This window comes from Triticum urartu, chromosome 3 (assembly GCF_003073215.2).
Source record: "Triticum urartu cultivar G1812 chromosome 3, Tu2.1, whole genome shotgun sequence".
Taxonomy (NCBI): Eukaryota; Viridiplantae; Streptophyta; class Magnoliopsida; order Poales; family Poaceae; genus Triticum; species Triticum urartu.
Genome location: NC_053024.1, coordinates 651,800,447 through 651,871,915, shown reverse-complemented (window position 1 = coordinate 651,871,915; position 71,469 = coordinate 651,800,447). Strand labels below are relative to the sequence as shown.

At 45.7% G+C, this 71,469-nt stretch overlaps 3 protein-coding genes across 4 annotated transcripts; 1 reads left to right on the top strand and 2 right to left on the bottom strand.

Moving 5' to 3' along the window:
- The first annotated feature begins 16,317 nt into the window (after nt 1–16,317).
- On the top strand, nt 16,318–44,095 carry LOC125545717 (THO complex subunit 2-like). 2 transcript variants are annotated; one of them, XM_048709749.1, is made up of 33 exons: nt 16,319–16,615; nt 16,690–16,815; nt 18,499–18,540; nt 18,681–18,740; nt 18,856–18,918; nt 19,158–19,238; nt 25,772–25,846; nt 25,936–25,983; nt 26,080–26,148; nt 26,252–26,385; nt 26,851–26,926; nt 29,279–29,469; nt 31,124–31,204; nt 31,380–31,581; nt 31,889–32,077; nt 32,153–32,233; nt 32,328–32,447; nt 34,166–34,225; nt 34,458–34,585; nt 35,350–35,446; nt 35,524–35,652; nt 35,746–35,849; nt 36,192–36,369; nt 36,480–36,631; nt 37,431–38,037; nt 38,140–38,244; nt 39,462–39,617; nt 39,685–39,765; nt 39,868–39,943; nt 40,029–40,297; nt 40,746–41,813; nt 42,146–42,435; nt 43,515–44,095. In XM_048709749.1, exons 1-33 carry the CDS (start codon nt 16,472–16,474, stop codon nt 43,582–43,584), a joined length of 5,352 nt encoding a protein of 1,783 aa, XP_048565706.1. In that variant the 5' UTR covers nt 16,319–16,471; the 3' UTR covers nt 43,585–44,095. The 2 variants fall into 2 exon arrangements, with proteins under 2 accessions (XP_048565705.1, XP_048565706.1); XM_048709748.1 differs by having other exon boundaries at nt 16,318–16,615; nt 35,524–35,849.
- A 254-nt stretch (nt 44,096–44,349) lies between these two features.
- Nucleotides 44,350–45,382, bottom strand: LOC125545718 (uncharacterized histidine-rich protein DDB_G0274557-like). Its single transcript, XM_048709750.1, has 2 exons — nt 44,786–45,382; nt 44,350–44,673 (listed from the first exon to the last, which is right to left on the bottom strand). Exons 1-2 carry the CDS (start codon nt 45,186–45,188, stop codon nt 44,642–44,644), a joined length of 435 nt encoding a protein of 144 aa, XP_048565707.1. The 5' UTR covers nt 45,189–45,382; the 3' UTR covers nt 44,350–44,641.
- Nucleotides 45,383–46,255: 873 nt separating this feature from the next.
- LOC125545716 (glycine-rich RNA-binding protein 2, mitochondrial-like) lies at nt 46,256–48,300 on the bottom strand. Its single transcript, XM_048709747.1, has 5 exons — nt 48,196–48,300; nt 47,530–47,693; nt 47,309–47,377; nt 46,941–47,047; nt 46,256–46,682 (listed from the first exon to the last, which is right to left on the bottom strand). The coding sequence occupies exons 2-5, from the start codon at nt 47,675–47,677 to the stop codon at nt 46,485–46,487; spliced, it is 522 nt and encodes a 173-aa protein (XP_048565704.1). The 5' UTR covers nt 47,678–47,693; nt 48,196–48,300; the 3' UTR covers nt 46,256–46,484.
- Nucleotides 48,301–71,469: the final 23,169 nt, after the last annotated feature.

Sequence of the window (71,469 nt, the reverse complement as noted above, 5' to 3'; positions counted from 1 at the left end):
GGCAACGTATGCTGTAGCCAGACTTGCGACGCCAGAATCAGACTCCTCCTCTGAATCCATTTCCTTGCCAACAAACGCACGTGCCTTGCCAGATGAGCTCTTCTTGTGTGATGAAGACTTTGAGGAAGACTTGGAAGAAGACTTTGAGTATTTCTTCTTCTTCTTCTTGTCGTCAGAGTCATATTCCTTGCTCTTCTTCTTCTTCTTTTTGTTCTCATTGTCCCACTGCAGACACTCAGAGATGAAGTGGCCAGGTTTCTTGCACTTGTGACATGTTTTCTTCTTGTAGTCATGAGGAGAAGCTTCATCATTCCTTGAGCTTGACCGGGAAGACTTTCTGAAGCCTTTCTTCTTGGTGAATTTTTGGAACTTCTTCACAAGCATAGCAAGTTCCCTTCCTATGTCTTCAAGATCATCAGAACTGCTGTCAGATTCTTCTTCAGATGAGGAGACAACTTTTGCCTTCAAGGCACGAGTTCGCCCATAGTTTGGACCGTAGATATCTCTTTTCTCGGAAAGCTGAAACTCATGTGTGTTGAGCCTCTCAAGTATGTCAGACGGATCGAGTGTCTTGAAATCATGACGTTCTTGAATCATCAAGGCTAGGGTGTCAAACGAACTGTCAAGTGATCTCGGTAGTGTCTTGACGACTTCATGCTTGGTGATCTCAGTAGCGCCAAGGGCTTGAAGCTCATTTGTGATGTCAGTGAGTTGATCAAACGTGAGCTGGACATTCTCATTGTCATTTCTCTTGAAGCGGTTGAAGAGTTTGCGAAGGACACTGATTCTCTGATCTCTCTGGGTTGAGACGCCTTCGTTGACTTTGGAGAGCCAGTCCCAGACTAGCTTAGATGTTTCCAAAGCACTCACGCGGCCATACTGTCCTTTGGTCAGATGACCACAGATGATATTCTTGGCAGTAGAGTCCAGTTGAATGAACTTCTTGACGTCTGCAGAAGTGACACCTTCTCCAGCCTTAGGAACGGCGTTCTTGACGACATACCATAGGTCGACGTCAATGGCTTCAAGATGCATGCGCATCTTATTCTTCCAGTAGGGATATTCAGTTCCATCAAAGACGGGGCATGCAGCGGAGACTTTAATTATCCCTGTAGTCGACATAGCTAAAACTCCAGGTGGTTAAACCGAATCACATAGAACAAGGGAGTACCTTGCTCTGATACCAATTGAAAGTGCGTTATATCGACTAGAGGGGGGGTGAATAGGCGATTTTTATGAAAGTCTTCAAAACGTGGAAGTTATGAAGACAAACGATAGAAATAAACCTATTACCATGCAGCGGAAGGTAGACTACACTAAGCAAACCATAGTCAAGTATTCAATGGAGTGAAAGCACAATGACTAATAGCAGCAATGTAGTAAGGATCAGGTAGGAAGATATTATGAAGCCAAACAGAACACGCAGTCACTCAGTGAAGACAAAAGATAGTGCAATCATACAATGACTTCACAAGGACCAACAGTAAGTAAAGGGAAGGGAAGGATGAAACCAGTGACTCATTGAAGACAATGATTTGTTGGACCAGTTCCAGTTGCTGTGACAACTGTACGTCTGGTTAGGGCGGCTAGGTATTTAAACCTGAGGACACACAGTCCTGGACACCCAGTCCTGAACACGCAGCTCAGGACACCCAGTCCTCACCGTATTCCCCTTGAGCTAAGGTCACACAGACCTCGCCCAATCACTCAGGTAAGTCTTCAAGGTAGACTCCCAAACCTTCACAGACTTCGTTCACCGGCAATCCACAATGTCTCTTGGATGCTCAGAACGCGACGCCTAACCGGCTGGAGGATTCACAGTCCTCAAGTGTAATAAGTCTTCAGATCACACAGACAAGAAGACTTAAGTGAATGCCTAACTCTCTTTGGCTTTGGGTGGTTAGGGCTTTATCCTCGCAAGGAATTCTCTCTCAAAGGCTTCGAGGTGGGTTGCTCTCAAACGACAAAAGCCATACACTAACTCTGAGCAGCCAACCGTTTATGGTTGTAGGGGGTGGGCTATTTATAGACACTAGGTAACCTGACCTGATTTGTCCGAAATGACCCTGGGTCACTAAGGAACTGACACGTGTTCCAACGGTCAGATTTCAAACTCACGCGGCAGCTTTACTTGGGCTACAAGCAAGGCTGACTTGTCTGACTCTGGACAAGTTTCGCTCTCATAGTCTTCACTCGAAGACATAGGTTTTGGTTAAGCATCACTTCAGTCATTCTGACTGGTTCACTTGGACCCCACTTAACAGTACGGTGGTTCCTATGTTCGGGAACGTTGCAGAAAACAAAAAATTTCCTACGGTTTCACCAAGATCCATCTATGAGTTCATCTAGCAACGAGTGATTGGATGCATCTACGTACCTTGTAGATCGCGAGCGGAAGCGTTCAAAGAACGGGGATGAGGGAGTCGTACTCGACGTGATTCGTATCACCGAAGATCCTAGCACCGAACGGACGGCACCTCCGCGTTCAACACACGTACGGTCAGCGTGACGTCTCCTTCTTCTTGATCCAGCAAGAGGGAAGGAGAGGTTGAGGAAGATGGCACCAGCAGCAGCACGACGGCGTGGTGGTGATGGAGCTGCAGTACTCCGGCAGGGCTTCGCCAAGCACTATGGAGGAGGAGGAGATGTTGGAGAGGGAGAGGGAGGCACCAAAGGCAAGGGGTTAAGAAGTCCTCCATCTCCCCACTATATATAGGAGGGCCAAGGGGGGGCGTCGGCCCTAGGAGATCTAATCTCCTAGGGTGGTGCGGCCAAGGGGAGGAATCCCTCCTCCCCAAGGCACCTAGGAGGTGCCTTCCCCTCCTAGGACTCTTCCTCCTTGAAACCCTAGGCGCATGGGCCTCTTGGGGCTGGTGCCCTTGGCCCATGTAGGCCAAGGCGCACCCCCTACAGCCCATGTGGCCCCCCGGGACAGGTGGCCCCACCCGGTGGACCCCCGGGACCCTTCCGGTGGTCCCAGTACAATACCGGTGACCCCGAAACTTGTCCCGATGCCCGAAATAGCACTTCCTATATAATTCTTTACATTCGGACCATTCCGGAACTCCTCGTGACGTCCGGGATCTCATTCGGGACTCCGAACAACATTCGGGTTACTGCATATACATATCCCTACAACCCTAGCGTCACCGAACCTTAAGTGTGTAGACCCTATGGGTTCGGGAGACATGTAGACATGACCGAGATCGCTCTCCGGTCAATAACCAACAGCGGGATCTGGATACCCATGTAGGCTCCCACATGCTCCTCGATGATCTCATCGGATGAACCACGATGTCGAGGATTCAAGCAACCCCGTATACAATTCCCTTTGTCAATCGGTATGTTACTTGCCCGAGATTCGATCCTCGGTATCCCAATACCTCGTTCAATCTCGTTACCGGCAAGTCACTTTACTCGTACCGTAATGCATGATCCCGTGACCAGACACTTGGTCACCTTGAGCTCATTATGATGATGCATTACCGAGTGGGCCCAGTGATACCTCTCCGTCATACGGAGTGACAAATCCCAGTCTTGATCCGTGTCAACCCAACAGACACTTTCGGAGATACCCGTAGTATACCTTTATAGTCACCCAGTTACGTTGTGACGTTTGGCACACCCAAAGCACTCCTATGGTATCCGGGAGTTACACGATCTCATGGTCTAAGGAAAGGATACTTGACATTGGAAAACTCTAGCAAACGAACTATACGATCTAGTGCTATGTTTAGGATTGGGTCTTGTCCATCACATCATTCTCCTAATGATGTGATCTCGTTATCAATGACATCCAATGTCCATAGTCAGGAAACCATGACTATCTGTTGATCAACGAGCTAGTCAACTAGAGGCTTACTAGGGACATGTTGGTGTCTATTATTCACACATGTATTACGATTTCCGGATAATACAATTATAGCATGAATAAAGACAATTATCATGAACAAGGAAATATAATAACAAAGCTTTTATTATTGCCTCTAGGGCATATTTCCAACAGTCTCCCACTTGCACTAGAGTCAATAATCTAGTTACATTGTGATGAATCGAACACCCATGGAATTCTGGTGTTGATCATGTTTTGCTCTAGGGAGAGGTTTAGTCAACGGATCTGCTACATTCAGGTCCGTATGTACTTTACAAATATCTATGTCTCCATCTTGAACATTTTCACGAATGGAGTTGAAGCGACACTTGATGTGCCTTGTCTTCTTGTGAAACCTGGGCTCCTTGGCAAGTGCAATAGCTCCAGTGTTGTCACAGAAGAGCTTGATCGGCCCCGACGCATTGGGTATGACTCCTAGGTCGGTGATGAACTCCTTCACCCAAATTGCTTCATGTGCTTCCTCCAAGGCTGCCATGTACTCCGCTTCACATGTAGATCCCGCCACGACGCTCTGCTTGCAACTGCACCAGCTTACTGCCCCACCATTCAAAATATACACGTATCCGGTTTGTGACTTTGAGTCATCCAGATCTGTGTCGAAGCTAGCATCGACGTAACCCTTTACGACGAGCTCTTCGTCACCTCCATAAACGAGAAACATTTCCTTAGTCCTTTTCAGGTACTTCAGGATATTCTTGACCGCTGTCCAGTGTTCCTTGCCGGGATTACTTTGGTACCTTCCTACCAAACTTACGACAAGGTTTACATCAGGTCTGGTACACAGCATGGCATACATAATAGACCCTATGACTGAGGCATAGGGGATGACACTCATCTCTTCTATATCTTCTGCCGTGGTCGGACATTGAGCTGAGCTCAATTTCACACCTTGTAATACAGGCAAGAACCCCTTCTTAGACTGATCCATATTGAACTTCTTCAATATCTTATCAAGGTATGTGCTTTGTGAAAGACCTATGAGGCGTCTTGATCTATCTCAGTAGATCTTGATGCCTAATATATAAGCAGCTTCTCCAAGGTCCTTCATTGAAAAACTCTTATTCAAGTAGGCCTTTATGCTGTCCAAGAGTTCTATATCATTTCCCATCAAAAGTATGTCATCTACATATAATATGAGAAATGCTACAGAGCTCCCACTCACTTTCTTGTAAACACAGGCTTCTCCATAAGTCTGCGTAAACCCAAACGCTTTGATCATCTCATCAAAGCGAATGTTCCAACTCCGAGATGCTTGCACCAGCCCATAAATCGAGCGTTGGAGCTTGCACACCTTGTCAGCATTCTTAGGATCGACAAAACCTTCCGGCTGCATCATATACAAATCTTCCTTAAGGAAACCATTAAGGAATGCCATTTTGACGTCCATTTGCCATATCTCATAATCATAGAATGCGGCAATCGCTAACATGATTCGGACGGACTTCAGCTTTGCTACCGGTGAGAAAGTCTCATCGTAGTCAACCCCTTGAACTTGTCGATAACCCTTAGCGACAAGCCGAGCTTTATAGATGGTCACATTACCATCCGCGTCTGTCTTCTTCTTAAAGATCCATTTATTTTCTATGGCTCGCCGCTCTACGGGCAAGTCAGTCAAAGTCCATACTTCGTTTTCATACATGGATCCTATCTCGGATTTCATGGCTTCTAGCCATTTGTCGGAATCCGGGCCCGCCATCGCTTCTTCATAGTTCGAAGGTTCACCGTTGTCTAACAACATGATTTCCAAGACAGGGTTGCCGTACCACTCTGGTGCGGAACGTGTCCTTGTGGACCTTCGAATTTCAGTAGGAGCTTGATCAGAAGTATCTTGATCATCATCATTAACTTCCTCTCTAGTCGGTGCAGGCACCTCAGGAACATTTTCTTGAGTTGCGCCATTTTCCGATTCAAGAGGTAATACTTCATCAAGTTCTACTTTCCTCCCACTTACTTCTTTCGAGAGAAACTCTTTCTCTAGAAAGGACCCATTCTTGGCAACAAAGATCTTGCCTTCGGATCTGAGGTAGAAGGTATACCCAATAGTTTCTTTAGGGTATCCTATGAAGACGCATTTTTCTGACTTGGGTTCGAGCTTTTCAGGTTGAAGTTTCCTGACATAAGCATCGCATCCCCAAACTTTTAGAAATGACAGCTTAGATTTCTTCCCAAACCATAATTCAAACGGTGTCATCTCAACGGATTTCGATGGAGCCCTATTTAAAGTGAATGCGGCAGTCTCTAAAGCATACCCCCAAAAAGATAACGGTAAATCGGCAAGAGACATCATAGATCGCACCATATCTAATAGAGTGTGATTACGACGTTCGGACACACCATTACGCTGAGGTGTTCCAGGCGGCGTGAGCTGTGAAACTATTCCACATTTTCTTAAGTGTGTGCCAAACTCATGACTCAAGTATTCTCCTCCACGATGTGATCGCAGGAACTTGATTTTCCTGTCACGTTGATTCTCAACCTCACTCTGAAATTCCTTGAACTTTTCAAAGGTCTCAGACTTGTGTTTCATTAAGTAGACATACCCATATCTACTCAAGTCATCAGTGAGGGTGAGAACATAACGATAGCCACCGCGAGCCTCAACACTCATTGGACCGCACACATCAGTATGTATGATTTCCAATAAGTTGGTTGCTCGCTCCATTGTTCCTAAGAACGGAGTCTTGGTCATTTTACCCATGAGGCATGGTTCGCACGTGTCAAATGATTCATAATCAAGAGACTCTAAAAGTCCATCAGTATGGAGCTTCTTCATGCGTTTGACACCTATGTGACCAAGGCGGCAGTGCCACAAGTATGTGGGACTATCATTATCAACCTTACATCTTTTGGTATTCACACTATGAATATGTGTAGCATTACGCTCGAGATTCATTAAGAATAAACCATTCACCATCGGAGCATGACCATAAAACATATCCCTCATATAAATAGAACAACCATTATTCTCGGATTTAAATGAGTAGCCATCTCATATTAAACGAGATCCTGATACAATGTTCATGCTCAAACTTGGCACTAAATAACAATTATTGAGGTTTAAAACTAATCCCGTAGGTAAATGAAGAGGCAGCGTGCCGACGGCGATCACATCGACCTTGGAACCATTCCCGACGCGCATCATCACCTCGTCCTTCGCCAGTCTCCGCTTATTCCGCAGCTCCTGTTTTGAGTTACAAATGTGAGCAAATGCACCGGTATCAAATACCCAGGAGCTACTACGAGTACTGGTAAGGTACACATCAATTACATGTATATCACATATACCTTTCGTTTTGCCGGCCTTCTTGTCCGCTAAGTATTTGGGGCAGTTCCGCTTCCAGTGACCACTTTCCTTGCAATAAAAGCACTCAGTCTCGGGCTTGGGTCCATTCTTTGGCTTCTTCCCGGCAGCTTGCTTGCCGGGCGCGGCAACTCCCTTGTCGTCCTTCTTGAAGTTCTTTTTACCCTTGCCCTTCTTGAACTTAGTGGTTTTATTGACCATCAACACTTGATGTTCCTTCTTGACTTCTACCTCTGCTGATTTCAGCATAGCAAATACTTCAGGAATGGTCTTTTCCATCCCCTGCATATTGAAGTTCATCACAAAGCTCTTGTAGCTCGGTGGAAGCGACTGAAGGATTCTGTCAATGACCGCGTCATCCGGGAGATTAACTCCCAGCTGAGTCAAGCGGTTATGCAACCCAGACATTTTGAGTATGTGCTCACTGACAGAACTATTTTCCTCCATCTTACAGCTGAAGAATTTGTCGGAGACTTCATATCTCTCGACCCGGGCATGAGCTTGGAAAACCATTTTCAGCTCTTCGAACATCTCATATGCTTCGTGTCTCTCAAAACGCTTTTGGAGCCCCGGCTCTAAGCTGTAAAGCATGCCACACTGAACAAGGGAGTAGTCATCGGTACGTGCCTGCCAAGCGTTCATAACGTCTTGTTCTGCAGGGAGAACAGGTGCGTCACCCAGCGGTGCTTGTAGGACATAATCTTTCTTGGCAGCTATGAGGATGATCCTCAAGTTCCGGACCCAGTCCGTATAGTTGCTGCCATCGTCTTTCAGCTTGGTTTTCTCTAGGAACGCGTTGAAGTTGAGGACTACGTTGGCCATTTGATCTACAAGACATATTGTAAATATTTTAGACTAAGTTCATGATAATTAAGTTCATCTAATCAAATTATTCAATGAACTCCCACTTAGATAAACATCCCTCCTGTAATCTAAGTATAACATGATCCGAGTTAACTAGGCCGTGTCCGATCATCACGTGAGACGGACTAGTCAACGTCGGTGAACATTTTCATGTTGATCGTATCTTCTATACGACTCATGCTCGACCTTTCGGTCTTCTGTGTTCCGAGGCCATGTCTGTACACATGCTAGGCTCGTCAAGTCAACCTAAGTGTTTGCATGTGTAAATCTGTCTTACACCCGTTGTATGTGAACGTTAGAATCTATCACACCCGATCATCACGTGGTGCTTCGAAACAACGAACTGTCGCAACGGTGCACAGTTAGGGGGAACACTTTCTTGAAATTATTATGAGGGATCATCTTATTTACTACCGTCGTTCTAAGTAAACAAGATGAAAAACATGATAAACATCACATGCAATCAAATAATAAAAGTGACATGATATGGCCAATATCACATAGCTCCTTTGATCTCCATCTTGGGGCTCCATGATCATCTTGTCACCGGCATGACACCATGATCTCCATCATTGTGTCTCCATGAAGTTGCTCGCCAACTATTACTTCTACTACTATGGCTAACGCGTTTAGCAATAAAGTAAAGTAATTTACATGGCGTTTCTCAATGACACGCAGGTCATACAAAAAATAAAGACAACTCCTATGGCTCCTGCCAGTTGTCATACTCATCGACATGCAAGTCGTGATTCCTATTACAGTAGCATGAACATCTCATACATTACATATAGATCATTCATCATTCATCACAACTTTGGCCATATCATATCACAAAGCACTTGCTGTAAAAACAAGTTAGACGTCCTCTAATTGTTGTTGCAAGTTTTACGTGGCTAAAGTAGGGTTCTAGCAAGAATGTTTTCTTACCTACGTGAAAGCCACAACGTGATTTGTCAACTTCTATTTACCCTTCATAAGGACCCTTTTCATCGAATCCGCTCCAACTAAAGTGGGAGAGACAGACACCCGCCAGCCACCTTATGCAACTTGTGCATGTTAGTCGGTGGAACCGGTCTCACGTAAGCGTACGTGTAAGGTTGGTCCGGGCCGCTTCATCCCACAATACCGCTGAAGCAAGATAAGACTAGTAGCGGCAAGAAAGTTGACAACATCTATGCCCACAACAAATTTGTGTTCTACTCGTGCAAGAGAACTACGCATAGACCTAGCTCATGATGCCACTGTTGGGGAGCGTTGCAGAAAACAAAAATTTTCCTACGGTTTCACCAAGATCCATCTATGAGTTCATCTAGCAACGAGTGATTGGATGCATCTACGTACCTTGTAGATCGCGAGCGGAAGCGTTCAAAGAACGGGGATGAGGGAGTCGTACTCGACGTGATTCGAATCACCGAAGATCCTAGCACCGAACGGACGGCACCTCCGCGTTCAACACACGTACGGTCAGCGTGACGTCTCCTTCTTCTTGATCCAGCAAGAGGGAAGGAGAGGTTGAGGAAGATGGCTCCAGCAGCAGCACGACGGCGTGGTGGTGATGGAGCTGCAGTACTCCGGCAGGGCTTCGCCAAGCACTATGGAGGAGGAGGAGATGTTGGAGAGGGAGAGGGAGGCACCAAAGGCAAGGGGGTAAGAAGTCCTCCATCTCCCCACTATATATAGGAGGGCCAAGGGGGGGGCGGGCGCCGGCCCTAGGAGATCTAATCTCCTAGGGTGGTGCGGCCAAGGGGAGGAATCCCTCCTCCCCAAGGCACCTAGGAGGTGCCTTCCCCTCCTAGGACTCTTCCTCCTTGAAACCCTAGGCGCATGGGCCTCTTGGGGCTGGTGCCCTTGGCCCATGTAGGCCAAGGCGCACCCCCTACAACCCATGTGGCCCCCCGGGACAGGTGGCCCCACCCGGTGGACCCCCGGGACCCTTCCGGTGGTCCCAGTACAATACCGGTGACCCCGAAACTTGTCCCGATGCCCGAAATAGCACTTCCTATATATAATTCTTTACCTTCGGACCATTCCAGAACTCCTCGTGACGTCCGGGATCTCATCCGGGACTCCGAACAACATTCGGGTTACTGCATATACATATCCCTACAACCCTAGCGTCACCGAACCTTAAGTGTGTAGACCCTATGGGTTCGGGAGACATGTAGACATGACCGAGATCGCTCTCCGGTCAATAACCAACAGCGGGATCTGGATACCCATGTAGGCTCCCACATGCTCCTCGATGATCTCATCGGATGAACCACGATGTCGAGGATTCAAGCAACCCCGTATACAATTCCCTTTGTCAATCGGTATGTTACTTGCCCGAGATTCGATCGTCGGTATCCCAATACCTCGTTCAATCTCGTTACCGGCAAGTCACTTTACTCGTACCGTAATGCATGATCCCGTGACCAGACACTTGGTCACCTTGAGCTCATTATGATGATGCATTACCGAGTGGGCCCAGTGATACCTCTCCGTCATACGGAGTGACAAATCCCAGTCTTGATCCGTGTCAACCCAACAGACACTTTCGGAGATACCCGTAGTATACCTTTATAGTCACCCAGTTACGTTGTGACGTTTGGCACACCCAAAGCACTCCTATGGTATCCGGGAGTTACACGATCTCATGGTCTAAGGAAAGGATACTTGACATTGGAAAACTCTAGCAAACGAACTATACGATCTAGTGCTATGTTTAGGATTGGGTCTTGTCCATCACATCATTCTCCTAATGATGTGATCTCGTTATCAATGACATCCAATGTCCATAGTCAGGAAACCATGACTATCTGTTGATCAACGAGCTAGTCAACTAGAGGCTTACTAGGGACATGTTGGTGTCTATTATTCACACATGTATTACGATTTCCGGATAATACAATTATAGCATGAATAAAGACAATTATCATGAACAAGGAAATATAATAATAAAGCTTTTATTATTGCCTCTAGGGCATATTTCCAACATCCTATGACTCAACAAAGAAGAAACAGAACTACAAAAGATCTAAGTCTTCGAGCTCCATAGGCTTCATGCGATGTCTTCTCTTGTCATAGTCTTCAATGTGAGTATCTTCACATACCACCTTTGACATCAATGTCTTCATACATTTTTAGGGGTCATCTCTGGTAGGAAAACCGAATCAATGAGGAACTTCTACCTGTGTTATCCTGCAATTCTCACAAACACATTAGTCCCTCAACTAGGTTTGTCGTCAATACTCCAAAACCAACTAGGGGTGGCACTAGATGCACTTACAATATCTGTGATCTCACCGTGGGCGGAGCGCCTCATTGTCATCCTCGGTGAGCAGCAGTGGCTCCGGCGCAGATTTGGATGACCCGCAACCGTGCCTTGATCCACCCTACGCTGCCGTCTGCATCGCTTGGCGGTAGATGCGGCCCACCGTCTTCGCCTACCGCTGCCCCCAGCGGGCTGGGGTGCGGGCACCCGCACCCAGCGGCTTCCAGCAAGGGGCAGGTGCTGGCGGTGCCGGGCGCCACTGCTCGTGTTGTCGCCTCGCTGTGGATGGCAAGAGCGCGTAGGGCATCATTGGGCCGCCACGGAGGACGAGCTACCCACCCAAGGACGTCTGGGACGCCGTTGACGAGGAGCCCCCACCCTGGTCCATCCATGAGCGCCAGAGCGCAATGTGGAGTGTGAGCTCCTTCTCGTCCAAGTCATATGAGGTCGACAATCCGGTGGAGGCCAGAACCACCCGATCAATCTTGTTTGAGCCGGCCATGGTGGAGGGGACGGAGGGAAGATTGGGTGGAATGGGAGGAGGCGGAGGAGAGCAAAGAAGGCGAGGGGACTGAGAACAGAGTGGGGTGGGTTCATCGGCGATGGGGTGTTTGTGGGGATGGTGGAGGGAACGACGTGGGCCATAGCGTCCGGTCCGACATGGCGGCGGTGTCCGGGCGCGTCCGGCCTTCCTATGACTCTGTTTGGATACTCTAACTCAATTAAAGGTTAGAGTTAGATTCTAACTCTGAAATAACCAAAGTGGTGTTTGGATGGCAAGGTTAAATTGACAATAAATGCTATTTCTCAACCATTTGGCTACTTTGGACCCTATTTTCTGCTGGATTTGGCGTGGCCGGCTCTTGTGTGGCCTTCTCCTGCTCACAATTGACATAAACGAACCATCTTTACAAATCAAGCATGCAAAACTTGATAAATTTTATTTTGTCCATACAAATGAGATGTCCCACTTAAACATACAAGTCTTCAATCGAAGCTTCAAAAATATTACACTCCATGAAACAAAGCATGAGCTAACTCATCATGAAAGGCATTCATGTTGATATATTCAACAAGAGGTTCATCTTCTGGCCATGTGGATGCAGAAGAACTAGGCATTGGGTTATAATTTTCATATGCATCACAAGCATCAAATTCCCTATCCGCAATTCTGCTCTCTCGAATGAAATTATGAAGAGCCATACAAGCAACAATAATTCTACTTTGCTTGTCCTCTGGAAATTTTGGCATGTTCAATAAAATCCTAAATTTCATCTTCAACACTCCAAAGGATCGCTCAACGACATTCCTAACTTTGGCACGTGCATGGTTGAAGGTTTCTTTCATACCATGTGGCGGCGGGCCATTTTGCCATTGTTGCACATGGTACATTTGTACATCTATATGGTGAAAGGTAGCCCGACCGGTTTGGGTACCCCCATCAACCACATAATACTTCCCTACATACTGTGAAAGGCACAGAATGAGGCTTAGATGAACAAGTGTAGTTGGATAAAAAAATGTTGCAAGACAGTTGAAGTCGCAGACCTGGTGGTGGATGTGGAAATTTGTCATGATGAGTAGTTATGGCATCTTTGAAAACTCTCATGTCATGTGCTGAACCAATCCATCCTGACATCACAAATGTAAATCTCATGTCGAAATCACAAACAACAAAGCACATTTCTCCTGCGGCCGGAGGAGGGCGAGCCGCGGCCGCCGGAGGGCGCCCCGGGGTTCCGGCGGCGCGGTGCTGCGCTTGGGCGAGCGGCGCGATGGGGAGGAGTCGTGCGAGGTGGGTGGGGAGGAGGGATCTGGTGCGGGAGGGGTAAGTTTTTTACTATTTTTTTAGTGAGCCCAGGAAAATTAACCCAAATAAACTCCTCTAGTGTGGGCTAGTTTTTTGTGGTGGGTTAGATCCAACTAACCCAAACTAACCCATCATGTTTAGATCCTTTTGGGTTATTTGAGCCCTAACTAACTAAAACTAACTCTATCTTAGGGATCCAAACAGGGCCTATATCCGCTCCACATATGAGCTGGATATGTGGTTGCCGGACAAATCAGGCATTTGGGTTATTAGTGGGGAGCCTGGTTGGGTGCGGTTTTTCGTCCGAGCGTTTGGAGCAGATGTGGGGGTTGCGGTTGTAGATGCTCTACCTCTCGCAATGGTCAACCCCTTCTTTGATTTGACAAATGACGCACTGTGCAATCTATGAGTTTTTTATTCATAAACTTCTTTTTCAAAATGTTTTATCTCTTAAAGCTTGCATCCTAATACTAAACCATTTTCACAGTTAGCTTTCTTGCATTCAGTTTTCAAAACTAGATCATATGTTAATACATTTTGATAAAAAATCATGAAAAACTGAAAGACTAAAAATTTAAAAACAAAACCGAAAAAGAAACAAAAACCGAAAAAATGGTTCACGCAAAAAAAGAATATCGAAAAAGGAGAAAAATACGAAGCCCGAAAGCATGGTTACGATTTCCAAAAAAAAGAAAGCACTGACTATGCTTTTCCCTTTTTTCGAATAAGCACTTGTGAAAGCAACACAAAGCAAATATGTGCTTCTCACGAAAGCAAACCTGTACTTCTCATGGAAGCATCGATTTTTTCGTGCAAAAAAGAATTACTTCTGTCCCTTTGAAACCTAGGAAAACAAGGCGAAAACTGAAAAGCCGATAAAAACCCATCTAAAACTCGAAAACGCATAAAAAACAAAATTCAGACGAAGCGCCCAAGACAGCACACGACATATGATGTCTGTTGGATGCACTACTTGGCACGTTCCCAGGCCATAAAAAGTGACCCATGTAGGGCCCCTGCGGGGTAACCCTTGGTTAGTTATCCCCCCATATACCTAACCTTTGGTTAGTTATCCCCCCATATACCCCTTGAGACGACATTTACCGGGTCGCTTGAAGGGACGCATAAGGAATGCATTTCTCCCTTTTATTAAAAATTTCTAAAAAAAGTGTTCAAAAATTGTAAAAATGTTTTGAAAGATTTGGATCAATATTGAAACATTTGTACCCCTTATACTGTTTCTGTTTGTGGGTTGCAAGGACTTTGAGATTACCACATGTCCCCAGTTTAATTATCTATATTAAGGCGTGGCCTTCATGTGTAGCCATTTTTTCTAAGAAGCAAAGAACCTACAATTCATTGGAGTTGGATAAAGAGTGCATATGTAACAAAAGCAGCTGCGAGCCCGAGGCAGAGATGAACGACAGAGATGTACCATCGTCATGCTTCATCTTCTTCAGGGTTGGGAGGGAGAAAGGGAAATGGTGATTTCCGAAGAGGGAGCAAGCGGGAGAACTGTAGTTCATCAACGAATGTTGAAAACTGAATGAACGCCTGCTGGATAAATTACATGATCTGAAAACTTGACTCTATGTTGTTGCATATAAATAATTTATCATCCAGTATTCACCAGTCTCCCTGTGTTGTTCAAATTCCCTTCAGTGATGACAAAGCATGCAGGCAACTTTGAGTATGTGTTTCTTATATATCATTGTCAGATTGTAAGATGTTGACGTGTTGTTCACCTTTCATTTTCAATGTCTCCAACACAGTATAGTTTTGAAGTTTCTGCACTTGCTTTGACCAGACAAAGGCAATAATTCCAGGACTTAGCCAAATAGGAACACAAGGGAAAGAGGAATAAAAATTTATATTTGAATGGCCTGGTTAGTCCAAATCCGATGGATATCTTCCCAAGTCTTACTTATTTTGCAACATTCTATAGATTGATTTGTTATGCTGATTATATATCAAATGTTCCTCGCGACTCTCGCACAAATTATGTACTTAATTCTGAGAAAGACGGTGGGAACAAATTCCATGATAAAGATATTTGTATATAAAAGAACCAACGTGTGTAGTGGCAAGGATCCAAGGAATGGTCAACACATTGATATTTTGCATGGTAGGCATAACAGAATGAGATGTCGTACAAATAAAGTGGGTTTCGAGGCGTACATGATAATCAATGAGGAACAAGACACTATTTTTCTAATACATTGTATAGTTTACCGTTGTCACCGTAGCAACGCACGGGTATTTAGCTAGTGTATCTAAATATAAATGTTCATGTATTATAAAAACAGTTATATTTAAAAAAGATTGCATGCAGAAAGAAATGTTCATATATTAAAAAAGCATTCATTTGATAAAAGTTGTTCATGTGTATGAACACATATGTTAATGTAATTTTGTTTTAAAAATTCTTACGTATCCCCACCCACAACAAAAAGTGAAGAAAAAACAAAGAAACGAGAAAAGCAAGGATAACATCACAAAATAAGAACAAACACAAAAAAAAAACTATAAAAATGAAAGGAATGGGAAAAAAATCACCACGGCCCACTATTTGGCGCTTCAGTCGGCAGAACAATCACACTAACAATGTTTAGTCCGTCTAGCACGAAGGCACGTGGTACACAAAGATCCCCCCTTCCCTTCTCAGCCTATGTGTTGCCCCGGTCCTGTTAAAGGTTGCTTGGTTTGGTGCTAAAATATGACTTTCAATATGAAGACAAGCCAACAAATTGGTTGACAACCAATATAGCTTGTCAACCTCGCAATGCATACTATTTTTTTAACAAGTTTTAAAGTTACGAAATGCAGATATGTCATCAAAATTAGTTAGTCCGTAAAATGGCAAGTTTTGCTTCTTCTTCAACATTCAACTCTTCTTTCCACCTAGAAGAACCTTATTTTCGACATTGATTTTTTCATCACAGGCTTATCGCAAACCTTATTCGGGGCTGTACTGGAATACTGTCTGGTACAAAACTCCAAGTCGGAGGATTCAGAATGCAACTTACTCTTCCTCTCTCTCTCTAAAAAAAGAGAGAACGCAATTGACTCCAAAGTAATTCGTCTGGTGCTTTTGAAACCCGAGCAGGCAAAAACCAGGGAAAACCGAACCCGAGCAGGCAAAAAACCAAGGAAAACCGCCCGGTAATAAACCGGATAAACCGGACGCCCAAACCACGCAGCGTATCTCATTCGCACACCTCCTCCCCCTCCGCCTCCCCCGCCGTCTCTCATCCCCGTCTAGCACCACCGCCACCGCCTCCTCCTTCCTCAGGCCTCGCCGCCTCCCATGAAACCCTAGTTCCCCCAAAACCCAACGCCGCGCCCGCTGCCATGTTGCGGCCGCTCCAGGCGCCGGACTACAAGTACGTCACCGAGGAGTGCCTCCGCGAATGGAAGGGCCAGTCCGCCGCCGCCTTCCGCATCCCCGATCCGGTCCCCATGCCGCGCTTCCTCTACGAGCTGTGCTGGGCGACGGTGAGCTCCCGTACTCAGCTCGCTGGCTTTGTCCCTGTCGTCTTCGCGCTGATTGCGTTGGTCGGGTTGCGCAGGTGCTCGGGGACCTGTCGCCGCACAAGTGCCGGGCGGCGCTGGATTCGGTGGTGTTCGCGGAGGAGGCATGGCAGGAGGACTCCGGCTCGGTGCTCGCCGACATCGTCGCCCACCTAGGGCAGGATGTGAGTATTCTCCAGTCTCCACCCCTTTTTCGTTTGCTGCTGTGTGGTGCTTAGTTAGTTTCGAGTGGCTCGATGGAATGTGTTTGATTAGTCAATTCGCAATTGGGCGGTCGTACGCAGAAACACTGTTTGCAATGCTTAGCTGAAAATTGGTCAAAAAAAATTTGACTGGAGACGGCCAGTTTGTTAGTCTGTGTTACTTGTTGTGCCAGCTGAAGTGACGACCTGGTTGAATTGCAAGACGTTTCAGTGATGAAAAATTATCTCAATGGAAGTGATAGCGTGTGGTAGCTCTGGACAAGTTCTAAAGGCTATGTTTGGAAAAAGTACCCTGCTGAAGCTGTAGCAGAAAAGAAGGTTTAAATTATGCTTTTACTGATGAACATGAAACTACTAGCTTTGGGTAGCAAACCTTATACTGGTCGAAAGCACAAACCTATTCATTGTTATTCGAACTGTAGTGCGGGAGTGTTTAGATTTTGCATGCTTATGCACATGAACATGGATATTAGTTGTAGCTATCAGCATATCTCTCTGCAGTGAAGTGCAAAACAATCTTACAGATAAGCGAGGTGATTATTGTACAAAAGCTCGTGATGTTCCTTTCCAGTTTCTGGTGAACCAATTCAAAGGTCTACCCTGCATGGCTTTAGTTCTCCTGTTCAGTGAAACCGGTCTAAAATGGAACTGTTCTGGATCTATACCACAAAACAGTTACCAAGAGCATTGTTTTCTAGGAGTTACCGAGTTGTGGACTTGTCACCTGATCATGGACACAGGTGACAGGGAGTGTCACCCAGAGATTTCGGGTTTGGCCAACGAATCTAGTGGGACGGGCAGATCTGGTGGCATTGGGCTCGAGGACCGAGAGGGGTCCCCAACTTGATCCTCCACCTTCTGGCTTCTGTCATAGCTTTCGTTTCCCATTTACTCGACTGTTGTGGTGAACTGGGTTTATGAGGTGAGGATGAGTGTAGCAGTAGAGGGAAAAGGGCAGTCTGTGTACTCTGCTGCTGTGGTTAGACCAGACAGGCTGTGTGGCAGCTGTAGTGAGGAAAGGGCTGTGGAGGATTAAATTAGGTCAGCAAGTGGCAGATGGCTCACAAATCAAGACATAGATGGTCTTTTTGGCTGTAGAAAAGTTGTAATTATCGTCTGGAACTCCCCTGCCATTGGAATTGCACCCATGGGCATTCTCCATGTTATATGAGTTATAATTGCCGATTTGGCCAATATGTGTTATCTCCTGAGTATTGACATGGCGCACACATGTTGGCAATGTCATCCTGAAGCCCGGTTATCGCTGTGACTCTCGCTGGGATGCCATGACAGCCTTTACTTAGATGCTGCTACGGTGTTATTGTTGTTTTTCCAACAACCAGGGTCAATAGAAATGTAAATGCTATCCTTCATTCAATCTCTTGCCACTTCCCATCCCGGAAAAACGAAAATATCTTGACACCTGTGTCTTGCTTACTCATTATCATAGGACTTCAATCAATAACCTTTTATTTCCCACCTATCAGTGTGGTTCTGCTTTTGATCCATGGTTGATGCCCAAGTCCAAGATGCATTTATTTGAATCATGTAACTTAGATTTACCAGTCCGTTGCTTGTGCTGTCATTTCCTTGTAATCATTGAATGCTGTATTATTAGTCGATCTGACCTGAAGTTACGTGCAGATTACAATTTCTGGTGAATATCGCAACCGTCTTGTCAAAATGGTAAAAAATCTTTTTGACACTTAAATACCTATTCATAATTTTAGTATGCAAATAGGCTATCTATCTTCTTGGCCCCTATCCTTTTTATGGTGGAGGATTTAGTCCTCACTAATTTCCTTAAATACTACTCTTGGCTGCAGACTAAATCATTTGTGGAGTCTTCATTGATTGCGCCTAGGCTTCTTCAAGAGCGATGTGAAGTGAGTATTTGTTGTTCATCATACTAGGGCGTCACATCTTTGTTGAAACCACCTTTCATGATTCAAGGCAGCTGACACCATGTCGTCTCTGTTTCCTGTATGTGCACATTTGAAGGAAGAATTCCTATGGGAGGTTGAACAGAGTAAGTCAAAGGGCCAGGATTTAAAAGCCATGGAGGTATGTATCACATACTAATACCATGCATATTGTTAGGACTTAGGATATCATGTTATGGTCATTGATTCCTCATATTTTGTGTGTGCTCACATGAATTATACAATATACCATGTCACATTAGTGCATATATCTTTTAAACATGGTTTCTGTGCAACATCCTTCTCCTTATCTGGCACATTTTCCTTTTTGCCTGTTTATTGCATCATTTTTTAACGTCTGCTTGTAATAATTGGCAACAGGTCAGAGTCAACACGCGGCTTCTTTATCAGCAAACTAAATTCAACCTGCTAAGAGAAGAAAGTGAGGGCTACGCCAAGTTGGTATGTATATCTGCCTGTGAAACTTCCACCAAAGTTCTTGTTATAGTTGTACATTGGTTCATTCATACTTTTAAGAAAATTTTAAGTAATCATCATTATTTCTTTATGCTATATGGATTGAGTAGCATAACATATCTTTATGTGCTTCTACTTCCTTCACTGATGCTTTGCTGAGCAGTACTGCCCTAAATTACTGCAAAATTATTTGATCCTTATTACTAACTGAATATCTATAGTTCAAGGGGAGTCTGTAAAATAATCAACTAATTTCAGACTTCGATTTATTATTGATCCTAAAATTACAGAGTTGGACACTTGGACTGCAAAATAGTGGAAGCCAAATAACCTGTGTTTCTCAAAGTATTTATTTGAAAGATGCTATAGAACACTTGTCTTGATTAGCATCTGCCCAGACACCACAAACCCATGTTATTACCCAAACACACTGAAGTTGTAGTCATTTGCTGGACACGTTTTGTGGTAGGACTAGGGTTCCTACCGGCTCTACTGCGTAGGTTGTAGGGGCAAGGAGGGAGTGGACGCGGCGAGGAACGGGCGCGCCGGCGGCAGGGCGCCGTCGCGGCTTGGGTTGAAGGCGGCGGCGGCTTGGCTGCAGCGGCTAGGGTTTCCGGCTCCTCTAGGAGCCGGGCAACAAAAGATAATAATAGTCTTTATTGCTTGCCTCAAAACGATGTCTTACATGAGTATTTATAACTTTAGCCTAAGATAACTTTCCTAAGATAACTTGCCTAAGATAACTTGTGGGCCAAGCCCCTAATACTAATGCCCGTTGGGCCTTTTCCTAGAATAGACCAAGCCGGTCATAACATCTCTCCCCGCCTGCGCAAACAGCTCGTCCTCGAGCTGAAAGTCTGGATAGTGTTGACGGAAATCCTCACGCTGCTCCCAAGTAGCCTCCTCCTCCGGAAGGCCCGCCCACTGAATTAGGACGAACCAGACGCCACGACGGAGCTGGGCCTGCAACACCTTTGCTGGCTCTGGAAGAATGCGACCATCGGCGGTTGGAGGAAGCGTCGGAGGAGCCGCCGGTGGCTCGCCACGGAAAGGCTTGAGCAGCCCCACATGGAACACGTCGTGGATGCGGGCGCGGGCTGGAAGCTGAAGACGATAGGCCACCTTCCCAATGCGCTCCACGACAGGGAAGGGCCCGGCGTAGCGAGGGCTAAGCTTGCGCTTCGCGCGCGGGTCCAGTGACTGCGTAGAGCGGTGGAGAAGACGCAGCCACACCCAGTCACCCACTGCGAACTCCGCCTCGCGATGATGATCGTCGTAGTAGTGCTTGGCCGTCTGCTAGGCCTGAAGGAGACGCTGATGGACCTCAGCCAGCATCTCATCACGGGAGCGGATAAGGTCACCCGCAACCGCCGTTCGAGCCGTCTCCGGGTCGACCGGAAGTATAGGCGGGGGTGGTCGACCATAGACCACCTCAAATGGCGTCGCGCGCAGGACGGAGTGATAAGAAGTGTTGTAGCAGTACTCCGCCCAAGAGAGCCAGTCCACCCAAGCGCGAGGCCGATCACCTGTCGCACAACGCAAATACATGGCAATGACTTTGTTAACCACCTCAGACTGACCGTCCGTCTGAGGATGGAACGCTGTACTCAGGCGGAGTTGGACACCAGCCATCCTGAAGAGGTCGCGCCAGACATGGCTCGTGAAGACTGGGTCCCGATCACTGACGATCGATGTCGGGAACCCGTGGACGGACTATGCCGTTGAAGAAGGCCTGGGCCACGGATGCCGCCGTGTATGGATGGCCAAGCGCGATGAAGTGGGCATACTTAGAGAAGCGATCGACCACCGTGAGGATGACCGACTTGCCCCCCACCTTGGGAAGGCCCTCGATGAAGTCCAAGGAGATATCCGCCCAAACCTGAGATGGCACCTCCAAGGGCTGAAGGAGCCGCCGGCCTCAGGGTCTCTGTCTTGTTGCGCTGGCAAGTCTGACAAGACTGAACCCAGTCGCGGACTAGGGCACGATCGCCAGGGATGTAGAAGTCGACGCGAAGACGATGGAGCGTTTTCTGCACACCCTCATGGCCCGCCGAGTGGGCGAGCTGCAACACCTGGTGACGGAGATCATCATGCGCCGGGACAAAGATCCGGCGCCCATCGAGGAGCAGTCCGTCAGCGAAGCGCCAGGGCTCCTCCAAGTCGCCGACCGCGAGCTGCTGCTGAAGAAGTGCAGCGTCATCTGCTGTCGCAGTGGCGCGGCGAATGTCGGCGAATAGACCGAACGATGGCCCGGAGCGGATGCACAGGGCTGTCCCGGCGGACGCGTCGGCGGTTGGCGCGAGGTCGGAATCGCGACGGGACAGCGCGTCGGCCACGGTGTTAAGACGGCCCGGCCAATACTCGACGGAGAAGTCGAAGCCGAAGAGCTTGCTGATCCACTGGTGCTGCGGAACGGTCGACAGCCGTTGATCCAGCAAGAACTTCAGGCTGTAGTGGTCCGTGCGAATGTGGAAGGTCCGCCCCCACAAGTATGGCCGCCAATGACGCACGGCCTGGACGAGGCCAATGAGCTCCCGCTCGTAAGCTGCCAACTTAAGATGGCACGGAGCGAAAGGCCGGCTGAAGAAAGCGAGGGGCCCATCGCCCTGAAGAAGTACGGCGCCGAACCCGGCGCCCGAGGCGTCACAGTCCACCACGAACGGGCGGTCAAAGTCGGGCATCTGGAGGAAGGGGCCCGTCGTGAGGGCCCCCTTGAGGGCCTCGAACGCCGTCGTCGCCTCGTCGTCCCAGGCGAAGGCGTCGCGGCGAAGCTACTGCGTGAGGGGCGCCGCGATGAGTCCGAACTCCTAGATAAACTTCCGGTAGTAGCCGGCGAGTCCGAGGAACCCGCGGAGAGCCCGCGGCGAGTGGGGCGTCGGCCAGGCGGAGACGGCCGCCACCTTATCGGCGTCCATAGCCACCTCGTCGGCCGAGATGACATGGCCGAGGTAGGCGACGGTAGGCGTCCCGAACGAGCACTTCGAGCGCTTAAGGTGGAGGTGGTGCGCCCGAAGCTCGTTGAAGACGATGGCGACGTGCTGGAGATGTTCGGCCCAGGTGGCGCTATAGATAAGAATGTCATCAAAGAAAACAAGCACAAACCGCCGTAAGTAGGGTCGAAGGACGTCGTTCATCAGGGCCTGGAACGTCGCCGGGGCGTTGGCGAGGCCGAAAGGCATCACCAAGAACTCGAAGTGGCCATGGTGGGTGCGAAACGCCGTCTTGGCGATGTCGTCCGGATGCATGCGCACCTGATGATAGCCCGATCGGAGATCGAGCTTGGTGAAGAAGCGTGCCCCATGGAGCTCATCCAAGAGCTCGTCGACCACCGGTATAGGGAACTTGTCCTTGAGTGTGAGTGCGTTGAGGGCGTGGTAGTCGATGCAGAAACGCCATGTGCCGTCTGACTTACGGACGAGAAGCACCGGCGCCGTGAAGGGCGACGTGGAGATCCGGATGATGCCTGCGGCGAGCATCAGGGCACACTGGCACTCCAACTCATCCTTCTGCAGCTGGGGGTAGCGGTAGGGTCGCACCGCCACCGGAGTGGAGCCTGGTACGAGGTGAATACGATGGTCGTACACCCGGGCAGGCGGAAGACCCCGAGGATCGTCGAAGAGGTCGCTGTGCTGCTGCAGAAGAGAATCCAGCAGGGGGTGCTCGGCCTCCGAGGACGCGGCAGCCAGCTGGAGGTGTGGCACGGCCGGCGCGGCGCCCCCAAGGCCCTCCCACCGGATGCGGCGGCCCTGCCGCCAGAATGTCATCGTGAGCGCATCGAAATCCCATAGGATGGGGCCGAGGGTCCGGAGAAAGTCCACCCCGAGGATGAAGTCGAAGCAGCCCAGATCGATCCCTGCACAGGTGATGGAAAAGTGTTCGCCGCGAGATGGAGATGGGAATGTCGCGGGCGAGCCCATGGCACCGGAGGCGATCGCCGTTCGCCACTGTGATCCGCAGGCGCTCCCCGCCCGTCGTTGGGAGGGCTAGCCGACGCATGGTCGACTCGGGCAGAAAGTTGTGTGTGGAGCCCGTATCCAGCAGGGCCACCAGTCGCTCGCCATGGATCGTCACGGGCAGCAGCATGGTCCGCTCGCCCCAGATGCCGGCCAGGGCGTGAAGGGAGACGACGCACGCCGTCGCTGCGGAATTTGCGGCCGCGTCCTCGGTCGCCGCAGGCGGATGTAACGGGTCGGGTGAGTCGTCCTCCTCGGTGTAGTTGACCGTCTCTAAATAAAAGAGGCGGGGGCAGACATGGGTCGGCGTGTAGGGCTCATCGCAGTTGAAGCAGAGACCCTGACGGCGACGCTCCTGCTGCTCGGCCGGTGACAGCCGACGGAAGGGCCGTGTGGCGGCCGGGGGTGTGGCCGTCGCGGCTGGAAGAGGCCGACCCGAGGCTGAGGAAGTCGGCGCTGGCCGACTGGGCTGGCGACCACTCCGTCCGAGTGGCTGCTGCAGTGCCTGGGCCCGTTGCTCGAAGGCCCGGGCGTAGTACATGGCCGTCTGGAGGTCGGGGGGATCCCGGAGCTCGACGTCCACGCAGATATGGTCCGGCAGACCGCCCACAAAGAGCTCGGCGCGTTGGGTCGCAGAGACGCCCGGTGCGTGGCACGCCAGGGCCTGGAAGCGGTCGGCGTAGTCCTGCACTGTAGATGTGAACGGTAAACGACCGAGGGCCGCCAGTCGGCTCCCACGGATAGGAGGCCCAAAACGGAGGAGATAGAGCTCCCGGAAGCGCTCCCAAGGTGGCATGCCGCCCTCGTCCTGCTCAAGGGCGTAGTACCAGGTCTGCGCTGCGCCTCGGAGATGATAGGACGCGTGCCAGGTACGATCCGAAGCGAGCGTCCGCTGCCCTCGAAAGAACTGCTCGCACTGGTTGAGCCAGTTGAGGGGGTCATCCATGCCCTCGTAGGTGGCGAAGTCCAGTTTGGCGAAGCGAGGGGGTGTCGGCCCGCTGTGCCCAGGGGCGGCCGCAGTCGCCGCCGGCGCGTATGCTGGGTCGGGAAGCGCCGGGGCGTGGTTCGCCGAGTTGGAGGGTTGATCAAACCGCAGCGAGGGCGTCGGGTGTTCCGGCGCCGTGGAGTAGACCGGGCCCGGAGACGAGCCGGTCGCCCAAGCGGGGATCGGCGATGGTGACGGTGGAAACTGCACCTGGTGCAGGGGCCGACCCGTAGCCCTAGGCGCGGGTGGTGGTACTGTCGATGGCGGCGGCGCCTGGTGGAGTTGCTGCACCGGCGCCTGCGGCGTGGGGGCCGGCGGTGGCGCCTGGTGCGCCGGAAGAAGCTGCTGGGTCGGGCCCCCAGCGGCGCGGTGGAGGCCGGCCATGCTGGCCACGGCTGTCCCGCAGCCGAGTAGTGCGGCAGCAGTAGCGGCGGCTGGGACGCCCCTCCGTAGGGCGCCTGGAAGGCCGGGGCGGGCCACTGTAGCGACGGCGGCCCGTAGGCGGTGGTGCCGGCGCTCGGTGGCGGGGGCTGGTTCCCGGCGAGGTAGAGGGTAATACCCCTGACCGCCTGGACAAGCTCCCGCAGGGTGCCCGACATCTCCTCGGGCGAGAGGAGCGGAGGCGGGTCCGCCGTGATGGTGATGGGCGCTGTCGGTGTGGTGGCGGTGGTGCCAGATGCGATCTCCGCCATCGCGGTGGAAGTGGCCGGCGGCAGCGAGAGTGGGACGGAGGTGGATGGTAGCGGCGGCGGTGATGGAGATTGTGACATGATCGGCCTGGTGTCTTTGGATACCAAATTGGTAGGACTAGGGTTCCTACCGGCTCTAGTGCGTAGGTTGTAGGGGCAAGGAGGGAGTGGACGCGGCGAGGAACGGGCGCGCCGGCGGCAGGGCGCCGTCGCGGCTTGGGTTGAAGGCGGCGGCGGCTTGGCTGCAGCGGCTAGGGTTTCCGACTCCTCTAGGAGCCGGGCAACAAAAGATAATAATAGTCTTTATTGCTTGCCTCAAAACGATGTCTTACATGAGTATTTATAACTTTAGCCTAAGATAACTTTCCTAAGATAACTTGCCTAAGATAACTTGTGGGCCAAGCCCATAATACTAATGCCCGTTGGGCCTTTTCCTAGAATAGACCAAGCCGGTCATAACATTTTGCTGCCTGAAAACTATAGAATTACTGAATAACCATGCTCGTTTGCTATTACACACTTTGGTGTCTACTAGCAAATGGACACAACTTTATGATGTGTCTAAGTGTCTGGGCTGTGACACAATCAGGTAATGTCAATCAGTGCAGTTTCCTGCAGCCAATTTTGCCTTCCTCTTTTTAACATGTGTTCTAACAAATCTAGAAGGTAAACTCTATAATCTAGATACTTCTACAAACAATTGTAATTGTGATTGCAGATGTATATATCCACACACGTGTTCTAACTTCTTATACTTCCAGTTTGAAATTATTTGAGAGTAAATTGCATTCGTGTGGGATTTTCAGTAGTTTCCAAAGAATGCGTCTAAAATGGTTTACTGTAGCTTGGTGTAATTTTTAACCTAGTTGCCTTTGTTTGTCTGGAATTCAGGTAACCCTACTTTGTCAAGTCAATTCAGATTTGGCTTGCCAAAATGCTTCTTCAGCTACTATCAGCATTATAAAGGTTGGGTGTTGGAATTTTCTTTCTTACTCCTATGTTATGATTTGAGCATGTAAACAGTATTGTGTAATGACATAATGTTCTTGTGACAGTCATTGATTGGACATTTTGACCTGGACCCAAATCGTGTATTTGACATTGTGAGTTTTCGTTTTTTATCATGGTATTACCATCTGATGTTGTAAAAGTATGTCATTGCTACAATGTAATTACATTCTTCCTTGTTTGCCTGCTAGGTGTTGGAATGTTTTGAACTCTATCCAGATAACAGTATCTTTTATCAGCTTATACCTCTTTTTCCAAAGGTATTCATTAGTTTTGAATAAGATACCACTGCCTGTAAAGATTATTACCATACTTCACTTAGTACTTTGATTCAACCCATCTTATGACTTCTGTTTGTTACAGTCCCATGCTGCTAAAATTTTGGGGTTCAAATTCCAATACTATCAACAATTGGATGTAAACATCCCTGTTCCATCTGGTCTTTTCCGAATAGCAGCCCTGTTGGTCAAATCTGGTCTTATTGACCTTGATAACCTGTAAGTTTTCTAGTTGTCCTTGTGTTCCTCTAGACTTCTTGAACTCAACTGTCATTTCGGACATCCTCCTTCAAAATATTTCCAAAATATTTTGTTCTAAAAAATGATCTGCAGTCAAAAAACTTTTTGTAAGGTTTACATTCATGTAAAATTGGTACTTTTCACATTCCTTTGTCGATGTCCTCTTCAATTTCTGCTCTTATTTTGATGGCCATTTCTTGTAACTGTATGATGACTTTTACAAGCAGTACTGAATTGTTAGGTCATTTTCCTCAGAAGGTACTGCAATACCGAGAAAAAATAATCCTATTTGGTATGAATATTATTAATTATTGCACTAACCAACTAACCATAATTGTAGTCTGAAGTCCTTGTTTGCTTTTAATTTCAGACTCCTTTATGCTGTGTCAATATGAATTAGTGTTGCTGCTGGATCATATTTAATATTCATGCCTTCTGTTTCAGCTATGCTCATTTACTTCCAAATGATGATGAGGCATTTGAGCATTTTGGCTGCTTTGTTTCAAGGAAAATTGATGAGGTTAGTATGTAGTTTTCCAGTTGAATTCATTCTGTTCTAAAAACGGGTTTGCTGTATTTCGTAGGGTTATAAATGAGAATTATATGCATGTTGCTGCAATGCACCCAAATAATAAAAATACCACCACAGATTTTCAATAACCTTATATTTTATGCTCCGACTCTTAGATGTAACAGAAGACTACCATTTTAAAAAGGAAACAATGCCGTGTAAAGTTCTGTTTAAGCAAATACCATGATAATTCCTATTGGAACCACAACTTCATGAGGAATAATAGTCAGTTGCCACACTTGGATATTTTTTCATGAAACCATAACTATCACGCTCAGTGTTCAAGAAAGCGTTTTTAAGCGACGCTTAAGCGCGATTAAGCGCTGAGCGATGGCAAAGCGCTTCGCTTTTGCCCTAAGCGGTAGATTAAGCGTTTTTTATTTAAATTTGACCAAAATTTGGCAATTTTTGTACTTCTTCTGCTGGTCTGCTTGCGCAATAATGGCAATATGCTATTTATCTTATTGCTAGGCTATGTTCAAGAACTATTTCCTTCATATTTTGGCAAAATTCTGTCCACATGATATCTGTTAGGTTATGTCTATTTGAACTGAACTGCATTTTAGTTGTTATTTTGCTTGCTATGCCAACCTGATATGTATTTGCTATTGTGTGAACTGTATTTCAGATGCTACTTCAATTACCCATGTGCCATGCTTCCTATTTTCATGCGTATATCATTCAAAATCTGTCAAATTCTAGCCAATTTCAAAAAACGCTTAAGTGCGATTAAGCTGCGCTTAAGCGCTCATTGCTCTAAGCTGTGGCCTTCCGCTTCGCTTACGCTTTCCGCTTTCTTGAACATTGATCACGCTAATTATTCATGCAACTCCCAAACCCCTCGTTTGATGGCAAAACTGACATGTCAGTCATGACGTGATTATTTTGCCAGCGTGACTTTGACAATGTGGACTGACTGAACTCTTCTTCCGCCCCTGAATCTTTATTCTCTTCTCCACCAATGTGCCATCTTCTCATGAATGATCTGTCCTTTGCCGCATTGAAGCTGGCAACAAATTCCCTGACTTTATCGCTGGACTACTCCAATGTAGTCCTCTGGTCGATGTCCTTGGCTTTGTACTTGGTGCCGGCCCTGAGCAGTGGGAATATCGCCCTCAGCAGTGGCCAGTCAACAGGATGTCCACTGGCTGAATGCCCTGGTTCAGCAGTGCTTCCATCTTTGTCCTAGTTGTGCTCCATCGTGAGCATCCCCATGTATTTGAAGTACATCACAGATTAAACTCACTGTCAATGTCAGATGTAAGTGCCTAATGACGGAGATTCAGATCTAATTCAACCACTGGCTTTATCCCTGCCCTATCCTACTTGCCATCAATGCCAGCACCCTTGCTATCCTTGCGGCTGAACTTGAAGAAGCCCCGCAGGCCCAGTAGTTGATGGTGATTAACGGAGCCACGATGGCCATGAAGCGGGTGGTGTCACCCTCTTGTTTGTTGAAATTGATCTCATCCCAAATCTCTGTAGCAGTACTGTGCAGTGATTGCAAGATCCAGAGCATCAAGCGTATCTCACCCAATGGCTCGCTGCACTTTCATTTTCATTATCAGTGGCTGCCTTCAACATCTTTATCTCTGTTGTTGGGGTTTCCTCCATCTCTTTGCAGCGCGTTGGAAATGACGCTCCCTCTCCCCACTTCATTCAGATAAAGTATCACTACTATTGCCTCCATCTCGAATTTTTCTTACTCAACATGGTAGTGCAGCGACGGTGTGGCTTTGGATGGTTGCGTTTCCTATCAGCTTGGTTGCAGCTAATGGTGAGTCATTCCTCCCCTCAAGCTCCAACTTGGCCAGGAGACATGCCCTTTTTTTCTGTGAAGGTGGTGGATGGTTCCAGAACATGGCGGAGGCAGCTCTTGGCTACTGTTCACTGTGAATGCGCCACTGCTCTCAACTGTTAGATTTAGGGGCCCAGTGGTTAGGGTTGATGCTCTTGTCTGATTCAAAATTGGTAGACCATATATAGAAATTGGAACTAGATTGGCAAAAATGTAATTCTTTTGATTGTCATCTTGTAGTTTAGGCTTTGAAGGAGTGTCATATTTACAGTTACCTCTAGGTATATGAACCTCTCTGTCAACAGTCGAGACACAGTAATACAGCCGCACCACTGGTTGTAGGATGGTATAACTGTGTTTTAAGTTACTGGAAATATTTCGAACTGGGCATGCAGATCTTGTCTTGCATTTATGCTATGTCTACATTGATCTTCAGTATACTTCAATAATTATTGACACATCGAATTCAACTTGGAGTTTACTCATCTCTTTGTTGATCACAGGCTACTAAAATAGGCAAAATAAATCTTGCTGCTACTGGAAAGGATCTTATGGACGACGAGAAGCAAGAAATAACGATCGATTTATACACAGCATTGGAGATGGAAAATGATATAGTTGAGGAGCGAGCCCCTGAGATAGAAAAGAACCAGAAGCTTGGGCTTCTTCTTGGTTTCCTCTCAGTTCATGATTGGTATACCTTGCGTGCCATTGATCTTGGATGTTCTATTATAATACTGCAAAGTTTCTTTTAATAACGATTCATTGTTAGTCACTTGGTACAGTTTCACTCTGCTAGAGTACGTAATGGGCCTAATGGGCCTGGACTGGCGGTATAGCCCGTTAGTCTTAGGGTTAATTAGAGAGCTTAGGGGTCAAGTAAGCCTTGCTGGGGAGTTAAGTAAACCTCTCTATATAAGGGGAGAAGATGTAAATCTAATCAAGCAAGAATTAAGAAGGAAATCCCTTCCCTTTTGCCCGACCTCGATCTCGTCCGCTGCGTAGGGGATCTTGGGCATGCGGTTTTCCCCACGGGCGGCGGGCATGCTGTTTTCCCCACGGACAGCGACCTCAAAATCTGCGACATCGGCGGTTGGGGGGCGCACCCCTCCTCGCCATTCTCCATCGAAAGCCCTCCACTCTTCTCTGTGCGGTGCAGACCAACAGCCGTCCGGCGGGGAGAAGGCATGGTGTCACCGACAGGAGCGCACCGCGTAGCACCACTGCATTCCGCCGCCGGCTGCTGCGAGGGCACCCTCTGCTGGTCGCTTTTGCGACCACTTCCAGGTGGCCATACACATGCACTCCTTTTGTCCAGATGGTGTCCATGGGATCCAGGTGGCTGTACACGTGCACGTCCGACGTGTGGATGGTGTCCACTTTATGTTCAGGGGTCCAAAATAAAGCGTCCCAGTCCATTTCAGGTTGAGAGTAATAAAACAAGCCGATGTAAAAGGCTTGTTTTTAGGTGTTAGGTTTGTGTTGCATCGAGTCATGGTTATAAGTTGGTTAGGTTGCAGCTCGAGGACAAGCTGCATGTCCAGGTGGGGTGTAGTGTTAGAGTATGTAATGGGCCTAATGGGCCTGGGCTGGCGGTATAGCCCGTTAGTTTTAGGGTTAATTAGAGATAAGGGTCGCTTGCTTAGGGGTCAAGTAAGGGCCTGTTCTGAAACTGCCCAGCTTCTCAAAAACTTCCTAAATTCAACTTCTCGCATAGCTTCTCGCTTCAGGTGGCGATTTGGAAAGCGTTCGGCAACACAGCTTCGTTTTCTATCGTCAAGCAAGAGGCCGCCAGCCCATTTAGCTGGATTAGCAGGCCAGGTTCGGGGCCCAAAAGGAACAGGCAACGTGAGAGAGAGCGAGTTCGGGAAAGAAAACGAACCGGTACGCTCAAACTCACTTGGCGGTGGCAATCTTGTGGTAATTAGCCTCAACTCCAACTTCTGGGTATCCATGGATCTGGAAAAGGCCAGCTTCCCCAACTCCACCTTTTTTACACTACGGCAGCTCGCCAGCTTCTCGATTCCTGCTTCCTGGAGCGCTAGCGTTCGGATGAGCTTCATGTGTGGAGATGAAGAAGCTAGGAGCTGGAGCGTTGCCGAACAGGCCCTAAGCCTTGCTGGGGAGTCAAGTAAACCTCTCTATATAAGGGGAGAAGATGTATCAATCTAATCAAGCAAGAATTAAGAAGGAAATCCCTTCCCTCTTGCCCAGCCGTGGGCAAAAAGGCCCCCGGCCGTCCCTCTCGCGCCCTCCTAGCAGCCACATAACACACTCCTGCAGTAAACACATCTGTCTTCTTTGACATGTTATTATTTCACTGATCGACTTGTGGTGTTATTTGCCAGGGACCATGCGCAGCTACTATTTGAACGTCTTGCACAGCTAAATCCTGTTGAGCACATTGAAATTTGTCATGGTTTATTTAGGTTTGTCTACTTCCTCTGCATATTCTATCAGCAGCCTCAACAGATGTTTACTATTATGATATTAGCTGTACTTCTACGAAATATGACATATTATGGCGTGCCCGAGTATGTCTCTTGTAATCCAATGGTTGAGTTCCCCGATTTATGTTGTTCAATTCTACTTTCATTTGTGCAGAATTATTGAGAAGACCATTTCTTCAGCCTACAGTGCATATTGTCAAACGCATCATAAAATCTCCCGTAACATCGACACTCACATGATAGATGCATCATCTGTCTCTTCACCAAGTTATTTGGTTCATCCGCCGAAAGTGTTTTTCCAAATGCTTGCTGTCTGTGGACCATACCTTCATCGTGACACACAATTATTTCAGAAGGTACCATTAGATCTTTTAGTGTTGAATTCTTCTCTTCTTTGGTCTGCTTGATGTCCTGCTGCCCTACTGGATATGACTTGTTCCAGGGATGGGCGCACACAGCACTTGTTCCGTTCATACTTAGTGTTCTTGTTACCAGAGTATACCTAAGTTTTACTGCATTTGTTTCAAAGCATTTGGAAAGGTCCTATGACTATGAACACCTTTGCTTGCAATTATGCAGTTCCTCCTGGAGCATCTAGTGGCAAAAATTGTTGGATATTGTTTATTTAATGGCGCATGGTGCATTTGTTGTATTCATTGTCAGGTTTGCAGAGTGCTAAAGGCGTACCATGCCTCGTCGAAAGAATCAGCCCATACAACAGGTGTAATGTCTCCAGAATCTCACATCGAAGAAGCACTTGGGTCATGCTTGCTTCCTTCACTGCAACTTATACCTGCCAATCCTGCTGTTGATATGGAGATATGGGGAGTTCTTTCCCTTCTTCCTTATGAGGTTTGCCATGCTTCATGATTGTTGCTTGTTATATTGCACTACCTTTTTAACCAGTCTGGTACTGTTCATGTTTAGGTACGCTATCGTTTGTATGGTGAGTGGGAGAAGGACGCTGAACAAAACCCAGTTGTCCTTGCTGCAAGGCAAACAGCAAAGGTTGTCTGCTTATTCCATTTCTGAGTTTTCTTTCTTGCGCCTATCATTTTAGCTTGAGCTTTAGATTCACCAGCATGCTTAATTTCTTAATTAGCTGGATACCAGAAGGCTCTTAAAACGGCTGGCCAAGGAAAATCTGAAGCAGCTTGGCCGCATGGTGGCTAAACTTGCTCATGCAAATCCGATGACTGTACTTCGGACAATTGTCCAACAGGTATTTTGAACTAACTGTGCTCATACAATTTATTCAAACAATAATAGATACTGCAGTCATATCTGAAACATGCAGCCCTACTTCCATTTGGACTAGCAGCTGTCGTTTTTGTGGCCTTCTGTAATTAATGTTTTTTGGCAAGCTCTTTCTGCGAATAACTTATTCCCCTTGTTCTGTTTTAGTTCTCTTATGTTGGAGATGACCAACCATTGTTACATCTGCTGACAGCTCCATTCGGACTGTATTTTGCTCTTTTATCTTCTCTGGAACCAGTGGAATGTCTTCGTGCCAACCTGGCAGTGTCCAAATCCATTATATGTTTTTATCCTAGATGCTGAACTTACCGAGTGCACGCTATTCTAGTTTTCCCTGGCTACATCAGCTCTTTGTGCACTAGGTCTGCCATTGGGTATGATCCATGGTGTTCTTATCAACTAAACTGGCAGCAGACCCGTGAATGCTGGTCTGCTGTTACTACATCCTCTGGTGTTATTTCTTCAAGGATCAAGTTGTAGTTAACGGACATAGAGGTTTTCACTTTCAGTTTCAGAAAAATTTCAGCACCAACCGAAATCACCAAAATTCAGTGATTTCGTTTTGCATTTCGGCCAATATTCACTTGAATTCATTTAAAATATTTGAATTTTTTGAAATTATTTTTGAAAAATATTTGAAATCATGTGTACTACTGAAATCGCTGAAATATTTTGGCCGAAAGGTAAATATTTCAGTGACTGCTGAAATTAATGAAATTCAGTGAATTTCATCGAAATCTCACTGAAAGTGAAAACCATTTGAGAGTAGTCAAATTGGAACTGATCAATGTTAAGGGGAATGCTAATGTCATATTCTCATTACTGTTAACTTTGTAAATTAATTATAATGGTGCTGACAAAAAAATTTGGGGGACCAAAAGGTAGCAGAGCTTCCTAAGTCCTACCAATGTTCAAGAAAGCGGAAAGCGTAAGCGAAGCGGAAGGCCACAGCTTAGAGCAATGAGCGCTTAAGCGCAGCTTAATCGCACTTAAGCGTTTTTTGAAATTGGCTAGAATTTGACAGATTTTGAATGATATACGCATGAAAATAGGAAGCATGGCACATGGGTAATTGAAGTAGCATCTGAAATACAGTTCACACAATAGCAAATACATATCAGGTTAGCATAGCAAGCAAAATAACAACTAAAATGCAGTTCAGTTCAAATAGACATAACCTAACAGATATCATGTGGACAGAATTTTGCCAAAATATGAAGGAAATAGTTCTTGAACATAGCCTAGCAATAAGATAAATAGCATATTGCCATTATTGCGCAAGCAGACCAGCAGAAGAAGTACAAAAATTGCCAAATTTTGGTCAAATTTAAATAAAAAACGCTTAATCTACCGCTTAGGGCAAAAGCGAAGCGCTTTGCCATCGCTCAGTGCTTAATCACGCTTAAGCTTTGCTTAAAAACGCTTTCTTGAACACTGAGTCCTACTGCTCTATATATTAGTAATATAATGGAATGTGTACACGTGGAGAGGGAGCATGCTCCTTAGGGGTACACAGCACTTGATGAAGCAACAGAGGGAGTCTGGCCAAATGATATCTGAATATATTATTTTTATTGGGTTAAATATGATAATTCATTGATTCTGGAAGTTCACCCTTATAATTGCAATCCTTTGTTGACTTGTTTCAATTATTTACCTCTACAATACATTCACAACTTTCAGGTCGAAGCATACAGGGACATGATAAATCCAGTTGTGGATGCTTTTAAATACTTGACTCAGGTATTAGCTGTGTATGTGATGCATGTTTTATACAGATGCCCACAGCCTTTTTGGTGTCGGCTGTAATTATTTTGCTTGTGTCTTTGAATTGTTTTTATAGGTTGAATTTACAGTGTTGTCTAAGTATGCTTCTTCTACCTTTTTAGTGTCGGCTGTAGTTGTTTTGCTTGTGTCTTTGAATTGTTTTTGTAAGTTGAATTTACAGTGTTGTCTAAGTATGCTTCTTTTACAGCTGGAGTATGATATCTTGCAATATATTGTAATAGAACGGTTGGCCCAAGGTGGTCGTGAGAGAGTAAAAGATGACGGTCTTAACCTGTCAGATTGGCTTCAATGTCTTGCATCATTCTGGGGACACTTGTATGTAGTTTTGACTCCTGTCTGTGATTACATTATTTGCACAACACATGATGTGATGTACCGATCAATTTTTAGTTAAACCTGATGATCCAGCGATATTTAGTGATTTATATTCTTGCTTATTGGGCACATGTAAGTGCTTTTATCATGTGGCTCAAACAATGGTCTCCTGCTATTCAAAATTTGCATTGTTGATATTTTTTCTCCATCGTAGTGGTTAGCAGCAAACTAACTGAAATGAATACCTGCATAGGATGCAGTTTTAATAAATATCACAAAGATTCTTCTCTACTCGTATTTGCACGTAGTAAGCTAAGCATACTATACATTATGTCGAACATGCATGCCAATGATATTAGTATGCTAATGCAACATAAGGTAATTGATTTATAACCTAAATATTTAGAGGTTTACCTTCCGCTCTACAGCTAGGATCTTTGGCTGTTATCTTGTCCAGAATCTTGGGTTGCCCTCTCCCCGTTTGTTCGCTCATTCTAACATCATGTCTGTATAAGTTTTGTACAACGAAGATATCACCGATTTGCCAAGACTCCGAATCTTGTTATTGCTTGTTATGGATGAATAATTACTGTGTCCAACTCTCAGAATAAGTCTTTAATCTTTATGCTTTGAGAAAAGCAAGCAATATCTGTACTAGTGTTGTATATCTTTCAAATATCTGGGGCGATTGTGTTTCCCTTATCAGTATTGTTATTATCTTTAATCTTTATATGCTCCTATTCTGAACCAAGAAATTTTAACAGATGCAAGAAGCATTTTTCCATGGAGCTAAAATGCCTTTTCCAATACATAGTTAATCAACTGAAGAAAGGATTGGGCACTGAGCTTGTTGTACTTGAGGTTTGTTGGCTATGTCGAAACTTTCTTGATGCCTTGTTATCATATGAATCTGAAGTTTAAAATGATGTAACATGCAGGAACTCATTCAGCAAATGGCAAATGTACAGTACACTGAGAACATGACTGATGAACAGGTTGATGGTATGGCAGGGAGCGAAACGCTGCGGCTTCAATCTTCACTGTTTGGCTCAACACGGAACTATAAGGTTTTATCAGGAACCAAGGCTCCTTTCTTTGGCTCCTTTCTTTATTTCCTGATAAGATCAAAAAACAGTTTTACCAAATCATTGTTTTTGCAGGTCCTGAACAAGTCTACTAACAAGTTGCGTGATTCTCTGCTGCCAAAAGATGAACCTAAACTTGCAATTCCTCTACTACTGCTTATTGCCCAGCACAGATCCAAGTAAGGTTTTGGCAAAATCCTCTGTCCCTCCCCCTGCCCTAATTTTGGTCTGCTCCCTCTGCTAAGTGGACTTCAGTCTTGCTGTAGTTCTGTATGATATTTTAATGTAGATGCATACTGACGGTTGGTATAGATGTATCCTAATGATTGAAATTCTTTACTATATTTCTGGAATTATGCATTTATTTATTTAGATTATGCCAAAGCAAATATTCAGGACCATTAGCTAAAGCTTTATTATCTGCATTGTGGGGTTCATGTTTTAGCTTAGAAGCCTGTCATATTCAGTTTTTTACATTTGCACTGGCCTTTTAAAGTTGATAATTTTGGCATTATTCTCAGGATTATAATAAATGCAGATGCCACATATATCAAGATGGTTAGTGAGCAGTTTGATAGATGCCATGGAATACTACTTCAGTATGCCGAGTTTCTTTCAAGTGCTGTAACTCCATCAACCTATGTTCAACTTGTACCTCCGTTGGAAGATCTGGTTTATAAATATCATATTGAGCCAGACGTAATACACTCGTACCTTGCACACTGTATTTTTTTAATGTGTGAGTGGTTTTTTCATTGTGTAATCACGCCTCAGTGAGTTAACATCTTAGTAATTTAACTTCATTCTAGGTTGCTTTTCTTATATACCGCCCTGTAATGAGGCTTTTCAAAAGCGCTAGTAGTGGTGAAGCATCTTGGCCTCTGGATGGCAATGAAGAAGGGGAGCCTGTATCATGTGATGATATGATCTTGCACGGTGATTCATCCCAGAAGTTAATCATGTAAGTCTTCTATGAACATCTCCCACGAGTCTCTCAATCAACCATTCAGTGGTATGGGTCATCACCAGCAACTCCTAGTTGAGCCTGGGCTCCTGGGCTCAACTACAACTGTAACGAAATCCACATCGCAAATCATTCTGAAAAAAAAATTCAAATGTAAATATGGCAATACAGACTTTCAAATTTTCGTGCAAAAATACGCGTTGTTCATTGCAACAAAAAGGGGTTTACAAATAGTTGCTAATTTAGTCCCCATCCTCATCTTTTTTGTGCAGACCACAAACAGGCATTTTTTTCATGTGACGTAGTCTGATTTCTTTTCGATTTTTGTCGGAACCTCAAAACACACTTTTTGTTTTTTGTTCTTAAAAAAAGGTACAAATGTTTCTGAGAGTTTGAAATCTGCCTCGGGATTATCACGTCTTTGTTATTCCACTTTCATTTTTTGGTTCATGTTGAAATAAATTGAAAAGTAAATTACAAAGGAAGGAAAGTTTGGAGAAAATATGCACCGTCAAATCATCTGACGACAGCAATGAGAATTTGATCCCCTCCTTGTTTGCCACTAAAAGATTAGCAAAGATCTTGTGTCCTCCTTGGAAGCTGGTAGGGTAGTTAGCAGCTATTATACCTTTGATAATCGTTGCTTTCAGAAATTTATAATCTAACTGTTTAAGCCTCGTAGAGGTTAACTGTGGTTCAAATTTTCTGTTTCTAAATGATACTGGAACTTCATTGACATCTCCATGGTATTTTAGGTTTGATTCATGTGCAATTGTCTGTATTCTTTTTTTTACAGGTGGTCAGATCTTCTTAACACAATCCGAACAATTTTGCCAACAAAAGCCTGGAACGGTCTTTCACCTGAATTGTATGCTACTTTCTGGGGTTTAACACTCTATGATCTCCATTTCCCAAAAGATCGTTATGATGCAGAAATCAAGAAGTTGCATGACAATCTCAAACAACTCGAAGATAATTCAGATAACTCTAGCATTGCAATATCACGACGTAAGAAGGACAAGGAGAGAATCCAAGATTTAGTTGACAAATTGAACAACGAATCTGACAAGCATCAACAACACGTTGCATCAGTTCTCCAAAGGCTAGCCCGTGAAAAGGATAAATGGCTGAGTTCTGGTCCGGACGCACTGAAGATCAACATGGAGTTTCTCCAGCGTTGTATATATCCACGTTGCGTTTTTAGCATGCAGGATGCTGTGTATTGTGCTACATTTGTCCAGACGATGCATTCACTGGGAACTCCATTTTTTAACACGGTGAATCATATAGATGTTTTCATCTGCAAGACACTACAGCCAATGATCTGTTGTTGTACAGAATATGAAGCTGGTAGGCTTGGACGGTTTCTTCATGAGACACTGAAGATGGCCTACTATTGGAAGGTAGCTTCTTGATTCATGTGCTGTACACTTTTCACAACAGCTTTCCTGATGGTTATTACATTGTTTTAGTGCTTATGAGTTTGCATATACAACTTTCTGCAGAGTGATGAAGCAATATATGAGCGTGAATGTGGAAATAAGCCAGGATTCGCTTTATACTTCAGATTTCCAAACAGTCAACGTGTACCTTATGCTCAGTTCGTTAAAGTATGCTTTACACACTCCTTGAAGTTATGTGTGTCGCATAATTAAGTTCTGCATGTTTATCATTTCCTTTAGTACAGCTTAGTCCTAAAATTTTAGAAATAGTGATCAAAACATAGATACCCTGTTTTTTGCTTTGTTTTTTGCTTTGATCGCCATTTCTAAAATTTAGGACTAACTTGTCCTCAAGTTGCATGATATGGTGATATCACAATTCATATGAGTTCCTTAGGGTGATCTGTAGTATGAAAGCACAATCTTGTGCCCAAGTAAACTTCTTTTAGGCATGGAATCAGCATAAAAATAAGTCTATTATGTAGTTTATGCGTGTTGTCACCTTCTAAAATTACTTCAAACATAATACTTTTGCACTAGATATTTCGCCATAGAGGCCCCATAGATGTGCATAAAAACAGTAAGTTCCGTCCTATCTCAGTTCACGAGTTAATCATGTGAGGAATACTAATATGCAAAACCATGTTTAGATGCCAACTCAACTCTTTAGTGTGAGCTGTTGGCACACCAGATTTTGATGGAGTAGTTTAATGGATTTACAATTTTGCAAATGAACTAGTTCACAAATTCACAAACTATGTTAGAGGAACCCGGACTCATTCATCTAAATCTGGTGGCTCCAATGCACCATATAATGGTACATTTTGTGTTGGTATGCTAGTTCCAGGTTACAGATACTTCACGTTAATTCCGCACAAAGAGGACATAAGATATTAAATCTTTGTACTCTGCTTGCTAAGAATGAGTTATCTTGCCACATTTTTGCGAAGGAAAGCTCATTCTTAGTAAGTAGGCCCCATCTGTTGTTTATCATGCCAAACATGTCAGAGTTCAGTTTGGGAATTGTGTTGCTGTGTCCTACGATGCAGCTCTTTTATTTAAAGAGAATAAAATGTTAATCCTGCAAGTTTTTCCATAATGTTTAAATGTGTCTGTACAAAATGATCCACTGCATACTTTCCATTGATACACATCTGCCCATTTTTGTTGGTGAAATTTCTGTTTCTTGGACAGGCATAATTTAGCATGGTTTCATGGACTCTATAGTATATATTATTGTCATATGCCGCATTTTTCGTAGATTTTGTTCATGTCGCCTGAATTAACAAAAAAGACATGTGAATGTCTAGTATCCAAAAATCTATGTTGTCCTGCTGTATTCTTCACATGTGCTTTTTAACATCTTTTTTCTGTGCTTTTGAAAGGTCCATTATAAGTGGAGTACAAGAATTACCAAGGTGCTTAATCAATGTATGGAATCAAAAGAATACATGGAAATTAGAAATGCCCTTATTGTGCTCACAAAGATAACTAGTATTTTTCCTGTGATTCGAAAAAGCGGTATCAACATTGAGAAAAGGGTAAGTACATCAGTAGTCACCATTTGTGATATGCTGTTGGGCTATTACTCACAAATATGTTTACCAGGTTGCGAAGCTAAAGGGGGATGAGAGGGAAGATCTGAAAGTACTGGCCACTGGTGTAGCTGCTGCTCTGGCAGCTCGCAAGGTAGGTGTTACATCTTCACTGGTGCCTTTTTTCTCCCTATCAGGAGACAACCACCTGTGTATGTTATGAGATGTATGTGTGGAATGCCCAATTATTATGCAGAGTTCATGGCTATCTGAAGAAGAGTTTGGTATGGGTCACCTTGATCTGAAGCCAGTGCCTGCAAAACCTATTCCTGGTAAATGGAAGATACATAAGACTTTATTTTTTTGTCGGACCACTATGATTAGCTGGAGCATAACTGTTCCTTGGATCTCGTACAGGAAATCAGTCTGCAGATTCCTCAACGGCAAAAGATCGCAGCATTTGTGCAAAATCTACAGAAGGTAGGCATGAAAGGTCAGAAAATGCAATGAAGCCTGATGCTCAACATAATAAGAAGAATGCCTCGACTGCAAATGGATCTGATAGTCAAATGCCATCGTCCTCTGCACAAGGAAAAGCTTCAGGACCTGCACGAGGTGCAGATGAACCTCCAAAACTTTTGTCTGATGGGTTAGTTAAAGTTTTGAAGCCTGCTGCAGAATCTGAGGTATCTCTCAGTTTATCATGTGGAAAGTGACAACAATTTTTTTGAATTAAGCTTTTTTCTTAAAAGGATGCATATGGCAATAGTATGTGCATCTATACATCTTTGTGCAAAAATTAGCATTTTGGTTAAAAAAATAATGTCTATTTTAGTCCTACATCCTTGTCTTTTTTCTCTAGATGACAAATAAATGTACTTCACAAATATTTGCAAGTAGATAAAAGTATTTCCACGTGTAAATTTTTAGGGTTTTTTTTAAATTGTAAACCGCCTCTCTTTTTTTCTTCTTTCTTTCAAAACAACGGATTCAGCTGTTTCTTGTTAGCGCATAATCCACGTCTTCAATTTATAGTCCTTCATTATTTCATGGAGCATAGCAGTGACCAATGAGCAATTTTGTGCTGGATAGTTTGCAACTTTGCATTGTATCTAATAGTTTTTATGACAACAGACAAGAGCACCACAAAAGCGTGATGCACACAATGCTGCAAAGGTATCTAAGCATGATTTGGTGAAGGAAGATGCAAAACCTGGGAAAATTACCAGCAGGGTTCTTAATCAAGAAGTCTCTGCTATTCCTGCTGACAGAGAAGTATTGTCTCTGCCAGCTGATGGTGGGCTGGATACTAATCCCACTAGTTCGTTGGTTGGCACCAACGGTAATGTACATCCAGCACCACGGAAGGTATCAGCATCCTCCCAAAGGTCAACGGTGTTGGCTGCACATAATGATGCAACAGCAAATCCCACCGGTGAAGGTGAATCTACTGAGTTGGTTGATTCTACCGTGAAACGGCACAAAAAATCTGTTCCCATTGAAGAAGAGAGAACGGGTAAACGAAGGAAAGGAGAAATTGAAGGCCGGGATGATGACTTAACAGAACATCATACGGACAAAGAGAAAAGAATGGACTTGCGATCAGTAGATAAATTCCATTCTGTGGATCACGAGAGAGGTAATAATGAGGAACAAAACCTAATTCGGACAGAGAAATTAAAAGAAAGGTTTGATGAGAAATATGACAGAGATCATAGAGAAAAAACAGATCGGACTGAGAGGCGACGTGGAGAAGACGTGGTTGAGAGACCAGCAGACAGATCATTGGAAAGGAGAGAACATTCTATTGAAAGGATGCAAGACAGAGGGACGGATAGGGTTCCTGAAAAAGGAAGAGAAGACAGGAATAAGGAGAGAAGCAAAGTTAAGCATGCTGAACCCTCCATAGACCGGGCACATACTTCTGATGAACGGTTCCGAGGGCAAAGCTTGCCACCACCTCCACCTCTTCCAACTAGTTTTGTACCCCAATCAGTCGCTGCTAACCGAAGAGATGAAGATAGTGACCGAAGGGGTGGAAGCACCAGACATACACAGCGGTTGTCTCCCAGGCATGATGAGAAAGAAAGGTGGCACGTGGAGGAGGAGAATGCTCCGCTGTCTCAGGATGATGGGAAGCACAGAAGAGAGGAAGATCTCCGGGATAGAAAGCGTGAAGATAGGGATGTTTCATCAAGCAGGGTAAATATGCCTTCACTCCCTAATACTCTTCTGTGATTTGTGATCAATTTTTGCTCACTAGTTCAGTTATGCCGATATATGTCTTCAGTCCCTAATAGTCTTCTGTGATTTGTGATCAAGTTTTGCTCACTAGTTCAGTTATATCGATATATGTCTTCACTCTCTAATACTCTTCTGTGATTTTGATCAATTTTTGCTCACTAGTTAAGCTATATCGATAAAAGTCATTTGTGTCTTGTGCTCAGACTTGGTGTGCAATCACTCCTCTTGGGACTTTGCATTGTGTAACCGAACATTCTTGCTTGATCTCTAATGCTATGTTATTTTTATAGGTAGATGACATGGATAGGGACAAAGGTAATACTATAAAGGAAGATAGTGACCCTAATAGTGCATCCAAACGGCGAAAAATTAAGAGAGATCAGTCTGCTTTAGAAGCTGGGGAATATGCACCTTCTGCTCCACAGCCTCCGAGCCTTGGTGCTGGTAACTCACAATTTGAAATACGAGAGAGAGAAAGAAAGGGTGCTATTTCACAGCATCGGCCGTCACATGCTGATGACCTCCCTAGGATGCATGCCAAGGATTCAACAAGCAAGACAAGTCGTAGAGAGACTGACCAGTAAGTTTGGAAATGAAGATCTCATTGAACTAAGCATGCACGCTTTCCTACAATTTATAACATTTTTCACTTTGCTGTGTTCTTTATACCTTTGCTGTCATGTGAAACACACTATCTGTTTTATGGGAACGATCAATATCTCATGCAAATTGTAGCCCATTCTTTTCCTTGACCTCTTTTAGCATGCGCCTGACCCGCCTCTTCCTAAATTGAAGAAATATTTAGTCAAATAAAATAATGATTGTATTCCCAGGTTACTAGTCGTTATGCAGGTAGAGAATGTTGAAAATCCACCATTTCACCTTCCTAAATTGTAGATAAGATGGTGTCATGCACTTAAGGTATGGTGTGGCTGGCAACTAACCACTTAAGCTAGCGATATTGCAAAAGCTGCCTCGAAGGTGGTTCAACAATTGAAAAGTATAAATACTCGTGTGCAATAATGAATTATAGAGAAACATGCAACTAAAACTGTCATTTTATTAGACCGTACAAATAGCTACATGACACAAACAGTTCAGCGGAGTAATGTGTTGAGAATTATGATTTTTGTCACCTATTTAGTTGTCATGGGTGACACTGTTAAATCCTAGCTACCAAAACCAAGATCAATGTGTATGCAAAATTGGTATTACTCTCCTTCTTTTCCCTTGTGTGCAAGAGTGTCCTAAAGGAAGTGAGCACTGAAAGCTTACACATGTAAAATGCAACATACTCTTGCATCACTTCGTTGTCTTGAAGCACATTTTAACGGCCTGATTCTGCATGAATTCTGATTTATGTATTTAGAATTGTGTTAATCCTTGTTTTGGCTTTAATACGAGCTTGAGATTTTAATGAATTTCTGAGTTACATATAGGAAAGAGAGTAATCACATCGTTATGAGTAGGCTTAATGTCTTACCTAGTTACCTTAAATATGTAGCAGAGGTATATATAAATAAATCTGTAGAAAGATGATTACTAGGATGATTTTTTTCTTTCCAGTTCTATAATGAAGCATCTGCTTGAGCCGCGTTTTTTGGTATAAACCTTTTTTAAACATAAGTTTTGTTTCTCTAACAAACCTTTAAACTGCAGAACGCATGATAGAGAACGGGAAGAGGAAAAGAGGCCAAGAACTGAAGCAAGAAGAAAGCATCGGAAATAGGTTCTTGCAGGACTTTTGATCACTGCCACATGACATGGTTTCACCTCGAGGATGTGCATGATCACCTGCGAACAAGAGTGCTTTGTTGTAGCAGGAAGATCTATCTGGACATATTTGAAACATTCAGTGTGTATGTCTCAATCCTTCAGCTGCGTACTTAAGCCGTACTTCATCGATGCTACACAGTGTCGCTGTCCAGATGCACTGTTATGAAGAATGTCATTGTGCAAGGAACAGGCATCTGGGCCATATGGTCGGTCGACTATACAAGCTGTTATAAACATTGTAACGTAGAATGATGAGCAACAGAACTGTGGGCCATATTAACCTAGACGAATTTGCTGTAAACAAGTACGTATGAGGAGATGTGTTCATCCTACAGCGGCAGAAAAGGACGAGGAGAATGTTTTGTAGCAAAGTACTTTATGGCATGTTTTGGAATGGTTTGATTATCAATTTCATGTGCGGCAACATATGTGGAACTGTTCAGCAGTATTGGTTACCTGTGTGACTTCGTCTACTTGAGCAATTCAAATAGGTGCCAGTTTGCGTTACAAGATTTTGGTAATTCGACGCGCAAAAAAAAAAAGATTTTGGTAACCCGACAAGTGTGCTGCCAAATTTTGGAAGGCGTCTTGCTAACCCCGACCGTTTAGTTTGTTTGTTGCGGGATCAATGGTGGGGCGCAGTGCCTGTCCATGAACGAGAAAGAACTAGTGCAACAGCGTGCCTGCTTGAACAATGGTGACGCGGTAAACCAAAAAACAAACCGACAGAAATACTGTTTTCCTTTATGATTGAACCGGATATAAAATTCCGTTCTGGTGCCCTCTTAAAAGGCAAAAACCAAGCTCCGTCTCGAAACAAAAGTTCTCAACGCAGAGCATCAGGTATGCTGTGAATACTGCCCGCTGAGCTGATCAAGAACCAGAAGTCATCTCCTCTCGCAAAATGCCTTCCCTCGTAAAACAAAATCCGAAGCATCCAAAGTTCTGGTAAGCCGGGCCCCTGTCCGGTCTGCATCTCCAACTCCGTCGTCGCTTGAGCCGCGGCGCTCCTATTTCTTCCGGTTCTTCCTCTGCTGCTTGGCTGCAGAGCGAACAGAGTTGCAGAAGACACAGAAGTCACGCCGAGACATCGAACAAGCATCACGGGCTGGGGTGAAATTAGCGAGAGAGAGAGAGAGAACAAGGCGGCTTACCCAGCCTCCTCTTGGCGTCGGCCTTGGCGAAGAACTCGGCCCACTCCTCCGTCAGAACGAACACCGGCTCCTCCTCCTCCTCCCCCCACTCTTCTTCCTGCCCGAGGTAAACTTCCTCTCCTCGCTCCGCCTGCGGCGCCGGCTCATCCGCGTCCCCCGCCGCCTCTCCCTGCGGCCCGGGGAGTGGTCCTTCCGCCGCGGTCGGCGGGTGGGGAAGCGTGTGGGGAGGAGGAAGAGGAACCGATGTGTGGTGGTGGTGGTGGGCACAGGGAGCGGCGGCGGGCAGGAGGTGGGCGGCGTGGTGGCGGAGGTGGATGTGGATGCGGTGGTGGTGGCCGGGGTCGAGGCGGAGGTGGAGCCGGTGGTGGTGGTGGTGGTGGTGTGGAGGGTGCGGCGGATCCATGGCGTCTGCTCCGTCTGTTCCTCGAGCCTGCGCTCTGTTTGCCACGGCAGCGCTACCGCCGAGTATATGTAGGGTTTACGCTACAGCTTCGTCACGCCCCTGCGCTTCGGGGCCTCCCTCTAAAATTAGAGAAAATCCAGATGAATTCAAATTTTTCGCCAGTGACAAAAATGGCCTCGGATGTTTGATTCTGGCTTTTTTCAGTTCTTTTTTCCTTCAACTTCAGAATGTCGATCTGGATTTTTGATAACGTCTATGGGTAAGCTTATTTATTATATTTTCTCTGTAAACAAATAGAGGACTTAACTAAAATAATGATCTAAAACGTCATATATTTATTTATTTATTTATAGGGAGAGTATATTGATGCACAATCACTCAAATGTATTGTGACTGCCCTGCTCCCTAAAATTTAACTTCGCTCTAAAATCACAAGGTGCTAGAACCCGAGGTACAACTGTATTTTTTTATGAAGCTATTTTGGAGAGGCTTTAAAAACTTCAGTTTGAAGTGTCCTCATGAAGCTGAGGGAAAGTTACCCATCACTACCATCAGTAGGTGGATTTTATTTTTCCGTCACCCTGCCGAATAGACCTTTTCCATCAAATTTTACATTTTTAAACCTGAAACTAGCTGAAAGCCAAACAAAATAAATTGTTCTAATGAAGCTGCAACTCCGGTATGGAACCACTCATGAATAACTTTATTAATCATGAAGCTCCAAAATAAATTTGGTAGAGCCTGCCAAATAATCCTCCATTTGCTTCTTACTTAATGGTCTCAGATAATCTGTGGATCTTATCTGCCTGTAGTTGCAATTAGATTATTCTTTGAACTTACTATCCGAAAACTAGTCTTTTTTCTTTTGTAACTTTCTGCAGCATAACAATCTGTGAGCTAAGGAAAGCACAGAGACATTCTGAGCACAGAAATTCACCACTGGTAAACCAGTAGCAAATTCCTAGCAAAGATCTTCATGTTTGAATGTAATACTTGGAGAATTTATGATAATCAGACTAACATACACGACTTAACTCAGAGACTCACCACAAGTACACAGTGCAATATACGGCAAAATGCATGAACTTCCATTGAGACTCATCCAAGCCTCGAAGCAGCATGACTTGAACTCTTGCACCATCAAGAATCGAACCAAAAACGAAAATACTAGAACCACATCTCTGCCCCTATTGAGTTCAACTATCGCAGATAACAGACAGACGTGACATAGGTTCCACATAATCAAGACACTGTCCTAAAAGCGCATTATTTTAAATTTGATAGTCTGCGCTCTCCTTAGAAAGCTTCACGGTCACCACCATAGCCACCGCCACCTCGGCCACCACCGCCGTAGCCGCCGCCGCCACCACCATAGCCACCGCCGCCGCCAAAGCCACCACCTCCTCCATAGCCACCGCCACCGCGTGAGAAGCCGCCACCACCCGAAGGTCTCTCATTGGCGAAGTTCACACGGACGTTCCTCCCTGCAAGCTCCTGCAAGCATTGGATGGGCATTAGATCCTTATAACTAGTGGCCAATGAAGCATAGCATCAGGATCAGGCCTAAGCAAATGACTAAAGGGAGGAACAAAACATTGAAACAATAATTAACAAGGTGTTTTCCACCTGACGGAACGGCAGGCACATGGTACATGGTGAAAATTATCAAACCCTAATCAGCATCTAAATGGTAGAAGTAAACTCTATTGTCAAGTAGAACAGCACATGTCTGATACTCTAGTTTTGACTCACCTGACCGTCCATGCCTTTTGCAGCGCTATCTGCATCAGCTTCATTCGCAAAGCTCACAAAACCAAACCCTCTAGACCTTCCAGTCTCTCGATCAGTGATGACACGTGCTGTAACATGAAAGATGGGGATTATGAAGCAGTAAATACAAGATAAGTGAAAAGCATCAGAACAACCAGCAGAGTCAAGCAAATTCCCATGTATTGCTTAACATTCATATCTTGAAACAATTAAGTGCAACATTAACATGAACCATGCCAGAACAAACAGCTACTCCCTCGGTACAGAGGGAGTAGTTCCATGTATTATTGTACAGATACCAGAAAAAAATGACTTATACAGATTTGATCAAGGCTTCAAGATGTACTGACCCTCAACGACCTCTCCAAAGCTTTGGAACGCCTCCTTCAGCGAATGATCGTCAGTAGCCCAGGCCAGACCTGATGAATAAAACTAAGGTCGTTAGTGGATAGGCTTCTAGAGTCATGTTCTACACAAAAAAGTTGTTAGTGGATAGGCCAGACCTGAGCCAAGTTCTACAATACAAGGTCATGGACATACAGTACAAGCAAAGCGACGAAAGAAAACTCACCGCCGACGAAAAGCTTATTGCCACCAGCGGGCTGGCCGGCGCACATGAAGCGGGCAGCGTTGAACAGGGCAGGAGCCGAGCCGGTCGAGGCACTGCTCGCCAAAGCACTCTGCCTAAGAAGGCTTCCGAGCTTGATGAGGGCCGCCATGGAGGAAGACTAAAACCTGCACCGACAAAATAAATCATCAGCAAAAACGAACCGAAGGGGCAAACAGGGTTAGACACATCAACCAGAGGAAAGGCACAAATTTGCAAACAAAGAAAGATTTTTTACTGGTGCAAACTCCCTACAAACACGATATACTCCTGCTATAACAGATTAATCCAACAGATCAGACCATCCCGCCTAATTCAGGCCGAGATCCCGAGAACGCCACGGTTCCCCTCCGAAACTCGCAACCCGTACTCCCATGACGACGGCCCCGAAATAATCTAACGAAACCGAACGAAATCCAACTCGATAGCCCCTCTCTAACACCTAAACCCACACGAATTATAGATCATCAGACAACAGGCAAGCGAAACCCTACCCGTTCCTCCGCCAATCGATCCACTTTTTAGACTAATAACAACAACCAGCAAGCAATCTAGCGGAAGGGGGCGACGGATCAAGGCCAGATCCGCCGCCGCCGCCGCGAGATCGGGGGGGAGAGGGGGAGGACGTACCTCTGGAGGGCGAGCTGGGACGAGACGGCGTGGGAGGGGGGAATGGAGGGGGGGGGGGGGGGGGGGGGGCTGGGGTTTAAGAGGAGGGGGGCGGAGGCGGCTAGGGTTTTGTGGTGCGCTGCGGCCTTATGTAGCAGGCTTCCAAAATATCTCCGGGTCTGGGAGGAAAATATCTGGTGGGCTTGTGGTGGGCTGGACGGTGGTTGGTCGATAGGGAAATGAGCCAGCCGGTGATCTCGGCGCTACGGCCTACGGGCATGCCGATTTTGCTTTTACTCCTTGCCCTGCTCTCCAAGAAAACATTTCTCCCATTAAGCGTTTTGCATTCACTCGCTGGGACAATTTGGGAGATAAATCAGAGAAAAATGTTTATCCAGGGCCGGGCCGGTAAAATCCGGGGCCTTGTGCGAAACTAAAAAATGAGGTCCTATCTCACTAGAAACAAATAAAATATCAAGCAATTATAATGTATATTTGATATAGTGTCTTACGTAACAAATTATGTTGTATTGAAACACAAGATATAAAAGATGAATAAAATAAAATCCAGGGCCCTGCCGCGCTCGATGCCTTTGGTTACAAAAAAATCGAGCAGATTAGCTTATTAATTTTTTGAGGGGAGATCAAGGCATCGAGCAGATCAGCATGCCCTAGCACCCTGGCGGCTAGGATCGCAATCGAGGAATCGAGCAGTGGCTTGGGATGGTCGAGCAGCGGCCCGATGGACGCACGCACTGGGGAGTCACGCGCCAGCGGGCAGAGGCCCAGTTCTATGTGAGGCCCAACACCTATACACTCGAAAAAATATGTACAAAGGCATTTAAAAAGTTTGGGGCCCCCTAAATTGATGGGCCCTGTGCGGCCGCACAGCACGCACAACTGTGGGCCCGGCCCTGGCTGTATCGGTTTATCGCACATAAAAATGTTACACAATCCTTTTGGCAAAAAAACATATATAAATGCTTGGTTCCTGATATAAGCATGCTTCATTCATACATTATGTTATTGCTATGCCACAAACAACTGCATGTTCATACATTTTTTTCTGATAATCGTATGTGTTCATACATTAATTAGTAAGATACTCAATCTAGAATGATAGACTATATATTAATCCCCCCCTCCCCCCAAAAAAAAAACTATATTACAAATCATCTGTTACATATGTTCATAGCGTAAAGCAACATGTAGGGTTTACTATAGAGAAATTAGGCGCAACATGATCTTTATCTTATTTGGTAGAAAGCTTTCTTGTACCTCATCCCTTGCACTGAAAAGACGAGATTTCTCTCATACACTTCCTACGATTTGTTTTGTAGTTTGCTAGCTCGTGTTCGTGTAGCATTACCATGGAGCAGCACGACGAATGTATTGCGCCAGGACCCACAGACTCTCGAGACAAAACTAGCTTTTTTAGGGGTAAAGCCAAGTTTTGTTTATCAAGGCCATAGTTGTGGGATACAAATTGGATCATGGGGTTGGGTAAGCCAAATGTGACGCCCCTGACTTAAAGAATGTGAACATTTGGCTAGACTATGTGACAGAGTCGATTCCGGTGAATGTCGGGTAGGGGTCCCGAGCTGGTAGTCTAGAGACGATGGTAATAAGGACACGAGGTTTTACCCAGGTTTGGGCTCTCTCAAAGAGATAGAAAGGATCAGTATGGTCGACTATAAGGGGGTGAATAGGGGACTAACAATTTTTAACTTACCTCCCAAATTTTAGGCTCAATAAAAGATAGAGTGTCTAGATATGCAACAAGATGGGCAGCCTATATGACAAGCACAACGAGCAACACAAGGCGGAAGCTAGCACAAAGTAAAGGAACGAGATAACCGTAAGTGGAGACGATGAAGATAAGGATGTGTTTCTAAAGTTCCCTCCTTCGGGGGAGGTATGCCTCCATTGGAGGGGTGTGGAGGCACATTGCTCCCCAAGCGTCCCAAGGACTCACCCCATTCTCCACAGTCCACACCCCCTCACTCAAGGTGTCGTGAATCCACTAGCGGAGGCGGCAACCGAAACCATTACAAATAAGGTTGGGGCTCTCTCCACAACTTAATTGGAGGCTCTCAACACCACCACGGATTTGTTGGGGAACGTAGTAATTTCAAAAAAATTCCTACGCACACGCAAGATCATGGTGATGCATAGCAACGAGAGGGGAGAGTGTAATCTACGTACCCTCGTAGACCGACGGCGGAAGCGTTATGACAACGCGGTTGATGTAGTCGTACGTCCTCACGGCCCGACCGATCAAGCACCGAAACTACGGCACCTCCGAGTTCTAGCACACGTTCAGCTCGATGACGATCCCCGGACTCCGATCCAGCAAAGTGTCGGGGAAGAGTTCCGTCAGCACGACGGCGTGGTGACGATCTTGATGTTCTACCGTCGCAGGGCTTCGCCTAAGCACCGCTACAATATTATCGAGGAGTAAGGTGGAAGGGGGCACCGCACACAGCTAAGAAAACGATCACGAGGATCAACTTGTGTGTCTAGAGGTGCCCCCCTGCCCCTGTATATAAAGGAGCAAGGGGGGAGGCCGGCCGGCCGGCCCTTGGGCGCGCCAAGGAGGAGGAGTCCTCCTCCTAGTAGGAGTAGGACTCCCCTCTTTCCTACTCCTACTAGGAGGGGGAAAGGAAGGGGGAGAGGGAGAAGGAAAGGGGGGCGCCGCCCCCCTTCTCCTAGTCCAATTTGGACCAGAGGGGGAGGGGGCGCGCGGCCCACCCTGGCCACCCCTCTCTCTCTCTCCACTAAGGCCCATAAGGCCCATTACTTCTCCCGGGGGGTTCCGGTAACCCTCCGGTTTTCTCCGAAATCACCCGAAACACTTTCGGTGTCCAAATATAGCCGTCCAATATATCAATCTTTATGTCTCGACCATTTCGAGACTCCTCGTCATGTCCGTGATCATATCCGAGACTCCGAACAAACTTCGGTACATCAAAATATATAAACTCATAATGAAACTGTCATCGTAACGTTAAGCGTGCGGACCCTACGGGATCGAGAACAATGTAGACATGACCGAGACATGTCTCCGGTCAATAACCAATAGCGGAACCTGGATGCTCATATTGGCTCCCACATATCCTACGAAGATCTTTATCGGTCAGACCGCATAACAACATATGTTGTTCCCTTTGTCATCGGTATGTTACTTGCCCGAGATTCGATCGTCGGTATCTCAATACCTAGTTCAATCTCGTTACCGGCAAGTCTCTTTACTCGTTTCATAATACATCATCTCGCAACTAACTCATTAGTTGCAATGCTTGCAAGGCTTATGTGATGTGCATTACCGAGAGGGCCCAGAGATACCTCTCCGACAATCGGAGTGACAAATCCTAATCTCGAAATACGTCAACCCAACATGTACCTTTGGAGACACCTGTAGAGCTCCTTTATAATCACCCAGTTACGTTGTGACGTTTGGTAGCGCACAAAGTGTTCCTCCGGCAAACGGGAGTTGCATAATCTCATAGTCATAGGAACATATATAAGTCATGAAGAAAGCAATAGCAACAAACTAAATGATCAAGTGCTATGCTAACGGAATGGGTCAAGTCAATCACATCATTCTCCTAATGATGTGATCCCGTTAATCAAATGACAACTCATGTCTATGGTTAGGAAACATAACCATCTTTGATCAATGAGCTAGTCAAGTAGAGGCATACTGGTGACACTCTGTTTGTCTATGTATTCACACATGTATTATGTTTCCGGTTAATACAATTCTAGCATGAATAATAAACATTTATCATGAAATAAGGAAATAAATAATAGCTTTATTATTGCCTCTAGGGCATATTTCCTTCAGTCTCCCACTTGCACTAGAGTCAATAATCTAGTTCACATCTCCATGTGATTTAACACCAATAGTTCACACCACCATGTGATTAACACCTATAGTTCACATCGACATGTGACCAACACCCAAAGGGTTTACTAGAGTCAATAATCTAGTTCACATCGCTATGTGATTAACACCCAAAGAGTACTAAGGTGTGATCATGTTTTGCTTGTGAGAGAAGTTTAGTCAACGGGTCTGCCACATTCAGATCCGTAAGTATTTTGCAAATTTCTATGTCAACAATGCTCTGCACGGAGCTACTCTAGCTAATTGCTCCCACTTTAAATATGTATCCAGATTGAGATTTTGAGTCATCTGGATCAGTGTCAAAACTTGCATCGACGTAACCCTTTACGATGAACCTTTTGTCACCTCCATAATCGAGAAACATATCCTTATTCCACTAAGGATAATTTTGACCAATGTCCAGTGATCTACTCCTAGATCACTATTGTACTCCCTTGCCAAACTCAGGGCAGGGTATACAATAGGTCTGGTACACAGCATGGCATACTTTATAGAACCTATGGCTGGGGCATAGGGAATGACTTTCATTCTCTCTCTATCTTCTGTCGTGGTCGGGTCTTACTCAACTTCACACCTTTGTAACACAGGCAAGAAATCCTTCTTTGACTGTTCCATTTTGAACTACTTCAAAATCTTGTCAAGGTATGTATTCATTGAAAAAAACTTATCAAGCGTCTTGATCTATCTCTATAGATCTTGATGCTCAATATGTAAGGAGCTTCACCGAGGTCTTTCTTTGAAAAACTCCTTTCAAACATTCCTTTATGCTTTGCAGAATAATTCTACATTATCTCCGATCAACAATATGTCTTTCACATATACTTATCAGAAATGTTGTAGTGCTCCCACTCACTTTCTTGTAAATACATGCTTCACCGCAAGTCTGTATAAAACTATATGCTTTGATCAACTTATCAAAGCATATATTCCAACTCCGAGATGCTTGCACCAGTCCATAGATGGATCGCTGGAGCTTGCATATTTTGTTAGTACCTTTAGGATTGACAAAATCTTCTGGTTGCATCATATACAACTCTTCTTTAATAAATCCATTAAGGAATGCAGTTTTGTTTATCCATTTGCCAGATTTCATAAAATGCGGTAATTGCTAACATGATTCAGATAGACTTAAGCATAGATACGAGTGAGAAACTCTCATCATAGTCAACACCTTGAACTTGTCGAAAACCTTTTTGCGACAATTCTAGCTTTGTAGATAGTAACACTACTATCAGCGTCCGTCTTCCTCTTGAAGATCCATTTAATCTCAATGGTTCGGCGATCATTGGGCAAGTCAATCAAAGTCCATACTTTGTTCTCATACATGGATCTCATCTCAGATTTCATGGCCTCAAGCCATTTCGCGGAATCTGGGCTCATCATCGCTTCCTCATAGTTCGTAGGCTCGTCATGGTCAAGTAACATGACCTCCAGAACAGGATTACCGTACCACTCTGGTGCGGATATCACTCTGGTTTACCTACGAGGTTCGGTAGTAACTTGATCTGAAGTTACATGATCATCATCATTAGCTTCCTCACTAATCGGTGTAGTAGTCACAGGAACAGATTTCTGTGATGAACTACTTTCCAATAAGGGAGCAGGTACAGCTACCTCATCAAGTTCTACTTTCCTCCCACTCACTTCTTTCGAGAGAAACTCCTTTTCTAGAAAGGACCCATTCAAAGCAACCAATATATTGCCTTCGGATCTGTGATAGAAGGTGTACCCAACATTTTCTTTTGGGTATCCTATGAAGACGCACTTCTCCGATTTGGGTTAGAGCCTATCAGGTTGAAACTTTTTCACATAAGCATTGCAACCTCAAACTTTAAGAAATGACAGCTTAGGTTTCTTGCCAAACCATAGTTCATACGGTGTCGTCTCAACGGATTTAGATGGTGCCCTATTTAACGTGAATGCAGCTGTCTCTAATGCATAACCCCAAAAAGATAGTGGTAGATCGGTAAGAGACATCATAGATCGCACCATATCTAATAAAGTACGGTTATGACGTTCGGACACACCATTATGCTGTGGTGTTCCAGGTGGCGTGAGTAGTGAAACTATTTCACATTGTTTTTAACTGAAGGCCAAACTCGTAACTCAAATGTTTTACTTCTGCGATCATATCGTAGAAACTTTTATTTTTGTTACGATGATTCTCCACTTCACTCTGAAATTCTTTGAACTTTTCAAATGTTTCAAACTTGTGTTTCATTAAGTAGATATACTCATATCTGCTCAAATCATCTGTGAAGATCAGAAAACAATGATACCTGCCGCGAGCCTCAATATTCATCGGACCACATACATCAGTATGTATGATTTCCAACAAATCTGTTGCTCGCTCCATTGTTCTGGAGAACGGAGTCTTAGTCATCTTGCCCATGAGGCATGGTTCGCAAGCATCAACTGATTCATAATCAAGTGATTCCAAAAGCCCATCAGCATGGAGTTTCTTCATGCGCTTTACGCCAATATGACCTAAATGGTAGTGCCACAAGTAAGTTGCACTATCATTATTAACTTTGCATCTTTTGGTTTCAATATTATGAATATGTGTATCACTATGATCGAGATCCAACGAACCATTTTCATTGGGTGTGTAACCATATAAGGTTTTATTCATGTAAACAGAACAACAATTTATTCTCTTACTTAAATGAATAACCGTATTGCAATAAACATGATTAAATCATATTCATGTTCAAGGCAAACACCAAATAACACTTATTTAGGTTCAACACTAATCCCAAAAGTATAGGGAGTGTGCGATGATGATCATATCAATCTTGGAACCACTTCCAACACACATCGTCACTTCACCCTTAACTAGTCTATGTTCATTCTGCAACTCCCGTTTCGAGTTACTACTCTTAGCAACTGAACCAGTATCAAATACCGAGGGGTTGCTACGAACACTAGTAAAATACACATCAATAATCTGTATATCAAATATACCTTTGTTCACTTTGCCATCCTTCTTATCCGCCAAATACTTGGGGCAGTTCCGCTTCCAGTGACCAGTCCCTTTGCAGTAGAAGCACTTAGTCTCAGGCTTAGGACCAGACTTGGGCTTCTTCACTTGAGCAGCAACTTGCTTGCCGTTCTTCTTGAAGTTCCCCTTCTTCCCTTTGCCCTTTTCTTGAAACTAGTGGTCTTGTCTACCATCAACACTTGATATTTTTCTTGATTTCTACCTTCGTCGATTTTAGCATTACGAAGAGCTTGGGAATCGTTTCCGTTATCCCTTGCATATCATAGTTCATCACGAAGTTCTACTAACTTGGTGATGGTGACTAGAAAATTCTGTCAATCACTATTTTATCTGGAAGATTAACTCCCACTTGATTCAAGCGATTGTAGTACCCAGACAATCTGAGCACATGCTCACTGCTTGAGCTATTCTCCTCCATCTTTTAGCTATAGAACTTGTTGGAGACTTCATATCTCTCAACTCGGGTATTTGCTTGAAATATTAACTTCAACTCCTGGAACATCTCACATGGTCCATGACGTTCAAAAACGTCTTTGAAGTCCCGATTCTAAGCCATTTAAGCATGGCGCACTAAACTACCAAGTAGTCATCATATTGAGCTAGCCAAATGTTCATAACATCTGCATCTGCTCCTACAATAGGTTTGTCACCTAGCGGTGCATCAAAGACATAATTCTTCTGTGCAGCAATGAGGATAAACCTCAGATCACGGATCCAATCCGCATCATTGCTACTAACATCTTTCAACTTAGTTTTCTCTAGGAACATATCAAAAAATAAAACAGGGGAGCTAAACGCGAGCTATTGATCTACAACATAGATATGCTAATACTACCAGGACTAAGTTCATGATAAATTTAAGTTCAATTAATCATATTACACAAGAACTCCCACTTAGATAGACATCCCTCTAATCCTCTAAGTGATCACGTGATCCAAATCAACTAAACCATGTCCGATCATCACGTGAGATGGAGTAGTTTCAATGGTGAACATCAATATGTTGATCATATCTACTATATGATTCACGCTCGACCTATCGGTCTCCGTGTTCCGAGGCCATATCTGTTATATACTAGGCTCGTCAAGTTTAACCTGAGTATTCCGCGTGTGCAACTGTTTTGCACCCGTTGTATTTGAACGTAGAGCCTATCACACCCGATCATCACGTGGTGTCTCAGCACGAAGAACTTTCGCAACGGTGCATACTCAGGGAGAACACTTGTACCTTGATAATTAGTGAGAGATCATCTTATAAAGCTACCGTCGAACTAAGCAAAAATAAGATGTATAAAAGATAAACATCACATGCAATCAAAATATGTGACATAATATGGCCATCATCATCTTGTGCCTTTGATCTCCATCTCCAAAGCATCGCATGATCTCCATCGTCACCGGCATGACACCATGATCTCCATCATCTTGATCTATATCAATGTGTCGTCACATGGTTGTCTCGCCAACAATTGCTCTTGCAACTATTGCTATCGCATAGCGATAAAGTAAAGCAATTATTTGGCGCTTGCATCTTATGCAATAGAGAGATAACCATAAGGCTTTTGCCAGTTGCCGATAACTTCAACAAAACATGATCATCTCATACAACAACTTATATCTCATCACGTCTTGACCATATCACATCACAACATGCCCTGCAAAAACAAGTTAGACGTCCTCTACTTTGTTGTTGCAAGTTTTACGTGGCTGCTATGGGCTTGAGCAAGAACCGTTCTTACCTACGCATCAAAACCACAACGATAGTTTGTCAAGTTGGTGCTGTTTTAACCTTCTCAAGGACCGGGCGTAGCCACACTCGGTTCAATTAAAGTTGGAGAAACTGACACCCGCCAGCCACCTGTGTGCAAAGCACGTCGGTAGAACCAGTCTCGCGTAAGCGTACGCGTAATGTCGGTCCGGGCCGCTTCATCCAACAATACCGCCGAACCAAAGTATGACATGCTGGTAAGCAGTATGACTTATATCGCCCACAACTCACTTGTGTTCTACTCGTGCACAACATCAACGCATAAAACCTAGGCTCGGATGCCACTGTTGGGGAACGTAGTAATTTCAAAAAAATTCCTACGCACACGCAAGATCATGGTGATGCATAGCAACGAGAGGGGAGAGTGTAATCTACGTACCCTCGTAGACCGACAGCGGAAGCGTTATGACAACGCGGTTGATGTAGTCGTACGTCTTCAACTACGGCACCTCCGAGTTCTAGCACACGTTCAGCTCGATGACGATCCCCGGACTCCGATCCAGCAAAGTGTCGGGGAAGAGTTCCGTCAGCACAACGGCGTGGTGACGATCTTGATGTTCTACCGTCGCAGGGCTTTGCCTAAGCACCACTACAATATTATCGATGAGTAAGGTGGAAGGGGGCACCGCACACGGCTAAGAAAACGATCACGAGGATCAACTTGTGTGTCTAGAGGTGCCCCCTGCCCCTGTATATAAAGGAGCAAGGGGGGAGGCCGGCCGGCCCTTGGGCGCGCCAAGGAGGAGGAGTCCTCCGCCTAGTAGGAGTAGGACTCCCCTCTTTCCTACTCCTACTAGGAGGGGGAAAGGAAGGGGGAGAGGGAGAAGGAAAGGGGGGCGCCGCCCCCCTTCTCCTAGTCCAATTCGGACCAGAGGGGTAGGGGCGCGCGGCCCACCCTGGCCGCCCCTCTCTCTCTCCACTAGGGCCCATAAGGCCCATTACTTCTCCCGGGGGGGGGGGGGGTTCTGGTAACCCTCCGGCACTCCGGTTTTCTCCGAAATCACCCGGAACACTTCCGGTGTCCGAATATAGCCGTCCAATATATCAATCTTTATGTCTCGACTATTTCGAGACTCCTCGTCATGTCCGTGATCATATCTGGGACTCCGAACAAACTTCGGTACATCAAAATATATAAACTCATAATGAAACTGTCATCGTAACGTTAAGCGTGCGGACCCTACGGGTTCGAGAACAATGTAGACATGACCGAGACATGTCTCTGGTCAATAACCAATAGCGGAACCTGGATGCTCATATTGGCTCCCACATATTCTACGAAGATCTTTATCGGTCAGACCGCATAACAACATACGTTGTTCCCTTTGTCATCGGTATGTTACTTGCCCGAGATTCGATCGTCGGTATCTCAATACCTAGTTCAATCTCGTTACCGGCAAGTCTCTTTACTCGTTTTGTAATACATCATCTCGCAACTAACTCATTAGTTGCAATGCTTGCAAGGCTTATGTGATGTGCATTACCGAGAGGGCCCAGAGAAACCTCTCCGACAATCGGAGTGACAAATCCTAATCTCGAAATATGCCAACCCAACATGTACCTTTGGAGACACCTGTAGAGCTCCTTTATAATCACCCAGTTACGTTGTGACGTTTGGTAGCACACAAAGTGTTCCTCTGGCAAACGGGAGTTGCATAATCTCATAGTCATAGGAACATGTATAAGTCATGAAGAAAGCAATAGCAACAAACTAAATGATCAAGTGCTATGCTAACGGAATGGGTCAAGTCAATCACATCATTCTCCTAATGATGTGATCCTGTTAATCAAATGACAACTCATGTCTATGGTTAGGAAACATAACCATCTTTGATCAACAAGCTAGTCAAGTAGAGGCATACTGGTGACACTCTGTTTGTCTATGTATTCACACATGTATTATGTTTCCGGTTAATACAATTCTAGCATGAATAATAAACATTTATCATGAAATAAGGAAATAAATAATAACTTTATTATTGCCTCTAGGGCATATTTCCTTCAGGATCTTCACCACAATGGATTGTGTCTCCGAGGTGACCTCTTCCATCTAGGGTGCCCAAACACCAAAGAGTAACAAGATCCTCAGAAAATGAATGGGCGAATCAATTTTCCTATGGTGTAAGTGTAGATCCAGGTCTTCTCCCTCAATCCCTAGCAAATCAACAAGCTTGGTTGGCTAGAGAAGGAAATCGGGCAAGATGGATCTTAGGGCGTTAATGGAGGAGAGAGAGGGGGGGTAAAAGGTAGGTGGGAAGTGGAAGAACCGCCTCCTTAAATAGTCTCACCTCAAATTCAACTGTTATGCAGAAAATAGGACCAGAGCGCTACAACCGCTCAATCGAGCAGTACAACTACTCCAGGCAGTAGTACATGGCTGCAATGGCCAGAGTGGTAGAACCGTATTGTTGGGAAATGAAGTAGAAAACAAAAAAATCGCGCCTGCGCACACCCAAGATCAATATGAAGATGCATAACAGGTTGGGATCACGATCGTTACCGTCACCGAGTTGTCGTGGAAGAAGAACGTGCTGGTGTAGATCGTGCTGGGAGTCCCTCAAACCGTGATGAACGATCCCGCGAACCGCCCACAAACAGTCTCTCAAACTGAAGACCGAAAGCACAGCCTCTCTACGTGGTTGCAAGCGTGCAGCCTTCATGGTCCAGCAGCGCTTCGCCGTCCAGAGTTAATCGTCGCTGGAGAATTAGAGGGAGGATATTAGAACCACATGGGGCTTCTAATTATGAGGACAAGAGGATTAGCCTAGCTCTAATTAGTCAACTAGGACCAACTAGAACTAGAACTAGAAGAGGCTCCAAAACTCGTATCTATAATAGAGCACAAATCCTCATGTATATATAGGATAGAGGGGAGAGGAAGGGCTGCCACAAAGGGGGAAAGTTTCCCCCTGGGTGCATCGGCCAGGGAGGAGGAGTATGAATCCTCCCCCTCTCCCAATTCGGCCTCCTTCCCTAAGGAAGGAGGCACTTTCCCACTTGGACCTTTTTGGCCCAAGTTGCCTTCCACCTCTTGGACTTTTTAGGCCCGTTGATACTAAATTAAATATATAAATATTTTAAATACTTTCAGACCATTATATATATAATTTAATGTCCCCAGAAACATTTTCCACCTATATATTATTTATCGGTAATACCCAGTATTACCTGATATTCACCGAAACCCTTCCGCGACACCGAAACGCTTCCGGATCCTCTCGGAACTATTCTGAATGCTAATGAAATGATTCCACAAATATATTATCATCACTCCCGTCCTACTAACACTCAACAGACCATGATTGCCATAAGCTTGTGACCCGGTAGTTTCAGTAGCTCATAGACATGAACAATACCGTTTCTTCAATGATCGATAGCGGAACCGGGGACGTCCATATCGATCCCCATGAGCACACGAATGATATTCGAGTGAACCTTTGGGTTATCATGTGATGTTCCCTTTGCCTCATGATACTTCACAGAATCCAGGATATGTCGGTATCCTCCTGAGTCATCACCATGCTCACTATACCGAAATCCTCGTTGGGGCCCCCCCCCCCCCCGTGCGTCCGTATCAAGACGACGGCGGCCCCATGGGAGGACGTCTCCTCGGCCTCCGGCCCCTGCCGCTTCAAGAAAAATAAGCGCACTCAGAGGTCGATCGTGGGCTCGACCTCCGGGTACCCATCGCATAGGGTGACAAACCACGAGAGTTGCAAGATGGCGTTCACGCCCAGATGGTGTGGCTGGAGCCCGAAGAAATCCAGGAATGCACGGAAGAAGTTGCTCGTGGGGAGGCCGAACCCGCGCTTCAAATGCATGTATTAGACCACGCGCTCAGTCCCCTCTGGCAGGCGCACGATCACCTCCATCTCCCTCGGCAGGCGCTTGGTGTTGCGTAGATACATGATGTCCTTGGTGATGGTGGAACCCATCCACGAGCTCGACGACAGCGCCATCAATGGTGTGGGGCGGAGCAGGAAAGACAAGGAAGAATGGCGGTGAAGTCTTGCTCAAAGAGCGGCGGAGCGTCGCAGCGCGCGGAGGTCGCAAGAGCAAAAGGAGGAGGAAGAAGATGGGGAGCGCGAGCGAGAATGATCTCCGCCGCCCCCTCCTCCCAATTTGTAAACCATGGCCGGAATGTGGGGAAGTGAGATCGTTTGTGCATGCCCCTCCCACTTCCCCGCAATAAATGTGCACGTACCACACGCAATAACTACCTCGAGAATAGCAACCGACCCAGGGACGCTGCAATAAATCTGTGTGCGTGGGCCAAGGGCGTGCAGTGGCGGGTCCTAGCTCGTCGCCCCGTCCCGTCGCACGCATGGCCTGTGAGGTCCCTTCAGCTCCCGAGCACCACGTGGCGCCCGCGCCGAGCCCAAGAGATTGCTCCAAGATTCGGCAGGACTCCTAGGTTTCCTGCCCAAGCCAGGATGCCGCAATCCGGCTTCCGGAAGCCAGCACACAGTGGGTGTTGTCGGACCCGGCAGTTGCAAGCTTCACCAATAGCTGCCTTCTCAGGGGGGGGGGGGCTGCGAAGGCCCTCCTACTCGAAACCGACGGACCTTCATAGCTTCGAGGACTACTGTCGGGGGGACGAACCCCGGGCAGGAAACGGAACCCAGATCCTTTTCAAAAACATCGAGGCTAGCATCGCCCCTCAATCCGGCATGCCCTTGGCCGGGTCCCTCAACCAGGCCAAGACGGCAACCCGACCCTAACAACTGGTGCAAGCCGGCAGAGCTCGGTGAATCAAGACTTCCCCAGCAAGACAACTCCCCCGTGGCGTGTTCCTCAACCCGGTCGTGGGTCAGCTCCTGTCCAATCCAAGGCATGCGATGGGACGAGCCTCCATAAAGGGGTGAGAGAGGCAGCAGTGCCCCGCCAACTCCTCTGTCCGGCAGAGGCATGGCAGTAGTGCCCCATCTGCCCCGCTAACCGAGGCTGGCATGGCTACAATACAATTGTCGTCACTGGTGACGTCAGCAGATGGTGACCTGGCAGTGCACCACTGTAGCTGACTCGACCCGGCCACTCCGTGACGATCGACAAGATGGAGCACAGTGCCTCCTGATGCACGGGGCCTACGCCCGGAGAACCCGGCAAGCCCTGGTACCCGGCGGGCCCCAGCGCCGACTTCCCGGTCACTGACAACCCGACCCCATGGCCTGTATCTTTACCATTGTACCCCTGGGGGGTTGACCTATAAAAACCCCCAGGAGCCCTCATGCATACGGGCGATCAGACCAGTAGAACACACACACACACACACACACACACACTTACAAGGAGAAGGAGCAGCCTAAGCCCTGGCATGCCTTCCTTCTTCCTCCAAACAACTCTAGGAGCAACTCTGTACTGTTTCATATAAAACACACTCGGCAGGACTAGGGGTGTTATCTCTCCAGAGAGCCCCGAACCTGGGTATGTCTTGCATCCCTCGCTCGCTCATGCCAACCTCGCTTGTGGAGCCCACCGGTGCCCTCGAGCCTCCTCCTCTCTTTAGCCATCCTTTGGCATGTGCCGTGCGCCCACCACGACAGCTACTATCCTTTTTCCACACTTGTGCTTCAAAGTAGCACCGTGATCTTCATGATAGAGAGTCTCCTATGTTGTCACTTTCATATACTAGTGGGAATTTTTCATTATAGAACTTGGCTTGTATATTCCAATGATGGGCTTCCTCAAAATGCCCTAGGTATTCATGAGCAAGCAAGTTGGATGCACACCCACTCAGTTTCTTTTTGAGCTTTCATACACTTATAGCTCTAGTGCATCCGTTGCATGGCAATCCCTACCGAGGGAGTCCTGGATTAGGGGGTGTTCGGGTAGCTGGACTATACCTTCAGCCGGACTCCAGGACTATGAAGATACAAGATTGAAGACTTCGTCTCGTGTCCGGATGGGACTTTCCTTGGCGTGGAAGGCAAGCTTGGCGATGCGGATATTCAAGATCTCCTACCATTGTAACCGACTTTGTGTAACCCTAACCCTCTCCGGTGTCTATATAAACCGGAGGGTTTTAGTCCGTAGGACAACTTCATCATACAACAATCATACCATAGGCTAGCTTTTAGGGTTTAGCCTCCTTGATCTCGTGGTAGATCTACTCTTGTATTACCCATATCATCAATATTAATCAAGTAGGACGTAGGGTTTTACCTCCATCAAGAGGGCCCGAACTTGGGTAAAACATCGTGTTCCTTGCCTCCTGTTACCATCCGGCCTAGACGCACAGTTCGGGACCCCCTACCCGAGATCCGCCGGTTTTGACACCGACATTGGTGCTTTCATTAAGAGTTCCTCTGTGTCGTCGCCTTTAGGCCCGATGGCTCCTTCAATCATCAACAACGATGCAGTCCAGGGTGAGACTTTTCTCCCCGGACAGATCTTTGTCTTCGGCGGCTTCGCACTGCGGGCCAAGTCGCTTGGCCACCTTGAGCAGATCAAAAGCTACGCCCCTGGCCATCAGGTCAGGTTTGGAAGCCTAAACTACACGGCTGACATCCGCGGGGACTTGATCTTCGACGGATTCGAGCCACAGCCAAGCGCGTCGCACTGTCTCGATGGGCATGATATAGCTCTGCCGCCGAACAGCGCCTTGGAGGCCGCACACGCATCGGTTCCGACCATTGATTCGGAGCCTACTGCGCCGATCGAGGATCAGCGGTTGGACGCTGCCTCAGGGGCTGCGATCTCAGAGGCGATCGAGCCGAACTCCAGCCCCGCACTCCGCATGGCCCGTGACTCCGAGGAGCCGGATTCCTTTCCGAACTCCGAGCCCCCCGCGCCCCTGCCGATCGAATCCGATTGGGCGCCGATAATGGAGTTCACCGCCGCAGACATCTTTCAGCACTCGCCCTTCGGCGACATCCTGAATTTGCTAAAGTCTCTCTCTTTATCAAGAGAGCCCTGGCCGGACTACGGTCAGCAAGGATGGGATTCGGATGATGAAGAAATTCAAAACCCACCCACCACCCACTTCGTAGCCACTGTCGACGACTTAACCGACATGCTCTACTTCGACTCCGAAGACATCGACGGTATGGACGACGATGCAGGAGACAACCAAGAACCAACGCCTATAGGGCATTGGACAGCCACCTCATCTCACGATGTGTACATGGTGGATACCCCTAAAGAAAGCAACAACAAGGAAAACAGGGATGGAAAGAGGGATCGATCTCTCGAAAAACAATCAAAGCGTTGGCGTAAACGCCGACCCAAGCCCCACCTCGATAAAGACCCAGCCATAGAGCAGGATGAGCCGGTAGACGACGAGCATGCCTTAGAGCAACCGTCCCAACAGAACAACCCGGATAGAGAAACCGAACATCCCTCCCCCGGCAAAAATGGCATTCCGAACGACCCTACGCCGGACAAGCCCACGAAGCAGAAGAACCTCCACAAACGCCTCGTTGCAACCGCATGCAGCCTGAAAAAGCAGAAGTGGAAGCTAAAAACTGCGGAAGATGCACTCAGGATCAGATGGAGTAAAGTAATCAATACCGCAGACAAATATGGCGACAGTCGCCGCACTAAAATCTATCCGAAGAGAAAGCTACTGCCTGAATTCGACGAGGAGGCCTTAGAGCCCTCGCATTCCAAAAGTGAGAAAGCCACACGGTCGGATAGACGACCCCATGGCCAGCATAAAGCGGCAAGCAGCGCCGCACTTAAGCCGGCATGCGACCCACTTAAGGATTCGCATCATGGCCTAGCCAGGTCCATTTACGGGCCAAGAAAGCAAGCTCACGTAAGCAATGCAATAAAGCTATTATCAGAATCCGGCACACCCAAATACAGGGGTGCCGCACACCCCCTATGTTTCACCGATGAGGTCCTGGATTATGAATTTCCAGCGGGATTCAAACCCGTAAACATAGAGGCATATGATGGAACAACAGACCCTGGAGTCTGGATCGAGGATTATATCCTCCACATACATATGGCTAGAGGAGATGACCTCCACGCCATAAAATACTTACCCCTCAAGCTTAAAGGGCCAGCCCGGCATTGGCTCAAAAGCCTTCCTGAAAACACAATCGGAAGTTGGTAAGAGCTCAAGGACGCTTTTCGAGCAAATTTTCAAGGGACCTATGTCCGCCCTCCGGATGCAGACGATCTTAGTCACATAACTCAACAGCCCGGAGAGTCAGCTCGGCAATTCTGGAATAGATTTCTTACTAAAAAGAATCAGATAGTCGACTGTCCGGACGCTGAAGCCTTAGCGGCTTTCAGGCATAATGTCCGAGACGAATGGCTCGCCAGACACCTCGGCCAAGAAAAGCCAAGAACAATGGCCGCACTAACAAGCCTCATGACCCGCTTTTGCGCAGGAGAGGACAGCTGGTTGGCAAGATGCAGCACCAGTGACCCAAGTACTGAAGGAAATATGCCCTAGAGGCAATAATAAAGTTATTATTTATTTCCTTATTTCATGATAAATGTTTATTATTCATGCTAGAATTGTATTAACCGGAAACATAATACATGTGTGAATACATAGACAAACAGAGTGTCACTAGTATGCCTCTACTTGACTAGCTCGTTAATCAAAGATGGTTATGTTTCCTAACCATAGACAAAGAGTTGTTATTTGATTAAAGAGGTCACATCATTAGTTGAATGATCTGATTGACATGACCCATTCCATTAGCTTAGCACCCGATCGTTTAGTATGTTGCTATTGCTTTCTACATGACTTATACATGTTCCTATGACTATGAGATTATGCAACTCCCGTTTACCGGAGGAACACTTTGGGTACTACCAAACGTCACAACGTAACTGGGTGATTATAAAGGAGTACTACAGGTGTCTCCAATGGTACATGTTGGGTTGGCGTATTTCGAGATTAGGTTTTGTCACTCCGATTGTCGGAGAGGTATCTCTGGGCCCTCTCGGTAATGCACATCACATAAGCCTTGCAAGCATTGCAACTAATGAGTTAGTTGCGAGATGATGTATTACGGAACGAGTAAAGAGACTTGCCGGTAACAAGATTGAACTAGGTATTGGATACCGACGATCGAATCTCGGGCAAGTAACATACCGATGACAAAGGGAACAACGTATGTTGTTATGCGGTCTGATCGATAAAGATCTTCGTAGAATATGTAGGAGCCAATATGGGCATCCAGGTCCCGCTATTGGTTATTGACCAGAGATGTGTCTCGGTCATGTCTACATTGTTCTCGAACTGTAGGGTCCGCACGCTTAACGTTACGATGACAGTTATTATGAGTTTATGCATTTTGATGTACCGAAGGTTGTTCGGAGTCCCGGATGTGATCACGGACATGACGAGGAGTCTCGAAATGACCGAGACATAAAAATTGATATATTGGAAGCCTATGTTTGGATATCGGAAGTGTTCCGGGTGAAATCGGGATTTTACCGGATTACCGGGAGGTTACCGGAACCCCCCGGGAGCCATATGGGCCTTATTGGGCTTTAGTGGAAAGGTGAAAGGGGCTGCCATGGTGGGCTGCACGCCTCCCCCCTCCCCTAGTCCTATTAGGACTAGGAGAGGTGGCCGGCCACCTCTCTCTCTCTTTCCCCCTTGGGAGTCCTATTTGGAATAGGATTGGGGGGGGAGTCCTACTCCCGGTAGGAGTAGGACTCCTCCTGCGCCTCCATAGGGCTGGCCGCACCCCTCCCCCTTGGCTCCTTTATATACGGAGGCAGGGGGCACCTCTAGACACACAAGTTGATCCTCGTGATCGTTCCTTAGCCGTGTGCGGTGCCCCCCTCCACCATATTCCACCTCGGTCATATTGTTGCAGTGCTTAGGCGAAGCCCTGCGACGGTAGAACATCAAGATCGTCACCACGCCGTCGTGCTGACGGAACTCTTCCCCGACACTTTGCTGGATCGGAGTCCGGGGATCGTCATCGAGCTGTACGTGTGCTAAGAACTCGGAGGTGCCGGAGTAACGGTGCTTGGATCGGTCGGATCGGGAAGACGTACGACTACTTCCTCTACGTTGTGTCAACGCTTCCGTTGTTGATCTACAATGGTACGTAGATCATACTCTCCCCTCTCGTTGCTATGCATCACCATGATCTTGCGTGTGCGTAGGAAATTTTTGAAATTACTACGTTCCCCAACAGTGGCATCCGAGCCTAGGTTTTTATGGTTTGATGTTATTTGCACAAGTTGAACACAAGTGAGTTGTGGGCGATATAAGTCATACTGCCTACCAGCATGTCATACTTTGGTTCGGCGGTATTGTTGGATGAAGCGGCCCGGACCGACATTACGCGTACGCTTACGCGAGACCGGTTCTCCCGACGTGCTTTGCACAAAGGTGGCTAGCGGGTGACAGTTTCTCCAACTTTAGTTGAACCGAGTGTGGCTACGCCCGGTCCTTGCGAAGGTTAAAACGGAGTCTATTTGACAAACCATCGTTGTGGTTTTTATGCGTAGGTAAGATTGGTTCTTGCTTAAGCCCGTAGCAGCCACGTATAACATGCAACAACAAAGTAGAGGACGTCTAACTTGTTTTTCCAGGGCATGTTGTGATGTGAGATGGTCAAAACATGATGAGATATAAGTTGTTGTATGAGATGATCATGTTTTGTTATCGGCAACTGGCAAAAGCCTTATGGTTGTCTCTATATTGCATAAGATGCAAGCGCCAAATAATTGCTTTACTTTATCGCTATGCGATAGCAATAGTTGCAAGAGCAATAGTTGGCGAGACGACCGTGTGACGACACATTGATATAGATCAAGATGATGGAGATCATGGTGTCATGCTGGTGACGATAGAGATCATGATAGTACTTTGGAGATGGAGATCAAAGGCGCAAGATGATGATGGCCATATCATGTCACATATTTTGATTGCATATGATGTTTATCTTTTATACATCTTATTTTGCTTAGTTTGACGGTAGCATTTTAAGATGATCTCTCACTAATTATCAAGAAGTGTTCTCCCTGAGTAGGCACCATTGCCAAAGTTCGTCGTGCCCAGACACCATGTGATGATCGGGTGTGATAAGCTCTACGTCCATCTACAACGGGTGCAAGCCAGTTTTGCACACGCGGAATACTCAGGTTAAACTTGACGAGCCTAGCATATGCAGATATGGCCTCGGAACACGGAGAACGAAAGGTCGAGCGTGAATCATATAGTAGATATGATCAACATAACGATGTTCACCATTGAAAACTACTCCATCTCACGTGATGATCGATTATGGTTTAGTTGATTTGGATCACGTGATCACTTAGAGGATTAGAGGGATGTCTATCTAAGTGGGAGTTCTTAAGTAATCTGATTAATTGAACTTAAATTTATCATGAACTTAGTCCTGGTAGTATTTTGCAAATTATGTTGTAGATCAATAGCTTGCGTTGTTGCTTTCATATGTTTATTTTGATATGTTCCTAGAGAATAATTGTGTTGAAAGATGTTAGTAGCAATGATGCGGATTGGATCCGTGATCTGAGGTTTATCCTCATTGCTGCACAGAATAATTATGTCCTTGATGCACCGCTAGGTGACAGACCTATTGCAGGAGCAGATACAGACGTTATGAACGTTTGGCTAGCTCAAAATGATGACTACTTGATAGTTTAGTGCACCATGCTTAACGGCTTAGAATCGGGACTTCAAAGACGTTTTGAATGTCATGGACCATATGAGATGTTCCAGGAATTGAAGTTAATATTTCAAGCAAATACCCGAGTTGAGAGATATGAAGTCTCCAACAAGTTCTATAGCTAAAAGATGGAGGAGAATCGCTCAACTAGTGAGCATGTGCCTAGATTGTCTGAGTACTACAATCGCTTGAATCAAGTGGGAGTTAATCTTCCAGATAAGATAGTGATTGACAGAATTCTCTAGTCACCATCACCAAGTTAGTAGAACTTCATGATGAACTATGATATGCAAGGGATAACGGAAACGATTCCCAAGCTCTTCGTAATGCGGAAATTGACGAAGGTAGAAATCGAGAAAAACATCAAGTGTTGATGGTAGACAAGACCACTAGTTTCAAGAAAAGGGCAGAGGGAAGAAGGGGAACTTCAAGAAGAACAGCAAGCAAGTTGCTGCTCAAGTGAAGAAGCCCAAGTCTGGTCCTAAGCCTGAGACTAAGTGTTTCTACTGCAAAGGGACTGGTCACTGGAAGCGGAACTACCCCAAGTGATTGGCAGATAAGAAGGATGGCAAAGTGAACATAAGTATATTTGATATACATGTTATTGATGTGTACTTTACTAGTGTTTATAGCAACCCCTCAGTATTTGATACTAGTTCAGTTGCTAAGATTAGTAACTCGAAACAGGAGTTGCAGAATAAACAGAGACTAGTTAAGGGTGAAGTGACGATGTGTGTTGGAAGTGGTTCCAAGATTGATATGATCATCATCGCACACTCCCTATAATTTCGGGATTAGTTTGAACCTGAATAAGTGTTATTTGGTGTTTTGCGTTGAGCATGAATATGATTTGATCATGTTTATTGTAATACGGTTATTCATTTAAGTAAGAGAATAAATTGTTGTTCTGTTTACATGAATAAAACCTTATATGGTTACACACCCAATGAAAATAGTTCGTTGGATCTCGATCGTAGTGATACACATAATCATAATATTGAAACCAAAAGATGCAAAGTTAATAATGATAGTGCAACTTATTTGTAGCACTGCCGTTTAGATCATATTGGTGTAAAGCGCATGAAGAAACTCCATGCTGATGGGATTTTGGAATCACTTGATTATGAATCACTTGATGCTTGCGAACCATGCCTTTTGGGCAAGATGACTAAAACGCCGTTCTCCGGAACAATGAAGCAAGCAACAGATTTGTTGGAGATCATACATACTGATGTATGTGGTCCGATGAATATTAAGGCTTGCAGCAGGTATCATTATTTTCTGACCTTCACAGATGATTTGAGCAGATATGGGGATATCTACTTGATGAAACATAAGTCTGAAACATTTGAACAGTTCAAAGAATTTCAGAGTGAAGTGGAAAATCATCGTGACAAGAAAATAAAAGTTTCTACGATATGATCGCAGAGGTAAAATATTTGAGTTACGAGTTTGGTCTTCAATTAAAACAATGTGGAATAGTTTCACAAACTCATGCCACATGGAACACCACAGCATAATGGTGTGTCCGAACGTCATAATCGTACTTTATTGGATATAGTGCAATCTATGATGTCTCTTACCGATCTACCACTATCATTTTGGGGTTATGCATTAGAGACAGCTGCATTCACGTTAAATAGGGCACCATCTAAATCCGTTGAGACGACACCGTGTGAACTATGGTTTGGCAAGAAACCTAAGTTGTCGTTTCTTAAAGTTTAGGGTTGCGATGCTTATATGAAAAAGTTTCATGCTGATAAGCTCAAACTCAAATCGGAGAAGTGCGTCTTCATAGGATATCCAAAGGAAACTATTGGATACACCTTCTATCATAGATCCGAAGGCAAGACTTTTGTTGCTAAATTCGGAAACTTTCTGGAGAAGGAGTTTCTCTCGAAAGAAGTGAGTGGGAGGAAAGTAGAACTTGACGAGGTAACTGTACCTGCTCCCTTATTGGAAAGTAGTACATCACAGAAAACTGTTTCTGTGACACCTACACCAGTTAGTGAGGAAGCTAATGATGATGATCATGAAACTTCAGAACAAGATACTACTGAACCTCGTAGATCAACCAGAGTAAGATCCGCGCCAGAGTGGTACGGTAATCCTTTTCTGGAAGTCATGCTACTAGATCATGATGAACCTACGAACTATGAGGAAGCGATGATGTGCCCAGATTCCGCGAAATGGTTTGAGGCCATGAAATCTGAGATATGATCCATGTATGAGAACAAAGTATGGACTTTGATGGATTTGCCCGATGATCAGCAAGCCATAGAAAATAAATGGATCTTCAAGAGGAAGACGGACGCTGATAGTAGTGTTACTATCTACAAAGCTAGAATTGTCGCAAAAGGTTTTCGACAAGTTCAAGGTGTTGACTACGATGAGAGTTTCTCACTCGTATCTATGCTTAAGTCTGTCCGAATCATGTTAGCAATTGCCGCGTTTTATGAAATCTGGCAAATGGATAAACAAAACTGCATTCCTTAATGGATTTACTAAAGAAGAGTTGTATACGATGCAACTAGAAGGTTTTGTCAATCCTAAAGGTGTTAACTAAATATGCAAGCTCCAGCGATCCATCTATGGACTGGTGCAAGAATCTCGGAGTTGGAATATAGGCTTTGATAAGTTGATCAAAGCATATAGTTTTATACAGACTTGCGGTGAAGCCTGTATTTACAAGAAAGTGAGTGGGAGCACTACAGCATTTCTGATAAGTATATGTGAATGACATATTGTTGATCGGAAATAATGTAGAATTATTCTGCAAAGCATAAAGGAGTGTTTGAAAGGAGTTTTTCAAAGAAAGACTTCGGTGAAGCTGCTTACATATTGAGCTTCAAGATCTATAGAGATAGATCAAGACGCTTGATAAGTTTTTTCAATGAGTACATACCTTGACAAGATTTTGAAGTAGTTCAAAATGGAGCAGTCAAAGAAAGAGTTCTTGCCTGTATTACAAGGTGTGAAGTTGAGTAAGACTCAAAGCCTGACC

Bases quoted from the DNA above. Each gene is read 5' to 3' on its own strand.
- LOC125545717 (XM_048709748.1), top strand. From the start codon at position 16,472: ATGTTGCGGCCGCTCCAGGCGCCGGACTACAAGTACGTCACCGAGGAG. The intron at 18,741-18,855 runs GTGAGTATTTGT...GCACATTTGAAG, and splicing joins TTCTTCAAGAGCGATGTGAA to GAAGAATTCCTATGGGAGGT. The intron at 35,447-35,523 runs GTTTGTTGGCTA...TGTAACATGCAG, and splicing joins CTGAGCTTGTTGTACTTGAG to GAACTCATTCAGCAAATGGC.
- LOC125545718 (XM_048709750.1), bottom strand. From the start codon at position 45,188: ATGGATCCGCCGCACCCTCCACACCACCACCACCACCACCACCGGCTC. The intron at 44,674-44,785 runs GTAAGCCGCCTT...TTCGCTCTGCAG, and splicing joins CGACGCCAAGAGGAGGCTGG to CCAAGCAGCAGAGGAAGAAC.
- LOC125545716 (XM_048709747.1), bottom strand. From the start codon at position 47,677: ATGGCGGCCCTCATCAAGCTCGGAAGCCTTCTTAGGCAGAGTGCTTTG. The intron at 47,378-47,529 runs GTGAGTTTTCTT...TTTATTCATCAG, and splicing joins CAATAAGCTTTTCGTCGGCG to GTCTGGCCTGGGCTACTGAC. The intron at 47,048-47,308 runs GTCAGTACATCT...TTCATGTTACAG, and splicing joins CTTTGGAGAGGTCGTTGAGG to CACGTGTCATCACTGATCGA.